Raw genomic sequence first — 72,089 nt, forward strand, 5'->3', positions numbered from 1 at the left:
CTTTATACATGATGTCGATGCTTTATTGAAACTTGGATTAAATTGTTTTCCGCCCCTTACTGAATTCCCAATAATTGTGCTTAAGAGAATACTAATAGTGTCAAATTTAATCCAATTTCCATTCAATCGCCGGCAATTTCAAATAACGGATCTCCAAAGGAAGATTGCAATGTTTTAAAAGTCATTCCCAAATTCATTTTAGCAACTTGTTCAAGTTCAAAATTCAGTTAACAATTTCAGAAGATCGGTTAATCAAAAAAGTTCAAATATTTCAACGTGAGCAAAGATACTTATGTACTTGAAGTAATATAATACATAATAAAAATACTTACCAGTATCATAAAGTTTCAATTAACCATCAACATTACCATTATATTACATTAAACCAGTAATAACAATAATTCTAAAAGAACAATTAACAAAGTTCAAGATCAAATGTAACTCTACCTCCGAGAGCAGACGAGATTCATTCATAATTGCAACTTGTTCAAGATATTGAATGGCTTTAAATTAATTCACTAATAAGGCGAAAGGCTGTAAATGTGTCTATGTTACTTCATTATGGTTAACGTTAATACAATTGACGGTTCAACGATAAAAGTATATTGATAACTCGGCATAAAGCATACAATTAGTGCCAAAACAAAAGCTTGAAGCAATATTGTTAAACTTGTTTTTAAGCTTGCCTGCCAGCGTATTCTTATTAGCCGAAAAAGACCAGTTTCTCCTTTCAGCCTTTCAAGTTTCGTTGAAATTCATTCAGTGGTTTTTGAGTGAAATGGTTACAAACATCCATACATACAAACATACAAACTTTCGCGTTGATAATATTATAAAGGATTATTTTAAGAGGTGATAGGCCCTTTAATAAGCTGCAGGCAAAGCCACTGGGCGCAGCTTGCTGTTCCAATAAATATTCATAGGTGCAACACAATCTCCAATGTCATTTTATTCATCGTCGTTGATAAACGTTGATAATTTATAATTGTTCACTCAACTCTATTCAATTCAGATGGCAGTTGGCTTCTGAGAATGACGATTGTGTGGACTTTTAAATAAGTAGATTAAATGGAAATATAACCAACTAAATGAAGATAAAAAAAGATTGGCTTAGTTTTTGGTTGTTCGAATTTGTTGGACCGATAACAACGATTAACCGTTAGGTTAATCCTACACAGATTACTGCTAAAAGTTTAAGTGTTTCTTACTCGATTTCTTTTTTGTTTGAGTAGCTTTCAATTAAGTACAGAGAATAATGACGCGAGGGGGTGGAATAAAGAGAAATTATTAAAATCCGAACTATCAAATGGAATGTTAATTCATTAATAGAAACAATCGTAACGTGAAAACAAAACATTTTAGTTAAACAATCTTTGCCGTATTCAATCTGTACCTAATTAATAAATTTGTAAAACAACATAAACGTCTCGACGAATGTAAACACAAACGTATAACATACATTTTAATAATTATTTATTATTTGTGTAAACTTAAAATAGAACCGGTATGTTTTTGTTTGTATATAAAACGAAGTATTTCATAATAGCATCTTGATCCAACACTTTGAGGTCATGAGAATTAACTTTGAAATTATTTTAATGAAAACAGAACTCCTAGGATCTTTATTTGAATAATATTATTTATATTTGCCTTTACTATTTTTATTGGTGTTGATAACATATAGATCAATATCGAGACGTTACTGAGGTGATTGGAGGTAATTGCTGGCTTTTATATGTGTGTTTGTGTGACCTGCATATCAATATATTGGACGTTTGTTATTCTAACTGCTAAGAACACCAACTGTGTATATGAGTTAAGCTATTTACGAGTAAATTAAGAATGGTTAGTACCTAAGACTACTTAGTTCAAAGTGCTAAGTGATAAGGTTATCGAGAAAATTTTATGAATTTTCTCGTCTTTCGATTCAGTTTTCATTCCACCCCTTTAGTACTTACGGCTTCTAAAAAACACTTTTTATGAATACCCTTTTATACCTATAATATAAATGCTAGCTATGTGTTATACTTGTAAAATAAATTAACAAATATTTTCTGTCTTTAGTATTAATCGATTTATTTTACAAGACCGCCAGACAACCAGGTAATTATTGATATACATCAAGATAACTGATATACGCTAATACCTATGTTCAATGGTGTTGAAATCAATTATAGTAATTAACCCAACACCTATTAATTTTCTGTCCATATGCGGATGTTGCTACAACACGTTAATACATTAAACATCTTTAGACATACTTGCAGCATACAGGGCCGGATTAGAGATGATGACTCCTCTAGAACTACAAAACATTGCTGCCTATCTAGTAAAGCATGAAAACTAAACGAAGTAGACATTTAAAGAAAAATAAAAATGTGATTTTTGCGGGATGTCACATAAACATTTTTGAATCTTTATTCGAAACCACGTAACACAAACATTCTACGATAAAAGACGATCAAATTTTGCAACCGCCTAAATTCGCCCCTGGCAAAAAACTATTATGTGGCCTATGGCCGTGCTTGCATTACAATAAAGCTTATAGTCTGCAGTATTATCATTTTACGTCACTTATTACCTACCTTCTTTAGTAAACCTTTGATACGGATGAGTAAGACAAGCAATCACCATGCCCACATATTTCGTCTTATCGAAATTGAGAACGCTTGTTTTACTTTTTAAAGCGAGCGGCGGTGCCGTGTTGGTATGTAAAAGGCCTATATTGTTCGAAAGCCCCATAGGTCATAAGCACGTGCCCAGTTTTTTTGCGCACTATTTGAAGCTTGAATTGTTTTATGTATTTTTATGATCATACGACAGCACTATCAATTTTAAAAACGCCTTGTCCTTTTTTCTTTTTCTGGATTGGAATCAAATGACTCTTTCGGTTCAGCGGAGGGATTTAGACTTTTATGGACTCGGACATACCCGCTGGGCATTGTGCTTGCTTATGCTTATAATAGGTAAAATTGCTATTAGAAAATAATAAGATATACAATCACATTTCGATCTCAACAAGTATAGAAGGAAGTGTGTCCTGAAAAGCGATAAAGTGTTATGCATATTTATGCAATAATAATCGAATATGTTATTGTATGGAGCAACGTGCAAAGGCCGCATAATAGTGTCAAGAGCATGCGAGTATTTCTAGCATTACATTGTATCAACACTTTATATAATAATATTATGACGTCATCCATATATATCGCGGATATAGAACTTTTACTCCATATGTAAGACTCTTATTAAAAGATTGCTGTGTCGAGGATAGATTAATAGCCGGATCTCGGGCTGAAAATAAACGTTGCAGCAAAACTTATTTTAATGTATCCAGTGCAAAACCTTTCAAAATGACAAAACATTTTGTTTATTTACATTCCAAGGTACTGCTTCACCTATGGTAGTTTAAAATTATTTTATCGTAGTCCTTGTAATACAGGAATTATAAGGGACTGACCACCAGCGTTAAGACTATTGCAATTGGGGAAAGGAAACGCCATACTCAGTGCAGTGCGCTGTCGGGCTTCCAAACCTGCAACGATACACTGAGGTGGTGATAGACACCCTGAACCACAAAAACATTAAAAATGGAAACAAAAGCCACTCGCAAGTTAAATGATTCTGCAACCGTTCTTCGACAGTCTTTTCTCCTTTGGACTATTCACCGTGTGGACGTTTCGTTTTTGAGAGATTCCTCGGTGGAACGTTTCACCTGTGAATATTGCACCGACACAAAGGATCGCATTTGTTAGTTTTGATGACAGGACTTTACAATTATGGAATATTCACCGAAAAATCATTTTGTCTGATTGTTGTGCATGATTGTTTCAGCATACACATACGCCAAATATCTTTAAAATTATTCTTAATTATATCTAATAAATACAAAGTGGTCAAGTATGGACGATATCAAAAACAAATTTTATTTAACATATTTATGTTATGCCCTCCGAAATATATTTTAATACAAACAATAATAAGTATGACGAATGTCATTTTAGCACGGAAATTAGTTTTGGTCTCAAGATCCGTATCATAACGCCGGATGTAGTTTTTAAAGCAGACTTAATAATTATCATTAAACATGTTACAAATTAAGTGATTGTATTATGTTATTGCAAATGTTTCTTTATATGGTAAAGGGATGTCCTTATAGTCCAACCACACCTGGTACCTACTTATTTGTATTAATAAATTCAGTCACACATATTTTGGTGATTTCTGAATATTATTTACAATACAGAGCGATGTGGCATACACTTCCCCGTAATATCATCTTTTTGCGAGTCATTCGATGTCCTTACTAAGAAAACGCAAATAACATCTTTAATTTCATAAACCGAGACGTTTCTTGGAAAACAAATAAATAAGGGAAAACCTAAGACCGAAGTATGAGGTAGTTATGGGGGCGAGGCTAAATCTAACTTTTGTCCGTAAGTAAATCCTATATACACTTCAACATGGTTTCTAATAAGCTTCATAAATCTGTGATATACAGCATTAAGATAAAAAATCTTCTACAAGCAGATGCTAAGTACTAACCTATACTAAAATATATTAAAATAATAGAAAACTATTTCTTTTACATTACATATTTTACAAAATGAATGCTTGCTACGTAGTATACAAATGAAAACGGTTATGGGATAAGCTTCACAGAACATTGAGAGTCTTCGTAACTTCTTTTATGTCGAAGGGTTCATAAATAAAAACTTATGTCAGTTTAGAGAATCATGTACATAGTTAGTATCCAAAAATAGTGCTGCTAATATCTTTTCCAGGCAAACGAAGTCTCTTGCATAGCTACTACCGATATAGCTTGTCTGCTATAAAACAAATTTACTCTTGCCCGCATGCAGCTTAGCAACACATTAGTTAAAGTATCTAATTGCCTTGGTTGAACATCTTCATACCACACCTTGATAATATTATTTATCTTGTGCTACGCTAAGTGGTATGAAATGTAGACATTCAATATTGATTCTTCGATGCAATTTAGACGGACAATGATCTGAAATAAGATTCGTTCCTTTTGGGATTTTTTAATAATAAATATTTACAGAACTCGTACAAATAACGGTTTTTTCAAAAAACTTGGTTAACTTCAAGACCTTATTTAAGTACCTCGGCACAAGATCGTAATTTAGATACAACAAGATTTTTAGGTAGATAACATTAGTAATCATTTTTAAATGTACTTGTAAATCGAAACAGTTGTTGTGCGTAACTACAAAAAGAAAAGGAAATTTTAAAGTTTATTTAATCAGTGGTGGCAATTCACGTTGGCAAAAAAAGTATTTTTAATTTAATTACTCTGCGGTATAAAAAACAAATTCCAAAAAATGCATTAAACAATTTAATTATTTTATTTACGCTCTTGTGCACATGCCTTTAATGGCTGCCCAAGTTCCGGCTAGTAATAAGCTTCTAATTACTTTAAAAGCAAAATATACTTACAATCATTATATACCTATAAGTACGGCTTCGGAAAACGAAGCAAATAAAATATTTTTAGAATAAGATATCCGGTTAGTTTGCTCGACGGAAGCTTGAGTCATTTTAATTATTGCGTTTATGTAAACATACTTAATTCACTATTATGTATGGTACATGTAAGATCAATGCGGATTATCTCTATTTGTGCAGTCCTCAATCACTCGGTGATTCACTACTAAGGCATCTCTGTAACCTCTCGCGTGTGATTTACCTAAACCCCGTCGTTAATAACCGCACGTGATGCACTTGAGTAAACAAAAACAAGATGTGAATTATAGATGAATACGAGAGTATACGCGTTTACTAGGAAAGGGAAGAAACCGCAGATATGGATGGAATGTGCGGAAGATGAAAACAGAAATAGAGAGAGAATAAATGTTTGGTTAGTTGAGGAATGGACTTGAACGATTCCGAAACTCTCGCGATAGACAGGTTAAATTGCAAAGAACGAAAGCCGTTAAAAAGAATCATAGGAAGACCTAGGTAGGATGAAGATGAAACATTACCCTCTTACGTTTGTAGTGTAGGTACTAGCATACTACGGAATTTAAACGTAACGTTTTTTGAAAGAAGAATGTCTAATTACCGTTACCGGTATTTCGAGGATGTTTCTTAAAATAACTCTGGGAAAACCATGAAACGTGATACTCACTAGTTTTACATACTGAACGAAATAATATCGTAATTTAAAGCAAATATTACTAGTTGTACCACTAATATATTAGCTATCTTTATTTGCATGTCGGTCGCATTATCGTAACTTAAATTTGACCTCCGGATCTAAATAAAATATTTTCGTTACAGCTACTGAAAGGAATTTATCAATTAGTCCACGTCTGAATACATTTAAATATTTTATAAAAATAATATTTTTCATTTAATCTTAATGTTATGTAAATGTTTCTACAGTAAGTTAAAGAAATTGCGGCAAAAATCTGTCAATAAAACACAAAAACACTTCCTACCATTTACTTACTTGCGGAATGGTGTACATCCTTATGAACAGGATCAATAGATAAATGCCATGATATTTAAACGACCTTCAGAGCTTTTACTAAACAATCTAACCCGGATAAGTGTTTCAGTGTTTTGTTCAAAAAGCGCGATACGATCCATTAGGGAACCATTAATTATACGACAAGAATCCGGACAAAAACATGAGATCCGAGATAATTGGAACATCTTAACTTTATAATTATATTAATTATACCTTCTAAAACATAAAAGCACGCATCACCATACTCGGCACGATTTTATTATTTAGTATAAGAGGGACCTAGGTAGTAGGTATTTATTGTAGGTTTTAATGCACAATTTCACTGCCATAACATTCTACTTTATACTTCCCCAGCATTGAACTATTTCAAAACGAAACCCCTATTGTGAGTCATATCCGTCATTTGAAACAACAGGCTTGACTACTTCAGATAACTATATAGATCTGTATGGAACAAAGGTCCGTAAATCAGGCACAGTGTCCAAGTAAGTCCTTTGAAGAAATTTGCCTAATTTTATTGCTTCAAATAACTCGAATTAACATCCGCATGACAGTCTAACACACCTTAACTCGTCGTTTCGCGTAACATATTAGAGAAGTATTTTAGGAACATAAAATTATACATTAAAACGACAGGAATTCTTTAATTTAAATAATTATACATAGCTTGGTAATATTTTTACTACAAATTCGGCGACCAGAGGCACTGTGGGTCGGATAATCAGTTGAGGGCAATACACTGAAATAACAGACAACGGTTGAGCTTTTTTAGTAAGTGTAATTTTCCCGGACATGGAATACCCATCTAAACGTCTGTTATTACAAACGTAATTAATGTTGACTTTACACTCTGTGGTCAGTTATAATTAAGGAGCTTTTGACCGAGAGATTACTGAACAATTTTGTTAAACTTTGATCTCATCCAAAAATCGCACGAAGTAAAATGAATTTGGACGGAGGAAAAACCTTCTTGAATGCGTTACGCGTTAGATAATTAAATATAAAAATATTTTTTACTTTTTCATTCATTTTTAATGCGATTAAATCAATAACAGTTTTGCGTGCCGCACGTGTTTCTCTCATCTCGTGAATAGATAGCGTGGGAAATTTATTAACCATGGATGACATTAATATGAGCTAAAAACATTTCTTAATTGAATTCTCACAAATTTATTAGTAAATACCGAATTGACTTTAAAGTTCTTCACGTTCTAAAAATAAAAAATAAATCTAATAGTGGTCTGAGTTTTTAGTTCTGCACCTAATCCCGAGTAAACTTTGTGTATAGCGCCGTTATTCTAACAATTTTCTTGCGCGTAATACGTACATAGTTGCTTCATTAATTTTATTGCTATAGGTAGTAGGTAGACTAGGTAGGTAGGTACTTATCTAAGGAAAATGATTGATTAGGAAGGTGTCTACTGGCAGTAAAGTATGCATCGTTTTCGTATTAATATGGATCAGATACCCACTTAATATATGACCTGCGCGTGTTCTTTTACATACACGTGTTGTAGTCGCATATTGTGTCAGTATGATTAATTATTATGATTGACTGGCCCAACGTTTGAGGAAAGAAGAAAAAGGAGAGACCAGAAAGTTCATTTCTGGATCGAAAAAATCTCTAAAAAATTTCTAAACCAAGGACTAGATATATTTAATTTGCAACCTAACTGTTGCGGTTTTGCCCGAAAACAAAATTAAATATTTCCACAACCATTATGACATTGGATATTTTTACATGAAGGACTCCATGCTCTTCTATGGAAGGACTACATTCTTCTATGAGAGACCATCGATTCTTCTTTGTCGGGTATATCAATGCATGTACTCTTATGGCAAATACTTTTACTAAGAAGATCTACCACCACGTCTTAATGAATCTAATATTATTTTGGTTGCAGAAGCGTGTCACGCACATGATGTAGAGCCACATGTCTCTTCCACATTTGCAATAATATTACTTAATAGACGTTGCGGTAGGCCCCCGAACAACTGGTGCCATTAATTATTACTGTAAGTGACATTATCTATCGACAGTGTAATTACCTACTCACGTATCGGCTACTTACCCTAACGACATGCCAAGGTGAAGTATCGATCGCTAAAATCATAACGGGCAGTAGAAAGATAAGATACAGGAAACACAAGAAGGATATTGTCAAGTAACGCTACCAATCACGATCGCAAATAACGTTGCCGGTCAAACGCCAAACGACGTTCGTGTATACGGAACTAAGTCCGAGGCTAAGTTTATTGTAATTGAGGTTGGATCCGAGATAATGATCGAAAGGCAATCGATTACATTAAGGGCAGAACACACAGATATTAAATGTTCTTATTTTAATTAGAAACTGCGAGCTGTTTGTTTCGGTTTGAATGCCAATTAGAGGTATCTGTATGGTAAAACACACGATAACTCGCGCCACCGCAGACGCGATCCGGTGAGTGAAGGGTAGCTCACCTCCGATCAGGATCAGGCTCGTGCTGTCAGATGGGTTCGTGTTCCATGTGAGTCCCGGTACTCAAAGAACAAAACAAGGAACTAGTCTTTTTAATTAGCCAGTAATAGTCTGTCATGCTCAACCATACAACATATGGTTACTGAAAAGAAAATCTAAAGGACCTGAAAAAAAATAGGAAAATTTAAGAAAAATCGTTATATTTTCTAACCAAACGAGTGTATTAGAAACGTAAATATGAGTATTTCAAGAACAAAAATATGGAAGAATGTCTACGTCCTTTTAAGTATGCTTCTTCTTTCTCATGCGCATAGAGGTTTTGGCCTTACAGAGACATAATAGACGGGTAGTGTGTCATACCTTAAAAACAATATTAGGTAGGCGGTATACGGAATCTCTGTGAAAGTTAAAATCTACAAATATTATCTAGATTATCTATTATCAATTATCTATTATCTATTATCACAATATTATCTATTATCTATCTAGCAAATCCGGTAGGGAGTATCTTATAAAGATCGGAACTTCGCTTATTTGTTTGTTTTAAGATACATGGCCTCAGATTCGTTAACGGAACGAACGGGATCACATACATTCGAGTCACGACATTTGCTCGTCGGTCCGCCACGTACATCCACGCCCCTCCGCGGCGTGAATGGTGACTCGTGTGTAAGCTTCTTTAGAGGATTGCCGTCCGCCCCCCGCTGCGGACGACCGGAGAAGTCACACATAGCGCGCATTCCACACATTCCTAGTAATTTACCTTTTATATATACGTAGTGCTTTTATAGATCGTATTGCGAAACTTAAGCCTTGAGTTTCGCAATCGAGGATTGACTTAAAGAAGTTCCCTTAGATGTTGTTCAGTTGGACGGAATTAACCTTTCTTGACTTTTTACCTAAATAATTTATTTAAATTAATTTGGTACATTATAAATTAATTTAGAAATGAAATCACAGTATCCGTTTGCATCAGCATGGCCGGAGAGAAGCACGTATTTTGAATGGTTTAACTTGCTGTGATCTAATAAAATTCAGGTATGTAGGTATCCTATTTATTTATTCCTCTTCGAAGTAGGCTAGAAACTGCTGGAAAATATTTTCCTTATAAACCTTAAAAAAAAAACAATGATCGTGCACATTGAACACCTACCTAGTTCAAATATTTGAGCGCTGTTATCACCCAATCTGTGTCAATAGAACCATATTCGTATGCTGATGCGGATTCTCGGAGATTCCGGCTCACTACCGAGTATTATGACGTTTCGACACGATCTATGCATGTTTTTGCTTACGTGTTTTTATAATAATTTCCCACGGGTACAACGGCAGAATAGCAATTCATGCGTTCATTATATAAATGGAAGACACGACTGAAGGCCTTGTGAACACAACATTGGAGGAGGTCAAGTAGCAAAAGCAGTCGGATGTCGTTCGAGTCGAATTGATTTATGAGCAGGATCTTATCGAACAACATTTAAAAATAAACGAAGCGAATACAAATAATCTTGCTAAATTCTTAAAAACACCTTTTGAAGGCGTCATAAGTGATGCAAGATATTCAATTGTAGGTACGTCTTTTGCGGTTTTTGGTTCATTCATCGAATATTTTTCACTGTCGTTACATAAGAAGACAAAGTTCACGGCCAACGAGCTTAATCGGCGGGTCATTTTCACTCGAAGATCAGGCGGTCGACAAACGAGGCGTGTCTAGATTATTCACTCGGAGGCTGCATCCGGGCCACCGCAGGGATCAAGTTACGACAGGGGCGTGCGAATGTCAAGGAACCCTAGAGCCGCGCTCTCCGCGAGGGCCGCGCTCGCTGTCCGCAGCCGCCGCGCGACCACCGTCAGTCGCAGCCGACATGTCTGCGCGCGCGCCCGCCTGCCCACACGCGCTCCTCGCGATTTTCGCGGTTCTCGTCCTTACGCAAATCTGCAGTGAGTATCATCGCCAATGTATCCTTTATAAATAAATTCACATTTATAATACTTTGGGATGTAATGGTTTTTATGAATTCGTTTTAATTATATCATCGATTAAGTTTTTGACTAATTTTTCATGAGAGCCCAAACACAAAAATATTCAGACCTCAAAATTAAACAATTAGATTTTTTCAGTTACGAATGGCGTGGAGTGCCACCGGGACGGACTTTACACAGATTATGATCAAGATTGTCAAGAATATGTGCGGTGTAACAGTGGTTCGGTAACTGGGAGATATTCATGCCCCGAAGGGCGAGTGTTTAGCGAAGCTGAGGCCGCATGCGTGCCCCGAGCGCGTCGCCCTTGCATCCGCCGGGAGTGTGCCCCTAGTGACACGCTCGCATACGCGACCCCGGGCACCGCCTGTCGCCACTACTATCGTTGTGAAAATGGGACAGCAGTAGAGCGAGCGTGTCCGTCCGGCGCGTGGTTCGACCTGGAGCGGCAGGCGTGCACCCGCGGCGCGGGCACCTGCTTCGAGCCGGTGTGCGCGGGGCTGCCGGACGGGCGCTACCCGGACGCGTCGCAGTCGTGCGCGCGCGCGCTGCGCTGCGGCGGCGGCGAGCTGCGCGGCGTGGCCCCGTGCGGCGCGGAGTGCGCGGCCCGCTGCCCGCCGCCGCGCGCCGCCGCCGCGCCGCTGCCGGCCGGGGACGCCGACTTCTGCTCGGACGAGGCGTGCACCTCGCTGTGCCGGGACGTGCCCGACGGCGCCTACGCCGACCGCACCACCGGCTGCCGGGAGTACTTCGTGTGCGAGTCGCATCGGGTGATAAGACGCGGAGTGTGCGAGCCCGGTCTTCTGTTCTCGAACGGTGCCTGCGAAACGGCAGAGCGCTCCTCCTGCCCCGCGCCGGCACTCAGCCCTTGCTTTAACAGGCACGACGGATTACACCGCGATTGGAAGGACTGTGCCTCTTGGTTTGAGTGTCGACGTGAACGCGTAACTAAACGCGGATCATGTGCTCCAGGATTCGTATTCGACGGTAGCGGATGCACACCTTCCGATAACTTTTTATGTGACGGGCCGGCGCTATCCGTCGATTGTGAAGGTCTCCCGAGCGGCACGTACCAGGACCTCGATTCCAACTGCACTCGTTACTTCCACTGTGAAGGGCCCTTACGGACCACCCTGGCGTGTCCGGCGGGTCTCGTGTTCGACGGCGTGCGGTGTTCGCCGGCGGCGCACTACCTGTGCCCGAGCCTGGAGCGCGAGTCCTGCTACGGGCGCGCGGACGGCCGCTACCGCGCCGCCGACACCGGCTGCCGCGGGTACTACGAGTGCGTGCGCGGCGAGAAAGCTATATACGCATGTCCAGTAGGACGAGTTTTCGATGGCGAGTCATGTGTACCGGCTAAACCTGGATTATGCATAAAAGATGACTATTCCTGTGAAGGCCTCACTAACGGTTATCATGCTGAGATCGAGTCTGGATGCCGCAGGTAATGAAAATTTCGACATTCTGCAGATTAATAACTAAATCGTTTTGTTTTGTTTTCTGATTTTGATTCGGTTCTCGATTCCTGAAACCGTTTGATAACTTTATGAATTGATTTCACCCCTGAATAGTACAATTTCAGTTTTGAACCCAACGAAGATTTAGTAGCGATCCAGTGCTATCAGCATAACGTTGATGTTAATTGCATGACTTTAATTGTCAATCGATTGTAGTTCCAACTCCTGCTACTGCACAAACTGGCGCTAGGGTCGCATCCCAGAGTACCAATTCGATTCAATGTGGAATTAACCCACTGATCACTTACTGTCACCGCGTCACTGTCGGTCGCAGTGGGATATTACATAGTAGTTAATTTCTGCAGGTACTTCTATTGCGAGCGCGGCGACCGGCTGGCGACGCTGTCGTGCCTGGGCGGGAAGGTGTTCGACGGGCGCGCGTGCGTGCGCGGGGGCGCGGCGCAGTGCGGCGGGGGCGCGGCGGGGGGCGCGGGGGGCGCGGGGGGCGCGGGCGGGGGCGCGCGGCGCTGCTGGCGGGACGGGTTCTTCCCGCTGCGCGGCTCGCAGTGCTCGCGCTACTACTTCTGCGTGGGCGGCGCGCTCACGGCGCTGGCGTGTCCGCCGCTGCAGGTCTTCAACGGCCAGCTGTGCGTGCCGCAGGAACAGTACTCCTGCCCGGGCTGAGCCCGCCTCGCCGCGAGGGGACTCACTAATCATGTACCTGACTATTTATTTCGAGGCTGTGACTTGTATATTATATTTTACGTACATCAAGACCGCTGTCCGACGGCACGTGTGCAGAGACTCAACATGCAATATCTTGCTCCATCGTATCTACCTCCTATGTCGTAATAATACACGATTACTTCTTACTTTTTATTGGCATAGAAACTTTCAAGCGACCTAAATACTTCTAATAGTTACACATTGACTATATCTTACAGTATTACTTTACAAATGAATAATAAGCTCAATGAATAGAAAAATAAAATCTCTTTTAACGACATAAAAGAATAGTTAATTTATTTATTTATATTAATATAGATAATATTATCTCGACCTTTTAACAGAAATTAAAGCAAATCTTCACAAGACAGTATAATAATACTTGTCACATCGGAGAAGATGAACCATGGTACGGATGTAAAAAACAATTACAAGTTTTGCGAACTACGATGTGCCAAACATTATATTAACAAAAAACACTTGCAGTAAATTTAAAATTAATAAAAACCTGTAGCCCAATTTAATTCTCAAATAACGTGCATTATCCGTAAAAATTCATTAACTACAATTATCTAAATAATTTTGGCATTATTCATAACTAGGAAAGCAAGAGATGTCTAAATAATTTACATGTATTATTACGTATTTAATAAACGTTCCAAGATTAATTTGTCGTTTATATTTATTAGCCGGCGACTTTTATGAGACGGTCTTAGCTCGATGGAGTGGAAATAAACAGAGAAAAAAGAATGATCTTGCCTAAATGACACAAATGTGCAGTAGCCAACCGTGTCATTTGCCCTACTCACGTCAAAACATCGAGACTACGACCTTCTCAACACAGGTTGCCAGCTAATACCGCTAATTTTGTTTATACATTTTTATACAACATTTAGTTACAGAATTTTAATCAATTGATTATCTCACCTACTCGGACACAAGTTACGACATGTTACATCTAAGTTTATACAAGAATTTTATCATTTAAATGTTCAATTGGTCCACGCCGAACATGTCAAGAATAACTTTCTCGATTCAAAATATGAATGTGATACCAACTGTTGCTTGGTAAGGTATGGGCGCGGCCAATCGGTGCTTTGGCAAGCAGTCACGTCACCTAACTGATGGAAGAAACAACTACTTATATTTGTTCGATGATAACATTACAACTGAGAACATACAGTATACAGGATGATTCCACAGTTAAAGCACCTTTTCTATAAATTCCGATTATATCGTAAGCATCTATAACTCGCTCAGTAAAGAATTGATTAACGATGACAGTGCACATCACTATTTTATATATGGAGAAGACATCATACACGATTTTATTGTCAGATTCATTAGAGTAATTAAATAGGTGAAGCACGAATAACCAGAAATTATTTACGTAACTCGTAAAAATACTTGATAAGTAATAAGAAATTAAATCAATTTATGAAAATATATTTAAGTAATATAAACCAAACTACACTTAATAAATATAATTTTAAATTTGTTTTATTACATTATGTCAAAATATTAGTTTGAATAATGTTTATAATTAATAATAATTTCTTTTAAATACAAGCAACCTTGGAAGCAAATGTCTTTAACATTGCAAAGTTTGGAATAAAAAATAGAATAAATTGGAATTATATTTTTTTGCAATAAAAACAATTAATATTTTAGATAGTATACAACTAATATATATCTAAACATATAACATAAAATACTCGGAAAGAGTTTTAACAATACAATATGAGTTTCCACCAAAGGTACACAAGTATACGCCGTCGATATTTTGGAATCTGCAGTCACGACGAATTTGGACTGCATAAAAACTAGGTAGCATTAGCATATTCGGCGGTTCCGGTAATGTGCAGACACTGACATCATTACATATTTCCATTCGAACGCTACTTCATACATATATACTTTTGGTGAGAACAGATCTATCGATACACGTAACAACATCCACGCAATTTTATTTAATTTTAATGAATAAAATGACAAAATAAATATTAGTCTATTTTGAGCTGCGCACACACGAACGGGTAATGAAAAGTATGCCAAATCATGTAAGTAATGAGTTCTATAATGCTGTGCTGCTTACGGAGCTTAATAAATAGTCTGGACTAGAGCAGCTCTATATGTGATTTTGATGAAGTATGTGAAGTAAAATATATAGTAAACAATGTTCATGTGGATGCTGACTACCGGGTTGTTCACACCACAACGCTTCTCTTATCTCATAAAATAATTTCTCCGCGATCAGTTCATCGCGGTTCTAAAACATAATGGACGGTTGTCGTGTGAACCGGCCTTAACATGTAAAGGTGCAACACAACGTACCCACACATCGAAATGCGGACCTCGCCGCACTCACAGACATCGTATCGTGAACACAATAATACAATTTTATATATCAGTCACAACACTCGGCCAAGACAACGTTTGTTCCACATTTTATACTAAAAAGTTATCAAACCAGACATCAGAGCCGGTCGACTGTGAACCGCTGTAGATGATTTGAAAGTTGTATAAAGTTAAATATTTTAACAGATGCCTCGATGTAAATATTCAAAGCATTCGACAGACTTATATGTACACATGTTTGACAGTAGAGATATAGACAAATATTATACGTAGATCACACATATAAAATAGTTTTGAGATCTTCGTCTCAATATATTTTTATAATTAAATTATGATGACACAAATCTAACTACTATACGTAATGAACGTTAAACTTCATGTTTTTTGAAAGGAAAGTCTCAGTCTTACCTCACGACAAGTGATAGAAAGCAAAACTTTCGTTGGGCTATCAACAACAAATATAATATTAGATATACACATTAAATAATAATAACGACTATAACATTAAAGCAAACAGCCCAAAATATACCCATCTAATACCTTTTAGTTTATTGACGATTGCAATGTAGAAAACTGGATCAAATGCAGTTACAGTTTCGTTGAATAACATAACAAAATAATTTCATGTTCAATCCTCTCCAACTAGCCAAAGAGGCTAAATTATATTTTCATTTAATACTAATGAAAAATCATTAGTATTAAATGAATAAACATATGCTACCTCTTTACTTTATTAGGCTGTTTGAAGCGAAAATACGACCGGGCGTTGATTTGTGAAGAAAGAAGACTTTATTTTCTCAGCAATACAATTCAAATTTGACTGATGGAAAATTTACTTGAAACTAAAAGTTTAACTACGTGCGACCTAAGAACCGCAATTCAAAACAGTAACATCTACGCGTTAACTTTGACATTCTGGCATCAGGGTCGCCAGATTTCCCGTTCTAGCGTTACATATAGTGTTGCCAAGTAAATAAAGTCCGTTATCCCCGTATTTGTAGGTAATGGTGCAGCACGTACTGTGTCCTAGTGTTCTGCCTGGTCGGGCCTGGGCGCGGGCGCCAGCAGGACGCCGACGTCCCACACCTTGATGACGCGGTCCTTGCCCGCCGTGCACATGCGGCCCGTCGCCTCGTCCATGTACAGCGAGCACACCGCGTGCTTCATGTCGTGGAATGACGCCAGAGACTCGCGTCTGGAATGGTTTGTATCATGCTATAGTGACGCGTTGACAATTTTAAATTATTTTTGTCTTTTTAAGTGACTGGTAGGAATCCATAGATTTTCTTTATTATAAAAAATATTACAATCCAAGCAAGAAAATTTGCTTACGTAATATTTTTTTTCTTAATTAAATATTTTATTTAATTCGGTCATAGTTCGTATAATAAATTAATTATATTATGAGTCGTAAATTTCCTAGGCCCTCTCAAAAAGTAAAGACCATGTTAAATTGAACGTGAGATGGTGGTATTGGCAATTCCTATGGAATTTTCTTCTCAGCTATAGGTGTAAAGCTGTGTATACTGACGGCTCATGGCGCAGCGTGTCGTAGCAGGCGGAGCAGACGCGCTGCGGGAACTCGAAGCCCATGACGGGCAGCGGCAGGCGGTGCGGCGAGCACGCCGCGCACACCGCCGCGCCGCACCAGCGGCAGTGGTGCTGCCGGAGCCCTGGGGCGAGGGGTGTCCAAATTATAGTAAACTGAATCCACTTTTAAGATGTGCAAATGATATTGGCTGGCCTGTTGCTCTAGTGGTTAGTGACCCTGACTACTATATAGGAAGTCGCTAGTTCGATTCCCAACCAGGAAAAATGTAAAATATCACACAAGATAAGCACGATCGTTTGTTCTGTGTTTGAGTGTAATTTATCTATATTATGTATGTATTTAAAAATGTAAAATGTGTTTATCGCTTGTCTAGTACTCATAATACAAGGCATGCTTAGTTTGAGACTAGATGACGTTGCGCAAAAGTTGTAGATTATTATATATGGATACAATTTAACTTCTTATTTTTGGTGCAATTTAAAGATACTTTAATTGAAAATATTCGCCACGGAAATCTGGTAGACCTCAACATTCTCATCTAGAGTAAAAAACGTCTCACTAACCAAGTTGTTTCATCTCCATCATAGCCCTGACGTTCCATATGAAGGGCGCGCGACATATCTGGCACAGGTCGGACTCCTTCCATGCGGGAGTCTCGCGACGCCGCACTCCCATCTCCCACACGCCCAGCGCGCCATCCTCGCCCGCCGAGATCAGGCGCTCGCAGCTGCCCACGTACCACAGACCCGTCACCTTGTTACTGGAATATAAACAACAAAAATACATTGTTTAAGAACGGTTTACTCACGCGTAGTTATCGAAATCGCCCGACGAGTCGTCTTTGATTGGGCGTAAATAGTCGAGGGATCCAGAGGGTAAACCGTTCTTATTCAATTACTAATCCGCGTCAAGAAAATAATTATAACAAAATTAATGAAACTTTTTTACTGTAATACCCTGTTTATTTTAATATACAGACAATGGCGACGTTCTTAAATTTCTTAACATTCTATTTAACAACAAAATAAACGCAGAACAAGAGAAGCGATGCGGTTATTGCACACATACTCGTATATCTTTTGTTTTAGGTGAAGGATATAAAGTGTTTACAAAAACCGTGGCTAATGCCGCCTTGCTTAGATTTGCAGTCTTAAACATGTGACGGCGTGTTTTATTACTGTTTTTTGTGAAGAAATTCTTTGAAAATGCGAAAGGGACACATTAAATACATTAACAAAAGATTGATAAATAACATTTTATACAAATCAGTGGACATGCATAATATCATTAGTAACTATATTAATAAAGAGACGATAGGAGTACTTATAATTAAGTACCCAAAAAAAAACCAAATTTTAACAAACGGAATCATGACAAGGGAATTCAGAACCTAAAATAACATTCCTTGAAAACAAACCTTAGAAGTACAAAACAAAACAAATTTAGCATATTCAGATTGCAACATAATTGTCAACAGCGAGCTCTAATCAATCGCAAATAAGTACAATAAGTAGATAACAGGTTGTTATTACCTGTGACCTTGTAGTTCGTACGCTGTGCCTTTTTGCCCGCCGATGTCCCAAACTATTATCGTTTGATCGAATGACCCGCTGAACAGCAACTGAGGTAATGGTGCCCAGTTGAGTACTCTTACGGACCTGTAATAATATTGTTCATAGTGTAGGCCTTACAGTACCTATTGTCAAATTACTGTGTGTTGCAAATAAAGTTATTTTAATTAATGTTTTATAAAAGATCATGGACGAATTTACCACCGTGGTCAGGCGCCTACGCCGACTGTGTCTGCCTACATATATTACGGAATGCAACAAAAAATTTGGTATAGCAATTTGTTGTGCCTTAAATTTAAATAAATGTTTCTGTACACGCCATAATTTTTTTGTTTTTACATTTATTATTTTCAATAATGTACGTTGTACATATCAAAAAAACTAAGTCGCTGTCAGTTATTTAAATAGAAATTAAGAAGAGCATCGGGAACAAAACGCTTGTTTAGTTTTTATCCATACATATTAATCTTTTTAATTTACAACTACTTATAGCAAAATCGGCTCCATTACCCAAAATTTACCACAGCAAATCTTGTATTGTTTGTTCATACCAGTACCATCTCTACGTACCCAGTGTGTCCCTTGAGCGTGGTCACCAGTGTAGCGCCGTTATTATCTAACTTCAGCATCGTTATCTGGCCGCTGTAGTCACCGACAAACGCGTATTTCGATTGAGAGTCAAATCTAACGTAATATGTTCAGGAAATTCGTTTGCTGTGATAATTGCATTATGTTATCTCGAAACGAAGCACTGTTCATTCATTTTAATTATACAAATCCGTTTCAATTAGCAACGGGTGAAACATCCTTAGCGCTACGTTTTGAAGTAATTACATAGTTGAAGTTAATAGTTAGATATGTTTCATTTAGGATTTTGACAAGATAATTTCTGGGCACCAATTCTGAAAATTAGCTCAAAACGACACTTTTCGTATTCTCTTAAGAATTTTTCTTCCTACGCAATATTTGGAAATTCAGTACGGGACGGTACACTCAAGGTCAATACAACGAATTTTCAATTATTGTGTTAGCATGATGCTTAAGAAAATAGGAATAATTTCAAATTTAATCCAATTGCCAATCATTCATCGGCCATTGTCAATAGCAGAATCGGGGCCCTGTTCTAAACCAGTTATTTTTAAATGTTCACTTGGAACATTAAATTTTCAATCTTCAATTTATTATAAAAGGATACTGCAAAGACGTGCACCATGCTTCGAAGGAGTACCCACCGATCCTGCGGCCGGTCTCGCTGCAGTGGTACGCGAAGAACTTGTCGCGACTTACCGACAACACCCACTCGCAGCTCAGAGAAAAGTTTACGGCGGTCACGCGGGCCGTGTGGGCTAAATACTCACGAGTCTGTTGAAAAATAGAAAATATAGGGTAAACGATCAAATGTTTCCATAAAAATCTAGCGGTTTCTCTGTTGTTGAATAGATTTCTATAAGCTAAGTACCGTCTCATCAGCATTCAAATAAGAGACAGCAGTCCTTTGGTAACTACAATATTATAGTCATGCAGCTGCATTACGCTCATTTTAAATTCAGTATTTCATAAACTATTTTCAACCGATTTTGAAAAAGAGGTGGTTCTCAATTTGGTCGTTATATTGTTTTTTTTTATGTTGCTTAAACTTCGGACTGGATGAACCGATTTCGTTGATTTTTTCCTTTAACGTATAATATCTGTCATTTGGCCCCATAAAAATTTCGCCAAGTTGGGACCAACCGGTTCATTGGCATTTGTATGTACGTTTTTATTGTTAAAAAAATATTATCATCATTCAGTACATAGATTTATAAGACCATAGGTTAAAATGTACTGTTTAACATATTGTAAGTATTTAATTCAATGTAAAGTATTCACTTGAGCACCAAAAACTCATTCTTACCTAATTGGGACACACAATAAATGCAAATTATGTACGTTCATAAAAGATAAAGTAATCTATAACAGCAACATTGAAAAAGGTATAGAGAAATGAAGTCAAGGTTGTTTGAATGCTAAAACAAGAAATGACTGTATTAAAAAAAAAATAAGTATAGAAATAATTGTGAATGGACATAATTATATTACTCATTCCTTTGAATTGTTAGTATACTGAGTGGACTATATCTGTACAAGAAACTTATAGAACAGAACCTCTGCAGAAGTTCTAGTACAAGTCTAGTAGCATTTTACTTCAACAGTAAAACAGAGGTAGACTACTATAGTCTTCCTCTTACACCTCATATTAGCAGGATGGGAAAAAAGGATTAAAACAACATAGTATTCACATCAGATAGCTTGAAAGCAACAATAACTTTATCAGGAACAAATAAGTTTCATCAAATTCCCATTTATAATAATCACAAAATATTTGGATTTGGAATGCCTCTTTATTAAATTATCAAACAATATATAAGACTTATCTATCTCTGCCACCTCAGTTTTATTGCAAATAGACATTGGAGAACATCTTACAGATATTTCTATCAACTATTGGACCATGTTTTACTGAATATCAATTAGAGTACAGGAGCAACATACAGATATTTGATGGCTTAAAAAATAAGTTACTAGTAAGTATGTAAGGGCAGAGTTCACATAAGCTCATGATTAAGGACACTGTTTTGTTCTGAAACTTGTTGAACTATCCTATATAAATATGCGTAGATAGGTGACTGACTACACTACTCTGTGTTTCAGAGGGCATGTTAAATTGAGGGTCCTAGCTGGTATTCATTCATCTTTGACAGTAGTTACAGGTAGTCAGAAGCTAGAAAGTCTGACAACCAGTCCAACTAAGGGGTATTGTGTTGCTCAGGTAACTGGGGGCAGTTGCTCCTTGTAATACACTGGTACATAACTGAATCCGGTTAGACTGGAAGCCCACCTCAACATAGTTGAAAAAGGCTAGGATGATGATGAATGTATCAATTAATTGAAGTATAGGGAAAAAAATGCAGTGTACTCACAGGGTTTATTCTATTGCAGTCTGGTGCCAGTGTAAATTCTGATACTGTACCATTCTCCTGCCCAATAAATAGCTGTCTTGTCTCTGGTGTATAGAACATTGAAGTGCATCCTGATGGCATGTATTGACAAATGGACGGCCAGTATTGTCCTGAATCACGCTTCAACCAAACTCGCACGGTCCTGAAAGTTAAGTGTCAGAATGTTTGAGGACTATCATCATCACTGCAGATGAACTAAAAGTATTTTTAAAAGCTTGAGATCCATAGAACTATTTCAATGATTGAATATTAAAGATGATTGAGGTAGAATCTTCATCATGCAATGCAATTACAGCCAGAAAAAATAAAGATGAATTTAGGCCTGAAGACATTTATAAGCTGTACAAAGGTCTGGATTATTTAACTTATAATATTATTTTATTTGCCTAATAAAATAAGTGGCGGGAAATGCAATTCATTAAGTTTAATGTATTTACTTTTCAATTATTTAATGTTGAGATTCATTTATATCTTACAATATGTGATTAAGAATTTTTTGATAATTAATAAATAGTCATTTAAATATGTGACTTTGTTATCTATCCTTTTATCTTACTTGAATAGAAAAAAAATGTTTAGAATATTAAACAAATTAAATGATCATCTTCTATGGACGGATAGGAGGGCACCAGAAGTAGCAGTAGAAGTATTAGTAATGTAGACCTCATTTGCCTTTCAAATATGCGGGCATCAATTATATGTATGTAAACATATTGCCACATTTATGGTTTGTTTATAAGTCTCTATTATGCGATAAGTATTATTGGACAAATGAATAGCGAAACAACTCTAAACTTGAAGTTCCAGATGTATCTGCAATCTACTCGAGCTGACGCAAACAGCACATAGAGGGGGTGAATTTTAAAACGTCAGTTCAGTGAGGGTACATTGAGCTTTAAAATAAAACAATTATCACTATAAATTTAAACAATGGACGAATTATGAGTCAGATATCTTACTTATCATCACAAACGCTAATTACACCGTCCTCGCCAGGTATAACGACCGCTGCATTTACATCGTCGGTGCAACCTTCCAATTTGCTCAAAAGTGCTGGTTTTTTGGTCGTGGAAAACCTATCATTGGGCGTCCTTGGCGCAGGCTTGATTTCAGCAGCCATATTTCAATATTTTAGGGCAGTATTACTAAATAAACACGATTAATCGACACTAATTCTTTCAGCGAAAAGAAAAACGTCATAATAATTTTGACATATTCGTTTGGTGTGCTATTCTTAAAAAAGGACACATTAAGGTTCGCGTCCTTAAATCAAACCCTGATAAAATAATTTAAATAGAATATTAAAAGTCATATAAAACGAAGGTATAATAAATAAAAATATGTTTTTTACTTCTCGAAAACATTAAGTTTCACTATACAGCAAGTAGAGGACAGAATAAGACCCCAGAAAAGTTTCGTTTTACGCAGACCAAGCGTGGATGCAGAAAAATCCGCTCCTTGTTTAGAAGATATATAATAATAATAATATATTATATCCTGGGACAACTCACACACAGTCATCTGATCTCAAGCTAAGCAGATCTTGTGTTATGGTAACATACAACATACATATTATAGATAAATTACACCCAGACACCAGAACAAATGATCATGCTCATCACACAACTTTTGTCCTGGGCGGAAATCGAACCCACGACCTCGGGTATAGCAGTCAGGATAAATAAATACACTCTGTCAGTTGCTTCTAAAAAAAATTGCGAAAATTGACATAAAAGGCAACTAGAAGTACCATTCCCACATACACATTCTATACAATAATAATCTAAAAAAATGTGCGTAATCTAATTATATGATTTGACAAAAACATTCAAATAAAGTATTCTATTATTATTGTTACATTATAAAAATATAGTTAAATACATTTATGTTACATCAGCCATAGTGAAGTTATGGTCTGTTTTACCTTTACTCAATTTACCGAATCACAATTATTAATGCATGCAATGCATGAATTAACGTCAAAACCAATGCTAAGGATTTTGAGGTACTTTGGCGAACAACAAAACTACTAGGATTAAATAGTGAGATATGTGAACCACTGACAATACTAAAACGTGTAAGTGCGAGTCGGACTCGCGATTTGCGTATAAAAAGCATATAGAAAGGCTGAAGAGAAACAGGTCGGTTGGGTTGACAAAAAATAAAATTTCGCTATAAATCGTGAAGATCAGAATCAGGTCCCTTTTTCCCAGTCCAGTTACGACATGTGAAATGGTTCTCAACAAGGATTCTGGTTCCGAAACAGCCCGCAGAAAAGTTTAGCCGCAAACGTTTAAACCTCGCACACAGTACAGTTGACTCACGAAATTGGTCACGTTTTTTTCGCTATATGTGTTTAGCACAAAAAGTGAAAATCTTAAAAAATCGAAACTATTGTTATTGAGCTCTATAGGCTTCGAATTTGTCGTGGAAACGCCAAGCGCAGGAAAAACTGCCTGTGCGTGCAGCCGCTTCCAATATCAGTACTAAACTTAAAAGTAAAATCTGTGGCGGTTTGATCATAGTCACTAAACGTGAAAACCCAGGAAAAAAGATGAAAAGCTAATTTTGACAGAAAGTAGACGTGACATCCATGCTAATGTGAAAAAATTGTTCTTCTAGGCTCAGTTAAATTTATCGTGCCAAACAAATCTAAAAATATGGTAAACCCTTTTGAAGTTATGGTAGAAACACTAGGCCGTTTATCTCGAGCATTTTATTGTACTGTAACGTCATTGCGCTTAATGTGCCTGGTCTCTGATCGGCATCCTGAAATATCAAACTTCACTTTCACCGCATTCGAGCAAAAGCACGTTGAAATTTTTGGTTTGTGATACGAGCCTTTCAGCAGGCAGCTTGTTATAGTGTTGAAAGCACAAAGCTCAAGCGGATCATCCCCATTAATATACTGATTATACAATTCGTATTGGACGATAGCACTAAACGTAAACTTGGCTTTAGAAAATAGCTACTTGGCTAGGATAGACCTACAGATAATCGCATTCCAATCCCTAATAATCCGCCAGTGCCGGCGTAAGGGCCACTGACACCCCGGGCGAAAATATTGTGGCACCCACTTGAGGGAAGCAATATCAAGTGTTAGTTTTTTGCTGATCCCAAGTAAAATTATATTAAGAATTTCATATTTCCTTTAGCGTTACGTTTAGCAGTTTAAGTATTCCACCTCTAGCGTAGGCACAGTTCTAAGGGTTTGCGCCAGGAGAGGCAAGAGACTCTCAACTTCAGACCTTGGCGCCCCCCAGAATTTGTCGCCCTGGGCCATCGCCTCATCACGCCGGCACTGTAATCCGCATCAATATAATGCAAGATCTATAATTCGAATTCAAAACTACGAACAGTTAAACTGTTCGGTTCCTGGTTGACCTTTCTTGACATTGGCTCGACACTGAGTATGTGACGTTTCCAGTGAATGTTGCCAAATTATAAATAATTGCACAGTTATGGGGAAATTGTCAGGACACAATTGAATTTTTAATAATATTATTATTCAATATTTATGTACCTATACATTGGTAAATAAAATAAATAGACTATTGTTATAAAGTGGGGTTAATCTGAGCTACTTTTTATTTCTGAACATGTTTTAAGTATTTTATCACGTATTACGGAGCCTTATAATGTAAGTGGAAACTAACAGTTTTTTTTTACATTTTTAGGAAATTTAATGTTTCTGCTGGAAATACCCATCCTGGCCAATTTGTCTATCGGCGCCCGGTAGATAAATTCGGCATTGGCAGTGCTGCAGTGTTGCGGTGGCACTTTGATTAATAACTGCCTTTATTAATTTGTCTCGGTCGGTGTAAGACAGTATTAAAATTAAAAATGACGTTCGGATTAATAAACTTAGGGGCCCAAGTGCTAACAAGATGTCATTTGGATGTTATGAACCATGCTTTAAGAGCAAAAAGGTACTGTGCCGGCTAATTATTTACGTAATGTTAATTACTATCATAATAAAGATTCGCATCCCGGTGTTATAATTAATAAAGTTGTAACAATTTTTCCTTTATATTTAATTTGCAATGCATTTTACCTTAAAATGTTTCCCTATACATAACCAGGTTACCTTTATATTTTTTTATTCACATGGTCCTGTATTTCATATTTAGCTTCTTAATATTTAAATGGTATTTAATAAATGAGGATTTACAGGCTAGTTTGTGTCTGTAATAGATTCTTATAAGAAACTGTATGGATTATAGACCCTACAAATGAACACATAATGTCTTAATCTACCAGTAAGTATTGATTAATTAAATAAGCCATGCCTGTAAAAAAAAAATCATCAGCTTTGGTTTATATTTTTTTTTGTAGCATGTGGTGGGGCCATGTGCCCGCAGGAGCTCCAGATGTAATCTTAGGTATCAGAGACACATATTTAAAAGACCCTCACCCCAAGAAGGTTAACCTTGGAGTAGGTGCGTACAGAGATGATGATGGAAAACCATTTGTCCTTCCATCAGTCAGAAGGGTTAGTACTTATCTTAAATAGCACCTGTCTCTTGTTATCTGAACATATACAATACTACTACATAAAACAAGTACATATATTAAATGTATGGATTGTGTATTGACAAAGTATTCTCTTGTCAGCAAGAGTTACTATGTGGATACCAATTTTGCTAGGATATATTTATAACAATACCTAAACCCAAAAAAATTGGTCTTGCTTGCTTGGTCTTTCTGGCTGAGAAATGCTAAATTAAGAAAGACATGTTGATCCTATACACTTGAATGATATCCTTCTATATATCTTTTTACTGCACACCTTTTTGCACTCTGAAGTCTTTATCACATAACTGGCTTGAAAAAAACTGCATTACCCAACATTATCCAGTTTTGCCATTTGTTAACACACAACTGTGAAAAGGCCTTTCTCAAATTGATCAAATTTTATTTGTAACAAGCAATGCTTCTTGGTTCTTAGTACATATATCAATCAATCATTTTTTTATTATTATTTTCGTATACCTTATAGTCATAGTAATTATATGCCGCACAAAACCAAATATTAAAAACATGGTATGATAATTACAATCCATTAAAATTCATTTTATGATCTAAAATCAGCACAGTTGGAATAAAAAACTTTCAAAATCTTTCATTGAGAGACTCAAAACAATCATGAGTGTAATTAGTACAAGAACATGTGGCATTAAAGGACATAATCTTATTGCAAAAAATGGTTTTTTATTGTTAATATCAGCTACCTAATTACATTTTTCATATTATAGGCAGAAGAAATTATTTATGAGAAATGCTTGAACCATGAATATGGCCCAATCTCTGGTGAGCCCCCATTCACAGAAGCTTGTGCTAAGCTCGCCTTTGGTGAAAAAAGTAAACCTCTTTGTGAAAAGACCAATGCAACTGTACAGGTGAGCCTCCTCAAACCTAGCTCTGTCAATAGTTATATCATTAAAAGTCAGTCTAAACGTTTTTTTTTTAATGTTTTTTCAAACAGGCACTATCAGGCACTGGTGCCCTGCGGCTCGGTTTCGAGTTCATCAGCAGACATTACAATAAAACCAGGGAGATTTGGCTGCCAAAACCGACGTGGTTCAATCACCCTCAGATCTGTGACGCTGTGTGTCTTCCGATGAAGAGTTACCGTTACTTTGCACCCAAAACCCTCGGTTTCGATGTAGATGGCGCCGTCGAAGATCTCAGCGTAAGTAACACTGTAGTCTTTAAACACTCAAACCTGGAATTATGCATGAGAAATTTAGAGATATCCAAACTTTCAGGGTTATCAAACTAATACAAATTTATAAAAATCAACTCTTAGAATTAATAAATTTAAAATGTTTCTGAAAGTTTACCTTGGCTAGGTCACTGGAGACATTGTAAACAAGGTTGTTATATTTCATTTATTGTTGATGAAGTAGCTCTAGTAGCAAGTGATTAACGAGCGTTGTCTATAGCTATGTAAGGTATATAGCATAACATCGATCATAATGCGTTTGACATACATGTGATGAATTAGAACGTTGCATTATAAGATGTAGTAGGTAGGTTTTTTACGAGATGTAACTATTTTCTTCTTAGATAACACCAGGAACAGACCATATCGCCTTGACGACAAAAGTTAATCATATTTAATATTTTAATAAAATAAAAGAAATGCACGGAAGACTATAAAGATAGAAGAATATTCTTTTTTGCACACAATACGTTATCTGATGTGTCACTGGCATGGCAGCATGGTATCGATTAACAGTAGATGTCTTGATGTAAGCAATCGACTCAACTCGTCATCGTCATTCGAATATCGCATTTATTACATCAATATATTTGGCTTTATTTCGCGTAAATATTTATTTACAATGGTCTTTCGAGTAAGATAATGCGATAACACGACCACGACTTCTGCGCATGATCCATGTCTGAATGATTGATACCTATACTTAAGAATTTGACTAGTACGATCCGCTTTTGTTTCAGGACGAGTATTAAGAATTTAGGAATTATCTGTCGTATCTTAATTAGATTAGTCTTTCGATAACAGAATCTTTGATACAATTAAAATACCTTACCGAAATATCTTCTGCAAATTCATTGTTTCTACGTAACCTACCTAGCCATCTAGATGTACATAAAAACTCAACCTCCTTCACAATTCTTTAGCCAAAAAATTAAAGACCTTGAAGATTCGAATACAGGTGTTGCGTCAAACACAAAAACATTCTACTTGTCATAATAACTATCTGTAACTAAGGTTTTTAAATGTTGCATTGTAATAAACAAATATAGATTTAGATTCTGTTCACATTTGCATGGGCATGCAGGATGTGCCGATCTTGGCGCAGTTATTCAATTTAGGGCAGTGTGGTGTGTAACCCTCCCTATATCCATGTCTAAATTATTGTCAAACATTTTTCTAGGTAGCATTTTGGTACTAAATACTTGCTCTATAGATGCTATTTTGTTCGATTTTATATTTGACCAGCTGTTGGCCGCGACTCTGTCCACGTGTTATGAAGAAATAATTTAGGTGTATTAAAAATCGAATTAATAGTTTTAGTCTGCACGGATCTTCTCTTTTTGTAACAGATTTCATAATCGCTTTGCTTCTAATAATTATACCGTGATGAAATATGTGCTAAAGCCTTCATCTATAAATGGGCTATCTAAAACTGAAAGTTTTTTCAAAACGGACCTACAGTTCCCGAGATTATGCACGTTCAAATAAACAAACACCTCGGCTTTATAATATGAGGAATATTAGGATAGATATATTTCTTTTGGCATACAGCTAACTCCTGCCTCCCATAATCTAGTATGTAGTCTTACGCAAGAACCGAGCTACCGAGTACTGTATAACCGTAGTGTATTTATAACAAAGCATGTTCATTCTGTTTTACTTTCTTATCTAGGTATAGTATAACTATGGCGGTTAAAATAATCTGCACGAAAGCATTCCTTAATTAAACAAACAAAAGAATGTTTTTGTGTAATTAAACAGTCGCAGTAAAAAATTGAACTTGGGCGGAGGTCTCTACCGTCAGAAAAACTCAGTAACAATGCTTGTTGCTAGGCAACTAGTTAAGTAATAGGGATCATTATTGTATATACTAAAAATAAAAATAATATAATATGAAACTATTTACTCCTAAATTACAATCCAAGATAGGGTTTTAACGACTACTTTTATAGTACAAGAAATCGAAATTGAACATCAGAAAAACAATGGAAATTAACCAATTATAGTTCCTATCGCCTTATCGTAGTTATATAAAACTGCCTATAAGTCAATATCTTGGGTCTGACCTTGTGTTGACAAAGCGAGGCAAACTGCGTAATGTGTGTCATTTGCTAATTCGAATCAAATTTAAGATAAATTCTATAAAATTATTACCCAAATACCCACCCTTTTTCTTCTGTACTCTTTGCATTGACTATCTTTTAGATGCAATATTAAGTGTAGTAGTCTTGATATCATGAAATGGTAATTAAATAATACCTGCCTTCAGTCATCTTGCTGCTGTGGTTTGAGTATATATTACTATGCTACCCAACTGCGAGTTGACACTATTGAAATCCAGGTTTTCTTACGGTGTTTGCACTGTTTGTAAGACCTAGAATTATTAAGAAAATACCTACATATAGATTGAAAATATCCCATTTTTTGCCTTAGGAACGCACCTACACATCGTGCATACTAATCCAAACATGGAACCGCAAAGCTATTAAATACTTTTTTTTAACAGAAAGCTCCAGAAGGTGCAATCGTGTTACTGCACGCGTGCGCCCATAATCCCACTGGTATTGATCCTAAAAAGCACGAGTGGGAACGCCTATCAAAGGTAATCATTTTACCAACTCCTATACAAGTAATGTGATATATAATATGTGATATGATATGATGTGATGTTTTATTACGTCAAACCATTTGTAAATCCAAGCGACTAGGGTCCTTGCATTGAAGATTTTATTTCCCACTTGACTTAATTGCTGCTTGTGAGCGAACCCGCTGGTGCGGGAAATCCCGGACTTGTTAACGTTTATTTTATTATATTTCCTAAAAGCCCTCTTAATAAACGCAAGAGTGTTTGTGTTTTGACAAACTTGCTACTGAGTACTTAATTTTTATACTTGGGGTTAATGCCTAGAATTCTTGTGATTAAACTAAGTTATTCTAATGACTTTCTAGGTCATAAAAGAGAGGAAACTATTCCCGTTCTTCGACATGGCGTACCAAGGCTTTGCCACCGGCGACGTCGACAACGACGCGTTGGCCGTGCGCATGTTTGTGGACCACGGACACGAGGTCATGGTGGCCCAGAGCTTTGCCAAGAACATGGGTAAGTTGGAAAGTCATTTCCTACCCTTCTTTTAATTATTAGAGCCTATTTTTTTAGTATCTGGTTCGATAAACATAATAAACGGCTCCCGTAATATGAAACTAATCGTTGTCTCGCGGACGATGTCACACAAGCATGTAAGCCACTCGCACTAAAACACCCAGCCTCAGGACAAGCAATTGTGAATCACGCAAACGCTTGTCCTACTCGGGGATCGAACCCGAACTCCGAACACAGGAGAAATTTACAAAATAATGATATTTATATTTTGTGTCCAATCCTCGAATTTGTTCACGAGATAATATTCGACTGACATCGGAATTAAACTGCTGTGGGAATAATGTTCCTAAATATATGAAAAGTCATTAAGATATGTTTTTATATGTATTACGTCTGACGTAGAGTACTAATATAACTCATGAGGGATTACCACCTGTTGAGGATAAGATTATACGGAAGATAGGGCAGTAATAACGTGTCAGTATAGCTACACGAGTAAGAGTGATATCTCAATGGTTATCCCTTTATTATCTAGCAACAAATCTAGTTGGGATAAGATAATCAGTTACCAGTAAACAAATATTGCCCGATCATTATTTTCAATTCCAAAGGTCTTTTTGTGCAAACTGTGATGCTAGCTTTACATGCGACACCGGCAAAACTAAGCAAAAAATAATTCAATTTACTGTCACGCAATATCAAATAAGTACCTACAGTTCATTGTTATTACAATGAGAACTGCTTATTGTAAACATAAATCAGTTCATTTCAGTAATAATATTGCCATAATTCCATGTTCGTAGACAATTGATGGTATGAGGTTATATGTTATAGTAACGAGTCTATGACGTGTGAACGGCTATCGTTCAAAGGCGTTATGTAAATTACGGAAGAATGCTCCGGTTTGTGTCTAAAAATAACAGTAGTTTTTATCTGCAACCGGTTCATATATTAAAAACATACCGATTTGACACTTAAGGCAGTTTTGTTTCAAGCTTTTGAGTTGTACGCCATGTTTGATAAATAAATTAATCAAATCGTATCCTTAGAATTTTTCTTTTATTTTAAAGGTTTTTGCAATTGAGCATTATAAAACAGATTGATTGAAGATATTGATGTATTATTTAATAGAATTACGGCGCTGTTTATTTTCCAGTTGATATTATATAATATGACGTAATATGTTATCACTCACGTCTCATATTATGTGGTAAGATATAAGGTTACTATCGTCATACAGATATATCGGACGAGATAAGTTTTTTTTTGCCTAATACGCGTTATTATTAAGTGGTAAAAGTAATCTATGCCCATTTCATCCGACTTCAAAAAGGCTTCGACGGTGTTTCGTTTTTTTAAAGATTGTTAGATTGTTCGCAGAACGTTGGACTGGATGAATTAAATTTAATTTCATCAATTCTTTTTCCATTTTACGTTTAAATTGGTCCCATAATGTTAGTATTAAAAGTTACTTCCATAGTAGTTTTTATTTGAAGACGGTTGTATGTTTCTGTTACATTTTGTTTTTTGCGCATTTTATTTTAACCTACAAATATACTCAATTTATACTCGATGATGTTATCCGAAACGCGTTTACCAATAACGAACTGTTTACGTTTTTGACCTTGTTATCTTATCAAAGCTATTATTCTACGTCAATCGGTATGATTTAATCTATGGCATTGTTGACCAGAAACCAGAAAACACTAGCTCTTGTAAAAAAACGAGGTATAGAATTTTATCGATTTTGGTAGGTTTATTAAACCTTAAAGGAACATAAATTATAACTCTAGATTAGAACTCCTGTTTGACCAGATGACGTTGATAAATGAATTAAATGAGTAGTTAAGGTTTGCAAACGAAGCGCCTGTTTTTTAACGAAAGTGCTGCGCGCGAATTGTCCTCTTTGTTGTGGAGCTTGGAGGTATAAGTTAGGATGTTTTTTAATCGTGTTAGGTAATACTTTTGGAATGAATCACTCATCGTTTGCTCGTTTTTACCACAACACCACCGCACAAAAAAATATATATATATGTATACAAATACAAATATTATACTAATTGAGTTTAGAGAGCTTTTTGAATTTGAATTAGAGCTTTAAGTTTACTGATTGATTGATAGATTGATTTTGATTACTCTTAAAAAAAACCCGTCTATTATTTGTACTGTTTATTGAATATCTTTTATTGACAGATCTTTTAAGATACAGACCCAGATGTAGTTTAAGAGACACGGACCCAATGTTACACTGTGAATTATTTATTATAGGGAAAAATGAAAATATAAAAGTTAATAAAATATGCTCCCATTAAAAATGTACAGCTAAAATAATAATTTCCAACGTAATTGTATCTTGCTCGTCGATCATTCCAGGTCTGTACGGAGAGCGTGTCGGAGCGTTGACAATCCTCTGTGGTGACCCAGAGACAACCGCCAGAGTGATGTCCCAGCTGAAGGTCATAATCCGAACGATCTACTCCAACCCGTCCATCAACGGCTCACGTATTGTACAGGAGATCCTCACCAGCCCCGAGCTCATGAAACAATGGTAATTCTAATGTGTACTTGTAATAGGAAAGATGACGTACAAAATATTTAAATCATTTTAGTCCCTCAAATAATAAAAAAAATAGACACGTATTTTTGCTTATCTTCTAAACAACAAAAATTGACAACTATATACTGTTTTTAAGTTGAAACTTGTTGTTTACTAAAGCTCCAAATACGCACACGTGGTTAACATAACTTTAGGTATATGCCAAACTCAATCTTCTCACATCCTAATAAAGATTACTTTGAAAGCATTGCGGAAACCATGATTTCAGGTTAGGGGACGTGAAGTCAATGGCTGACCGCGTCATCTCTATGAGGAAAATGCTCCGCTCCGCCATCGAGGCAGCTGGTAATAAGAGAACGTGGAACCACATCACCGACCAGATCGGCATGTTCTGCTACACTGGACTTAACCCTGAACAGGTATATAATACAGTAGCTTTGTCCATACTAGGTTTAAAGGGACCACTAAAATAAATAACTTGTTTTTCATTTGAAAAGTCTCGAGGCTAAGACTAAGCTTAAGCATAATTACTCAAATTAGTCGATTGATTTGTATAAAAAATAAAATATATTTGAATTGGTCTAACTGCCTTTTTATATCCTAAGTGTTGGGGTGATAAAGAAATACAAAAATGTGTGTGGTTTTCTTTCATGTATTCCTAGAAAAATCTACTTATTTTTTTCTATACATAACTTTTACTATTAAAGGGTTGCTAAAAAACTATTTTGATCGCTTCTAGGTCGAACGTCTCATCAAAGAATTCCACATTTACTTGACGAAGGACGGCCGTATCTCTGTCGCTGGTATAACTACAAAGAACGTCGGCTACGTCGCCGAATGTATGCACAAGGTCACGAGCTAAATGCAACACTACTGGTAAATAATTTCATATTTTAAAAATCTATAATGGTGAAACACATATCATTTCCTAGGTAATACTTAGAAGTTAGTCATGTATTTGAATTGAGTGAGCAGTTCGTACATCTATTAATAATAATTAATGTGTAGAAAGATGATGCCTGTTTTTTTTTCTAAATTTGTGTATGTTTTTAATTCCCATGCTATTCAAACCGAGTTTTGTAAGGTAAAAATGGTTATTATGTTTGCATGATATATTTATTCTAAACTTTATGATTTTAAAGTTTTGATTATAACCAAGTTAGCTATATTAGATGTCCTCTATACTCATGCCATAAATTACTGTTGTATTGTAAAATAGATGTTGTTGTATTTTGTATTTGTCTCTGATAAGTCATATGTACGGTAACATAACTGTTGAATTTGTTTTTCAGCACTGTCCTCAATCGTGTGGCGTCATCGAAGTGGTAGCCTGTGATAGTGCTACGACTCACCGTATTGTACCGTTAGATCACAGTATTTATTAAAACAGTCTGTCTTTAACTATTTTTGAAATGTTTTACGATACTATATTTTACATAGGCACACCTATTTTTATATTGTTTTGTTTAACTAAATTCTCCGCTATTCCATATTAGTTGTCTGTTCTGTTCTGGATAGCATAAGCATTTATAAAAGCACTGCTTTAATTTTTTTTTATTGTTTTAGTGTAACTGTATGTCTTAATTTTTATTATTAAAAAGTAAGTCGATACAAAATCCCGTTTTATTTTATTTATGTTTGCCTGTTAGCACGCTATGAATAAAAAATCTTATATAAAAATATATATACTAGTCTATTGGTGTGACAAGAAACAACATATTTATGATTAAATTTTTATTTGTTAAAATAAGTAGATAAAATAAACTTGCGAAAAAAACACAGAAAATTGTATCAACATGTTTGATTCTACCACGGTACTAGTAACTACGCAAAATATTTACAGCTGACGAAACAAATGAACAATTCTTATTCTACTTATTATATAAAATAAACAGATGCAGGTCAATCGTTAACATTGCCTTAAACAATTTAACAAGAATTTTTATACACTAGTTTTATCCTCTTAGGACATCTTACATTTAAAGGGAACACATTTTATCCACAATTTGATTGCATCGTGGTAACAATATTTAACATATTCACCTGCATCGTCTACGTTTAAAATCGACATAACCTATTAACATTTTACTAAAATCAGTTTATAGTCGGACATACATAGATATCCAAAAATGCTTTTTCGTACATTATTATGATACAAAATATACTAATATACTTTTATAAGTTGACAGTACAGTCAATGATATTTTCATTAAAAATAGTAACATTATTATTATGTACAAATTTGTCATAAAACAAACTAATAACTAATTCGCTACCCATGGCACTATTTCTTTAGAATGTAATAACATCCCGTTTAAAGCAAGAAATATGTACCATTATTATACACACCTCGGGTTGGGATCAAATCCAATATACTTGAATTTCTAATTTGGCTCTTCTGATCTCCTTGAGGACGCGGTGGAGGTACAACAAATGTTTAATATTACTAGAGGAGATTACTAAAAAGAGGTTTATTAAAATCGGGGCAGTATGCGAACACACTAATGCTTATTCTGGTAAACATGAACCTTCTCTGTACAGCTTATACCTCAAAGTGGTGTTGTTTAAAAAGTAAACATTTGTATCACGTAGCACCAACCTTTTCAAGACAACTTTGAATATAGTATAGATACTATACTATATTTCCATTTACTAGTCCTCAAAACATTTTCTATCAATGGACGCACCTACGTTTCCTCCGACCAATGCGCACGACGCTCAATGCCCATTGGGTCGATGTGCAACTTTAATCGTGTTTTCACACAACATCAGTTCTAAACGATCATTGACAAGAATATTTTGAATAATGTCAAAATCGTACATTAGTTTCTGTCACTTATTTAAGTTTAAAACGTAAAATACGTACCTACTTCAACTCTCACTCTCATGGGTTACTTACTTGTATAACAGCATACATTTAAACAATCACTGAATCCTACTTTATGTTTAACTGTCCTATCTTTACATTTTATTGCAGTGCTTAAATAAAAAGTTGCATTTGTTAAGTTGTTCAAACCGATCACGTTGTAATTGCATTATGTTATTTAATATTTTTACCTTTTCCACTCACATAACGACACTGGGTTACTGTTGCAATCAAATGATTTTGTAAATCGATTCGTTTGAATGTACATTTCTTGTGAATATTTAGCATTTTACAGTATTAAGAATTATTTAACTTCTATTTTATACTTAGCATTAAATCAAACAAGTATTGATATATAACAACTGCTATAAGTTTTCTAATAAATAATGTGATTAAATATTATAGATGACTATGTAAGCTAGAAAACTGGTGTGTATATAAAATAAAATTATTCTATTTTATAAGGCTATAAAAACATTGTCGCTGTGTTAATTCTTCACACATTAAATATATTTCTATCCATAGAATAACTGACTTGTAACTACATATCTATAACTGTACTAGTAGGGAATCAAAATAACAAAAATAAACAGAAATCTACAAAATTAAATCGTTGAATACTATGCACATCAAAATTTGCCACTGGACATCCTTACCAGTTTAGGAGTTGAACTATCTGGCAACACCAAGCCGTTTTTTACTCTCATTAGTTGTAGAATTTTAAATCAATTGTAATGTAGGAGACAAGTATGCTTCTATACATTGTGCCACTGAAAATCGTTATTTAGTATAACGACAAAGATGCCGGGAGTACGAACGTTCGTGAGGCCGTCAGCAACGGTTAACGCAAAGTGTTATTCAATGCTGCCAGAGGTGGCTACTGAAATTAGTTCTACCTCTTGTGAAAATAGAGCTACGGTAACCCCATCAAGGGGTAAAGATGTTGGCACATGCCGTACCTTTCAACTGTATCTGTTTAGCTAAGTAGAGACGCGTATTTCGATATGCAGTTATTTAAGAAAATTAATTGTCTTTAGAATCGATAAACAAATTATTCAATTAAGTAATCTACATGCAGAGTAATGCATTCATGACCATTGGTAAGTAACAATAAGTATAAATCAAAGTTAATAATAAAGAATTTAAAGAACTAAAAACAATTTGTGCGTTCTAGGTACTTCATGTAAAGGTCGCCATAGTAAATTTAATGAAAACATCAAATTGCTAGAGCTATGTTAACATTTATGGGACCACAGAGCAGGCACAGAAGTAAGTGCTTAAGTTGGTCATGCACGTGGTCCGATGTGTCACTAAAAATAACAATAAACCTTAAACCGAGTCCACCACACACGAGAATATTTCTTACCACTGTAAATCAATTCTACATTGCATCGTAAAAATTATAAGGCATGCATATTTTTGACTGTATGTTACCTATTCACCTGTTATTATAGGCATATAAAAATAATCTACTTTTGATTTTCGTAAAATAATATTCAATTCTACTCAACTTTCTATTATGTAACTAGTATAGGAAATGCAAACTTTACAGAACTATTTATATTAATAAATAAGTATGTCACTCATGCTGTGTATATCTTATTTTAATAATTTTGATCTTGAAAACTATGATGAATCAAAAATGTAGATAAATTTTGTAACTTACAAAATGTTTGTTATTGTGTTTTAAATATCAATATTTATTTTAGATAAAACTTTTTGAAGGAGTTTACTTCAATGAAATAAAATCCTCGTGAGATTATAGTAACGTCTTCAAAACCTGTTAGCCTCTTTATTGTTACGAAGGGAAACATGTAATACACAGATAGTATACAAACACCTTTCAAAAACTGTATATTTTAGCAGAACAAACAAAACAGCACTATGATCACGCCTCTCTCGAGACGACAATGTCACCACTTTACACTTCACATTATATGTCCGCGCTTATTCTAAGTTCATTACATTTTATTAAAGATATCTTCCACAGGTTCCATCATTAACTAAACCTAAATTATTGCTCATTATTTATTTAAAGGCATACTTTCACTTACAGTTTGTGAGTCAGTCGAGTTAGCAGAGTCTTCGCCTAATAACCGGCTAAGTTGGTCGTCGAGCGTGTCGGCGCGGCGGGGCTCGCGCGGCTTGTCCACCGCCGCGAACACGTCGTCCGCCGCCATCATGTCGCCCTCGTCCAGATATGAGAACGAGTCTAAATTTATGTCAGACGTAGTGATCGCTGTGCTGTAGATGTCTATCCTCTTCTGTTGAGATTTAGCTTCCGCAACCTTCTCGGAGAGTTTCTCTTTAGCTTTCGTTAACGCTTCTGACTCTGATTTATCTAGTTTAGAATCATTTTCTTTTAACTTCTCGATGACTTTCGTTTTGAGAGCAAACGAAGAATCATTACTGGACGACCCATCGTCCTGCAGCTGGCTGAGTAAGGTTCGCGTCGCGAGGGTCATTGCGCTCGAACTGCTGTACATTTCGCTGCCCTCACCTGAACAAATATTTAGGTATTCTTACAAATTGATTGAAAGAACAAACAAAAATAAAAATAAAGGTGGAATCAAATATAAAGATTACCGCTTGGTGTTGCCCGCTGCATGCTCTCCTGCGACGAGTGTTTGCTTTTGGACTTGTGACTGGACGACATGTATTCGTTGTCGCTGTCACTGGACATACCTAAGTCTAGGTGTAAAGAATTTAATTTGTCTTCGTCTTTACCCTTTCTTGATACTGTGTCCAGCTCCATTTCCCAGTCCGTGACGCTAGAAGAGTCCTTCACACCCTCAGCTTCCTTGGTGTAATTTGATTTGCTGTCATCTTTCTCAATTATTGTTAAGCTCGCATCTTCCATGGGAACCATTTCTGATATGCTTTCCGCATTGGAATCTAAACTGTTTGCATTGCAGGTTTCTTCTGTGATTTGGTTATCGAATAAGACGGGTGTGTCAGGTGTAATTTGAGACAATTTTTTGCTATCATCAGATGTTCGAGCGACATTACTACCGCGACTGTCTAATATTTCGGACATGGTTGTCGTGCGACCAGTCTGTTCATTGTTTAATTCTAACACTATAACGTTACCCGCACATTTAGAAACGTCCCCTTGTTCTGATTTTGACGCTTGCAATAATTGGTTAACGTTTTTACCCATAATTACTTTAGACATGTCATTTCCATTTTTTGCAAAGCTTAAAGCTTTACCTATCGTTGTGCCCTTTTGTACTACAATTACGCTGCCTTTAGCACTCGATGGCCGGACGATAGGATTGGTAATTTTAGGTGTAGTGACGGGCGCTAAACCTTTTACAGGCACAATATCTGCTAAGTTCGCCGTCTTTATTGGTTCCATCCCAACAATTTTCGTACTTGAAGAAATTGAACTAACTGTTGTGGGTTTCGACATGACGGTCATAGCAGGCGATTTTGTCATTTGTGTTATGGATTGTGAACTTACTGGCACTAACTTCATTGCTGTGGGAATACCCTTAAAATGTAATAATGGTATCTGCCCTTCATTAACTTGTTTCGTGCGAGCTTTTGCGGGTAATACGACCATCTTTTGTCCTTTAGGATTCAAGACGACTGCTTTAGCAGATACTTTTAAGTCAGTGGCAGGAATGCCCTTAGGCGTAAGTGTTTCGGTAGTAAATTTGTTTGATATGCTGTTTGTACTAGTTGGGGTGCCGTCTCTACTGCTGACTGCGGATGTTATAATTACTTTACTGCTTATGTTTTTATTTTCTGACGCTGGTTTTGAGACTACGATCATTTTCTCACTCATTAAGGGTGTGCTTGGATGGCGCGTCTTAGGTATCGAACCGATTACTTTAGTGGGCACCAGTTTGCCGGGCGTGTTCAACGCCTTCTGAGCTGAACTCGGCGCAACCACTACCTGCCTGTTTGATAGAAGCTTAATGCCCTCGGAGGGCTTTTGTAATATTTTTATGTCTGACATTTGTACTTTTTTATCTGTGCTTATGTCACCGCGATTCTTTATAATGAGCTGGCAAGGTTTTCCGGAGACCGTCTGTTTGTGGACAGGCGTGCTTTGAGCTTGTAATGAGGTCGGGTCGTCCGGGTGCGCGTTCTCCGAGACCTCGAGGTCGTGCGGGACCGTCGCCGGCTGGGTGAGGAGCTGCATCGTCGGCGAGTCGGTCACCATGCCCGGGGAAGACAACACTTTGGGTTTTATTTCATCCAAGTAGTCTGGTTTTGTTTTACTACCTAGTATTGATTGAGCATAGCTGGCCTGGAAAGTGTTAGGGGGGCCTGAATACTCCATTTGCATAGATGATGCATTGTACTGTTTGTTAGGAGAGCCTGGTAATTCTTGTTTTCTAATGTGTGGTTTGGGTACAACAATTTGTGGACCCTTGGCAACTTTGTGTGACCTGCTCTTGAGCGGTGCTGAGCGCTGGCCATGACCTTGACTTGGTTTACTGGTTGATACTTTGCTTACTTGGTTATATGAATGTTTCGACTGCCCTGAAGTTTTACCTGAAACAGCATATTTTTTTCAATATTATAAATTACTATAGTGAAAAATAAAACTCTGATGTAAAAAAAGTATGAATACTGACTTGTAGCTGGTTGTGAGAACTTAGAATAAATTTGTGAGAGGTTCAAATGTTTCTGGTTGGCATTAACTGGAATATTTCTCATGTTTTTCACAGGAGTGCTGGCATCGTCTGGTATTGCACCACCTTCTGGGACTTTCCTCTTTCTACTAGCAAGTTCCGATTCCCAAATCTGTGAAATAAAAAAAAATACAATTCATTTATGCCTATAGTATGTAAACTTTGGTAGTGATAGCCAAATGGTTTGTGTGGATTTGACATTTTAACATTTTCACTGAAGAAATAAAAAATGTTAAGCAGCCTTTCAAACCTTAATCATTTTCTAACATTCTAAATTCTGTTATCAAAGTTTTATGACCAATAATACTAAACATTCAGTTACATAACTACAATCATAATGTAAAGTCAAGAGAATAATGTTGTTTATCTGTAAGTTTAAAATGTATGGAAAATATTCTGTTCAGAAAATTATATGAAAATAAAGAATTGGAAAAATGTATTAGTTTTTTATTGGTTTGATCTTAAACTTTAACTTACTTTAGTGGTTTGATCTTCCATAGCTACAGGATACATGGTGTCATCCATGGTGTCATTGGTTGTGAGGGCTTCGGCCGTCTGGCCCTCAGCATCAGGCATTTCTTCCTCATTTGACTTAGGGGCTATAAGCTTCTCAGCCTCAAGCCTCTTCTGGATCTCTTTGTTTTCAGCTGCGGCAGCCTCAGCAGCCTTATCAGCTATCTCTGTGTAGATGGTTTGTGCAATCCCCCGAGGCATCAAAGGCACCCGTCTTCTTCCTTCGCTGATCCATCCTAAGCCTGTGTTTGGACCTGCTAACCTATCACAAAAGGAGCAAAATTTTATTCATAAAAAAAAGCAAAGTGAGTTTAAAGTTGTTTCTTTTTTTAAATAAAATAATTTACATTACATAACTTAAACAAATTTATTCTAAATGCAAATATAATTAATTCAGTTTTCAAAATTAAAAGCCTCATTTTATTGTTATATCTTTACATCTAATCAATCTATTAAGAAACATTATTTGCAAAAAGAAAACAAATTTTCTAATTAAAAAAACTTTTTAATAAGTTTGATAAAGACATTAAAAAATAATTTGACATTTCAAAATGTATAGGTTATCTGTCAAAATTTTATATAAATTAAATAACTTTCTAAAACATTTTAGAACACTAAAACAACTAAATATGTTTGAATAATTCGGTGGTCAATACACATTGTCAAATCAAACATGCATCTACAAGGCTAAGACAGACCACATAACAATAGAATTCAAAAAAATCTAGTAAAAAAATAACAAGTTTTATAACAATCTTGTAAGATTGAAATGCTTCCAATCATTTAGAAATACTTAGAAATAAGAGTAATATGCTAATACCTCTGACTTTCAGTTACTCTCAGCCATCTTTGACTTTGTGTAATAGTGTTTAAAAATAAATCAACAACCCAACATTGAAAATATTAAATATCAACTTACTGGTTTGCAATTGTAGCTAATAGCTCATCATTAGACACGCGGCGCGCCTCAGCGCTATGCCGATCATTGCTTATATGCAAAACGGCGCGCAGTTCTTCCAGTAGCTTTTTTCTGTTGTCTTCCAATGCTCCTTGTGCTCTAAACACACTGATCATATTCGAGTAGGCTTCCAATTCTACAAACAAATGAATAAACAATTCATTACAAAACATATTTAGAACAAGATTGTCAATAAATTAGCTACGACGCGTTGGGTATAATTTGAGAAAACCATAGGAGGGAAAATGAAAGCCATTTATAGGACTAAATATATACCAAGTCTACGGAGCGTAAGACGACATTCGTCGCGGGTCAAATTAAGAAGCATGGGCCACATTTTAGACGGTTGTTATGAACACTAAAAGTTAACTCTTGATTTTATGATTTTAAACATATTTTATAAAATAGTCAATTGGCAAATATCCATACTGTTTACTTCAAACGACAATTCGTTCATTTTGACACTTCAAATAAGAGAAGCGAAAATACAGCGTCTTGTCTATGCGTTTTAGGGATACCAGAAACGACTGCTCATTTTTCCTTAAAATTTACAAATAAAACGAATACATTTTGTAAATTTTTGTTTTTGTAAAGCTAACTGTTAGTTACGAACGAATAAAGTAATAAAAACTATAGTATTCATATAACAGTTATAAAGTCGGGGAAATGAAATGCAAGCCAAACCGGCTTCCATTTTTATTGCAATCAAAGAATTTACAGCTTGTTCTTCGTGCTTCAATAATATAAATGAAATGAATAAATTGAATCGATCTGATTCTCTTGATAATAAAGTAAGAAACTATAATTTTTCTACTCTAATGCTTACGGGTGTATTATAAATTATAATTTTTAATTAATAAGAAAAAAATGAAGAACTGTGGCCCTAAGAATCATGGGTAAATAGAAACACATCTGTCTTAACATAAAAAATGAAACATTAAAGGATTTACAACTATCAGGTTTTTACGAATGTGTAATGAAACGCAGTTTCCAAGAGCCCAAGAAGATACTACTACTACCCTACTTCAAGGTATTTTTTGAAAATGGTGCACACTCGTTGTGTTTGTATCATAGACAACGAAGGTATATCTTTTGTTTATGAAGTAAGTTATATTTTTCCAATCTTTATTGCAATTTTGACGTTTGCCATAGTTGTTAATCAATGCATGAAATGTATCATGATGATTAAATACTAGTTGGTAAGTATATATGTTGATAAATGCTTGGCATTTTCCACTTAGAAAAAATGATTTTATAAAATGGAACTGGCGCGCTTATTGATACTTACCTTGTAAACATGAATGATAACCATGTCAAAACATAATTTGCGAAATTGTTGCTCTTCGTTAAAAAATAAAGACTAATCTAAATTTAACATCTCAATTTTCTACTATCTCATTAAGTAAAATTTCTTCGCGATTAAAAGTTTTGTATTTTTTTTTTGATATCCTTTTCTATTTTATAGTTATTGTCGATCTTTAAACAGTAATTACACTCATATTGCATCTGTACTTATTTTTTTTTCGTTCAAGCGTCGTTCCTGGCAATGACAGGCTCAGATGTGTCAAAACAATTTTGATTTTAACGTCTTTCGTGTTTGAAACTCCTTATAAAGACTGATAATATTTTCAAAATAAAAAGCATAGGATTGCTACATATTGTTAGTATATGATGGCAGACGTGGATGAAATAATCGATTACATAAAATCTCTGAAGAAAGGGTTCGATAAAGATTTATTTCAGCGTAAAATTGATGAATTGGCTTACACTGTTGATACTGCTGGTTTACAATACAACGATTTCCACACATTGTTTAAAGTTTGGCTGAATTTATCTATTCGTAAGTAGCTTCTGTGCAGAGATTTATTATGACTGTGAAGGAAAATGTGATATGATAAGCAATATTGTATTTATTCATAGCGATAACGAAATGGGTGAGTTTGGGTTCTTGTTTGGTGCCGCAAGACATAGTTGAAGACCGCACTGTGGAATATGCACTGAGTTGGATCCTCTCCAACTATGAAGATCAATCGACTTTCTCCAGAATAGGCTTCCTTCTTGACTGGCTTACTGGTAAGTTTAAATGAATAATATAATACAACATTCTAAGCATAAATGTTTGTAAACAATTGAACTGACTCTCTTTGTTTTGCAAGTGACTTACCATATACTAGACACATAATAAAGTGACAATTTAAATACATTTTGCATGTCCATCTGTAAATTATTGTACTGTTATTGTAAGATACTTCAATAATTGTATTAAAATTAATTTACAGCGGCCATGGAATGTGACTGTATTGACATGGATACACTAGACACAGGATATGATGTGTTCTATGTTAGCTTGACCTATGAACTGTTGGTAAGTAAAACTATAAATAACACTGGCTATAGTATTAGATTTACCTGTGACTGAAGAAGTTGGGTTTCTTATTAAACTGATTATGAATTTTGCCTGTTTCTGAATTTTGGGGCTGAAAGCCTCAAAGTAGTACCAAATTAAGTGATACCAAGTTTTTTTTTATGTCCTGCTCGAATGTGTTCGGAATGAAGCCCAGCGGCGAGAAACAATTGGAGGCTTGCAGTACAATGTAGGGATATGTAGCAGCCTTTTGGCCTTTCCGTTTTTGGAAGGAGCCAGAAGGTTGTGTGCTTTATACACCTCCCATTTACGGAGGGAGGACCAATTCAATAACGTTTAAGCGATACTACACCATAGCTTAAGGACAACATAAGATTTCAGAGGCACAAATTTAAGTTAAATATAAGGTTTTTTATAAATTAGATTAAGAAGTTACCTACTATAAGCTTAGAATTACGGGGCGACATCGTCATGTTGACTGAGTCCCCTTAAATAAAGATAAAAAAAAAAAAAAAAAGTTTTTTTTATAACTAACTAAACATATTGTCAATCATCAACCTGGGGTCATCCAACCCTATTCTATGGGAGTTGCAAAATAGATGACAGCACCATTGTATGATAACAATATTCTTAATTTTAGTTTATTTAAAAATTTTGTCTTTATCTTCCAGACACCCCACGCAATGAAACTTGTATACAGACTGACTAAGCCAATAGATGTGACCAGAAGACGAGTTACTGAACTACTTGATTATGCTAAAAAGAGAGAGGCTAAAAAGGTAAGCCTAAATTATTTAAACCTATATTGTCAAATTGAATAGAAATATTGCAAACCATAACTTTCAGATCATATTTCATTTGTACATTCTATGCCTCCTCTTTATGGGAAAAGGTCTTTCCTCTGATTGGGGGGCACATTTATCCTTCCTACCATCTGTCACCAGGCTGTATCTCATGAACCATAATAGCTGCACGGATAATGTTTCAGAAGTGAGTTTTTCAACCCTCAGGGCCACAATTTCAACTTGTTTAGACCGGTTTTTGCTGTTCTGTAAATCAGTATTTTCAGTTTTGTGCTCCTTGCTACCTTGGCCTAGATAATGCTTACATGAACTTTAAAGTACATAGACTTGCCCTCCCAACATCTTGGTACAAATTGATTTGCATCTTCTTACAGAATATGTACAGACAACTGCAAGTACTCCTCGGCTTGTTCAAGTCATACAAGCCAGAGTGTGTGCCAGAAGATGTGCCGGCAATATCTATCCACACAGCCTTCAAGAAAATAAATAACAACCTCCTTGAAAGGTTTAAAAGAAATCAGGTGAGATAATGCAACCAACATGTTCTTCTACAATTCTACATTAAAGTATGTAGCATACCTGTATCTGTCAAACAATCTTTGAGTTGTGATTGTTAGTTATTCTTTGGTTTACCAAATATAACTGTGGTAAAATTTATCAACAGGTGATTTATGATAACCAAGATATTTTAATAACTTTCGTGATGCAGATTCATATCTTTAATAACGATTTAGTCGCGCGTATTTATCGGGATTGTTCGAATAGTTTTTGTCCCAACCAGAATCCTGAATCATGGGCTCAGGGAGCGGCGTAGTCGAACTGAAATAAAATCGCGATAAGTATAAGCGAAATTTGAGGAGTAAGTGTAATTATTTAAAAATATTTTCTTGTTGTAGGAACACAGAAACATCTTGCGCAAAGAAAGACATCATTTGTTATGGATCAATCCTATCAATTCTGTAAGTATGATTTATATATCTTTCAAAAGGACGTAAATAATCTAACTCTATATAACACCAAGTGCTGTACTTTACTTTACTTAAAACAACAAATGAAGTACATAAAATTCAGTTTCTGTAGTCAGAATTTAAAATCAGTTATGGAATTGAAACCAAATGAATATAATATTAGTATATTCTCTCTCGTTTATTCTCTTTTAATTAACAAACTACAAATGCGTGTACAGGAGCGAGGTAGAAACAAAAAAGCGGATCCTCTGGTACCAAACATGGAGTTCTTCAGTATTGGTTCCAAACAGTATGCTGAGAAGGAGCCTCAGAAGAACTACCTTGACTTCACTGAGTGAGTACTCTTGAATATGATTGCATATAGGTTTTATCTTACATTTTCCTTTACCTAAAAGAGCAGTTTACTCAAACGTGTTATTCCTGATCGATACATAGCGAAGGTAATTATTTCTGAGACAATTATTAATCTGCTTTTAAAAAGTTTTTATACTAATGCTACGCCTGTAACGCTCACGTAATGTCGCTGACAGCGTCTTATCAGGCCCTAGGTAAAAACCCCATGTCGGTTCTGAAAAGCAAGTAGTTGATGCCACCACGCCAGACCCACTTAGCGCGACGAGTCGTCGTCGTTCGATCCCTGCGTCGGACAAGCATTGGTGTGATCCATGAATGCTTGTCCTAAGGCGTGTCTTTGTGTATGTGATTTGAATGTTTGTGAAAAACTGAAAACCCTCGCAAGCCTCGGAGAGTTGAAAAATACGCTTGAGGAATCTGTTAGTGTAATGAGTGATGTCCCGACAGCCCGGTGTCGGTGTTGCAGTGCGCGGCAGTGGCGCGGCCGGCGCGGCTGCGCGCGCTGCTGTGCAACGCCACGGGGCTGGCGCTGCTGGCCGCCGCCACGCACCACCAGCAGGCCTTCCTGGCACACGACCTGCACCATCTGCTCAATAGCTGTGAGTAGCTCATACCTACAGCCAATTTCCTTAAACTGTTCAGATAAATCGGTGATGTTCTCTACCCAGAGGAACCTCGTCGAAATAGTGAAAATGGTATTTTATTAAAAAAAAAATCCAACATTTTTTTTCTGGGAGACGATATTTTTTATACCTCTTTCTGAGCCAATGCGCGGTAAATACTTCTTTCTGTTCACTTTTTTCTTTACCTGTGATTTTGAAATTTCGAAATAATAACGAATTTAGTTTACAAAGTTGCGCGACTTGATACTCAAAAGCGAGCAATAGCTAGAAAGGTAATTTTACAGTGTCATTTCAAATCCTGTAACCACAACACACACAAGTTAAATGATGGTTGTATTGTTCAGGCTTCCTAGACGTGTCGCCTCACAGTTACCTGGAGAAGCAGGACCTGCTGCACCGGCTGGCGGTGCTACAACACACGCTCATGCAGGGAGTGCCCGTCATCACCAGGTTCCTGGCGCAGTACCTGCCTCTGTGGAATGAGAAGGATTACTTTGCTGAGGTATAAATATTTTTATATACTATTAAGAAGGCTTCTTGGCTTCTTTGAATGTCTTTCTGTATAATCTGCTTTTAAGTCCTTTGTTAGTATACATTTGTCATTTCTTCTAGAATTAGCTTTTGACTGAAGCCCCGCCCTCGTGAATGACAGTTATGGTGCGACGATAAGTATGTTAGTCCATTGTGATTCAAGTTATCTATATGCCAAATAATGTCTTAACTGTTTTAGCAGATAAGCTATTCTTCTTCTTGTAGTAGTTGAATTTAAAACTTGATATTAGATCTTACGCGGCCCGTAGGTAGACTGACGACTTTACATCGTTTTCGGCAAGTGATTATACTAAGCACACTGTACTCGAAAAGACACAAGTGTCGGGTTTCGAAACTAGCAAGACGTTTAGCCATAAAATCGTAACATAATTATCCCTATATTATCTTTATTCAATCAATCAATAAATCAATAACTTTATTGCATCTCGTATATTATTATGTTTTGGTGTAGATTAACTCAACTCCTATGATTATAATTATTAAGATATTTTTACTGGTTTTACATCTGAGTCATTTGTACTCGTACATGTACTAAGTAATGTGAACTATGTTTTTAATAATTGTTTTATTTTTTAAATTTTTTATAAATGTACATTCGCAGATCCTAGAGCTAGTCCAGTGGGTGAGCGTGGACAGTCCGGAGCAGGTGTTGTGCGTGTTGTGGCCGCTGTCGCGCCTGTACCACCGCGCGCAGCCCGCCGAGCAGTGCGCCATACTGCGGACTCTCACCTACATGTACTGCAATCTGGTGAGGACACACATGCTTACTTATGGTACTGTAGCTACGACAGTACGATTACCTATCTAAGTAAATATCAGTCCAACAGCAGATTTTAGTTTTAGCCGTTATAAGTTGCAAGCTTTTACCTAAGGTCTAGTCGTATGTGGATAATATCCATGTGGCCGTAGCTGAGGTAAGGCAAGTTATGCCACAACTTATGTGTTTTCTTGGCCTTGAAGATTATATTAAGATTTGATATGGGAGCCAGCGGATAGAAGGCGTCGCCGTGGGAGGCCTAGGAAGCGGTGGCGAGACGATATTAACGCTTACCGCACGGGCTGGTTCCATGAGGCCCAGGACAGAAAATCGTGGAAAGATTTGGGGGAGGCCTTTGCCTAGCCGTGGGACACAGTGGGCTAAATAAAAAAAATGCAGATAGGACGAATACCACTATCGCAATTTAATATGGATACCTACTACGTGGGCTTTGGACTTAAAACAATAAGTTAGCAATCTCGTTTGTGCCAGGTATTTGCTAGCACTAGACCCCGCCTGCACTTCCTGGGCAGTGCGCCGACAGCGGGGAGCTACTCGCAGCTGCTGCCGCAGGTGGCCGCCGCCATCAGCCACATGTGCAACAAGGAGCTGCAAGTTAACCCCGGTATGTTTATAGTTTTTATAAAACAAATGTAAGGGTAACGGTTCCGTACATCGAAACAAAACAGGGAACCCTTAAGTATAACCGTGTTGTCCAGTTTCTCAGGGACGCGTGGAGGTATCTGCAATTTATATCAAACATTCACTTCATTTACTATCTCTTAAGCCGGAAAAAATCAAACTTTTAAGCCATTCCAATTTAAAACATAGTTTATGATGTAGAACTGATGTAAATTTTCGGCAACCGCTAGGGAATGAAAACCTACGTTGTATTTCCTGTGAATTCAGTAACTAGAGGGTAAGCAACGTCGTATAGCATACCTGGGCATTCCGATAAGTACTTAGCCTGACCGCCCGATGGCACCACTATTTAATATAAATTTATTTTCGTATAGCACCTCCTTGTAGACGGCTACTATCAAAATTTCGGCCATATTGGATTTGTATTTTCTGTATTACCGCGTTTTTTAAACAGGCGTGTCTACGGATTACAGAAAAATGGAAAAAGAGCAATATCGGTCGGTGATTCGATTCTTGATTTTGGAAGGAAAATCGCGCAGCGAAATTAAAGAGCGCTTGGATGCTGTTTACGGTGACTCTTCTCCATCAATGGCGACTGTGAAAAATTGGTTTAACGAGTTTCCTCAGGACTTGGTATGTGAGTATTGACGGTGGTGTTGTCCGGCAGATGACATGCTGGTCCTGCAGAGCTGTGTCCGCAGCCTGGCGTGCAGGGCGCGCGGCGCGAGCGGGCCCGCTCCCCCGCCCGCGCGCGTGGCCGCGCCCCGCCCGGCGCCCGCGCGCGTGGCCGCGCCCTGCCTGCCGCCGCGCGCGCCGCCGCTGGCGCTGGCGCTGCCGCTGCTGCAGCCCTCCGCCGCGCTGCTGGACTGCGTGGCCGGACTCATGATACAGTACGGACATACTCATTATCATATACGACACTATTTTATCCTTTAACGCATTCGGTGCCCTGCAACCGGCTTAAATTGGGAGCCGGTTACTGGGCATTGAATGAATTAATAGTAAATTTTGGCAGAGTTTTTAGTTCAAAATATAACAGTTTACTGCACTTGTTGATGTATCAAATTCATTATCTTATTTATTTCTACTTTATTGCAATTTACTCTTGGATAATGGTTTAGGAGCATAACATCAAAAGCACAAAATGTAAAATTTTATTCATTAATATAGGAATGGTGTTTATAATTATTTTTTCCTAAAAATATCAAGTTATAATTTTATTTCCTATTCCGACTGACATTCTGACTAACCAGAAATAACGACTTTAGATATTTAATAACATTACGCGATTACTAAGATTCAGCAGGATTTTTGACATTATGCAGCTTTGACGTTCTGCACTTTTAACATTGTGCGCCTTTGACGTTCTGCGCTTTTGACATTGTGCGCCTTTGACGTTCTGCGCTTTAGACAATGAGCGCCTTTGACGTTCTTCGCTTTTGACAATCTGCGCATTTGACTATATGCGCTTTTGACAAATTGCGATCGTTTTCATTTTGCGCTTTAGACGTTCTGCTCCAAAACGTTTGACTATATGTTCTTGGAAAGTTTATGCACAAACGCCAGCTGTTTATTGCCTGATTTAAATTCATTATTCTTGATAATCCTCGCTTTAAGTGGTTATCCATTTTAAAATAAAAAAAAACTAAATGTTACGTAAAAGTAGCATTAATCCAAAAAATATAAACTAATCAAGATAAAATCCTTTGAAGTTAGTTAGTCCCTAGTAGTTAAGAGGGTTGACATCATCGATGACGTAATTACGTAGAGTAAATTAAAGCCATGAGCGACATTAACCACTCATAACTGGATACTTAATAGCCTAACGTATTATCGACTATGTCTCGCGAACATCCTCTAGAAATACATAGCCGTCATATATAGGGTGGTGAATATAATATGAACTATAAGAATTAAAAACAATCGTTATAATAAAGGTCAATATATTTATGCAATAATAATATTTCAAAATGTTTATTAATATTATATTTCAAAAGTCTAAATGCTACTGGGGGAGGGAGGGGATTTAAAAATACAAAAGTAGCCTTGATTTGTATTACTTAAATAGTCCATAACAACACGATGATTTTAATTGATTTTAATCTATTTTGGAGTTATTTTTACAACAATTTTCTTACAACTTTTTGATACATATTGTTCCACTTAATGTGAAATATATTCGCACGCTGTATGTAGAACCTCTCCTTTATGATATAAAACTGGTAATATTACATCTATTTACTATTAATCTTGACGCGGAAATAGCAAGTTACGTCAGCAACATCCCCCAAGTTTAATTATCTTCCAGTTGGTCGGGCAACTTGAAAGGATGAATAAATTTACAGACTGTAACCTTCCTTTGAGTATAGTGCTAATATAACGTTGTCTGATATTCATTATTTCTCTATTCCTTATTTAATTGTGTTTATTGCTTCTAGGTACAAGAAAATATTCACAGCATTGAAGACAGCTAACAAAATAGATAAGAACGACAGTGAGTTTTCGAATCAAATGCAAATCCTTCAAGCGTACACTTCGGATCTGATCAACTGTTTGTACAGTGAAGAAGTTTTGAGCGCCCGCAATTTGGGCTTCGTATTTGAGAAATTAGACCCTCAAGTTGTCAGCAAACTGTCGTCATTGATGCCGGATGTTGATTCGAAATTGAGTATAAGGAACAGTTTAGCATTCGCTCCCTACACTTACATACAACTAGAGGCTATAGACCACAGGGACGCAGACAATAAACTATGGTTTAACGCAGTCATAGACCAAGAGTTTACGAACCTCAGCCGATTCCTCAAGAAAGCAGTGACTGACTTGCGCTATCAGTAATATTAGTTTATAATTAAAGGTAAATCATGTTTTTAATGAGGCAAAAGTGCCTTATTGTGTATAGATTATGTATGTAAGCCAATTGAAATGTTTTTTCTACCTCAATAAGATAATACTGAAGTCGACTCCGCGGTAGAAAATTAAAAATTGTGTCCTATGTGTAGAGTTTGACAAATGTCTATCTATTTGCAAGAAATAATTTATTTTGTCGATAATTATGACAGTTCCAAATTATGCTACTAAAAACTGCCCACTCAAATGCCTATCATGGGTAATTATTGATATAAAACATCGATAAAATGTTAACTGAGAAATATATTTCGAATAATTTTACTAATTTTATAAGCAACTATAATGTATGTTCTTAATGTAAGAAATTGTGTCAATGATATTGTACTGTGTTAACTGTACAGCGATTGTGTTATTTTACGAATATGGTTAATTAATTGATCTGATTATGACAACCCACCATTTTTCTTATTTTAATAAAAAATATGTGGAAAGTTTTGTTGTTTTTTCTCCAAAGGCCTTTTGAATTCTCTCACAAGTAAAATATTTTAGACAATAAGTGAAATCCTTATCTTTTGAATTGCTAACCATGGGGGTACGTTTATCTAAAGAATCTTAAATGTTCATTGCGCCAAATCCCAGGTTCAGGGCACATTGTGCGCGTACTTATACGTTCCATAAAGGACTGTTATAGTCTGTGGATTGTTATCATTCTGTTATTTTGAACGTTACTTGTGCCAGACTGTTTTCTTTGGGTTAAACTTATTTTAATAGTCAGTTATTTTAATAGTAATGTCTTTATGGATGAATATCGCGGAACTCAGATATATTGACAGTAGGTTAGGTGATAACCAAACTTAGTACTTGCCAACTCAATTCACAGTGCAAAAAGTATAAGCCAAAAAAGAAGTTGACGAAAAATCCAAAAGAAAAAGCATAAATCTCTTAAATAATTTGCGTGATAGAAAAAAGAGCACATAAACAGTTGACAAAGACGTAAGTAATTTTCCATTTCCTCTTGTTACGGGCGCTCATTTATTTTTCGTGGTCCGCTCGAAAGCATAAATTATGGACACCGTGGCTGGAGAGTGGCGGGTGTCGGGCCGTCGGGGGCCACCCTCCCGCCCTTCGCCTCAATGAGAAATGTTTCAGGGCCTTTTGTCCCCTTATGCCCCTTTTTGCGAGAGACATCTTCAAGGATACTGTGTTAATCGGACCCTGCGATACTTTTTGTCAAATCCGCCTACGGAAGTTGACTGGAAAAACTGTTTTTTTTTTCGTCTTCTCATAGGCTTTGCTTTGTTGTTTGAAGGTTGGGAGATTGCCTGTATTGAAGTTTTTTACTTTTTGTTGTTATAGCTATTTTACGAATTCGTCTGGCTAACAGGATCAGTATATGAATGCGTGCGTCGACCAGTCTCCGAATTAAAGCTTACTTAGCTTTCTCTTTACAGAAGTATAAGTATATTTTGGGTATTTTTCGACGATCGACACAATTTTTTTTTCTTTTTTGGTTTTGTCGGCGATGCATTGCGTTTCAAATGTAATTGCAACCTTTCTTAACCGTAGAGCAGATAATTGTAGTTACATCTGAAATTATTTCTCAAGAACGTAAGCAATTAAAAATAGCATTAGGTGTTTACACAACCAGGTTGTAAAATACGTCATAATTGAAACATCTACGTATTTATCGTCATGCGAAGCCGTAAAACAAATAAAGATATTCTAATAAGCTGCAACTGTTACATATAACTCAAGACGCGAATATTCTCGTGTGATTTAACGCAAAACGCGGTGCGGTCTCACGGCTCCCAGCGGGTTGTTTTTGCGGGTAAAAATATGCGCAACTGGTAACAATTGATAGGGGTGGCGGCGCGAAGGGTGCACTAGTTCATATCTCGCGTGGAGAACCCTTTGCAACCCCACTATCCTTTTTATCCCTACTCAAAAATCGCTTCGGGAGACGTGTTTTCGTTGTGGAGTAACTACTGCTCTCATTTTTGCCAAATTGTTGTTTGGGGTGAAATGGATTGGGTAGTTATTCACATCCTTTCTTGTATGAAACAAAAGTGAGTAGCTGAATAATTTTGCGATACCGATACCTATATGCAGTTGAGCGCTTGCTCAATAAGAGCTCATGTTAAACATAAAATCAAAGAAGATCTAGAATCAAAGGCCTACCAACAAAACTACAATCTCAAGCGACTTTTACATTTCAAACGTAAGGTTATTTCGATGAAAATATGTTTTACGATCCTAGGATTACCGAATTTCATCCATGAACAAAATTTTCCAAAATGCATTTCTATTTATCGAGGGATACCTATAGAGAAAAACCTATTTTGTTAATAAGTTCTTCAATTTTGTGCTTATGAACATGATTTATAGAGTGATAGTAGTTAAGTAGACCTAAATGGACATACAAACAACGTAACTACGGAGTTCTAAATGTCAGAGCCCTTATAAACCTCAGAGATCTGCAAACACAGGCGTTGAATCGTGTTAGTGTAGGCGAAAGCTCACCCGGCTGCTGTCTGTACCAGAATCGATAAAATTCGGGTCCGCGCCCCCGTGCGTTGCCACGGCAACGGCCCGAGTCCCCTCCAGCCACCACCCCGCCGCATCTCCGAGAACACCGATGTTGACTTAGACGGATAGGGTAAGAGGCTTATTAATGGTTTTATGTTACTTCAATGTTGTACAACCAGCTACTGTGAAAATGTTGACAATTTTAAATCAATTTGCATATCCTAATAAAATAAATAGATAACGCAAAAAAATGTAATAACAATTTCAGAGTCACGTTTCCTGTTAGAAGATTTGTGGAAACGGGAGAGCACGTAAATAGTGGAACATTTCCAGCGAGCGCAGGCGGCCATCTTGGCAGACCGCGTGACGCCAGCCATTACAAATCGAGTGCGTTCACGTCGGCGGATCGTCTGTGTTATTTTCATCTCGATTTTGCCTACCTACGTAGCGTAAATTATTTGAATTACAATTTTGTCTGATCAATTATATTATGCAAACGACTGGAAATGATTGTTGAGGTTTATCAGTTGAGTTTTTTTTACAGCGAAGTATCAATTTAATGAGATGTTGTGAGATTAATCAGTCAGGATGATGATGTCGCAAATAATGATTATTTTTTGTTCGCTTTGTTCAAATGTAATAAAATGAAAATATGGGTTTGTGTTACGAGTTCAAAACGTGTGGATCCAACGATTACCCAAATAAGTCGGTGGCACGATCCCGCATTACAAGTAGGAGCTGCGACGCAGCATCGTAATGCCGGGCGCGTGTCCCCCCGCGCTGCGCCCGCCGCCGCCAGCGCCCGCCCGGGCTCAACGGTAGCCGCTTTGTCCAGGGAGCGAGGGCGTGCAAACTTTCTCTACCCATAAAACTCTATTTGCTCAGTACGAGCTTAAACATTTCTTTGCGGGTCAGGATTACTTAGCGATGAATAAGTAAATTGCATTTAAAACGAAATCGTTTTCGTACCTAACATTTTCTTTGTGGAACGTGCGTCGCGTCGTAGCTTTATGAATTTTAAAATGAAGGCGGACTGCAGATACTTACGGCGGCGTGAGATAAATTCTTATTAATATTCCCGAGGCGCAGTTTTAGTTCTTTTGTCTCGCGCGGCTCGGGAAGGCAATAAAGAGGTAGACGCCTGGAAATGTGCTGCATTTATACAGGTTTCAGGCGCCGCCCGCCGCCCGCCGCGCGCTTGTGCTTTATTTTGTTCTCTCGACGTTCCTTTGCCAGGCTCTCTTATTGCTCGCAGCTAAGACTAACAAGGTTTTTAATTATTTCCTTTAATGCCACTTTCAGCGACGTTACATACGGAGCTTTGTTATTCTAACAGGCAGCGTAACTACAAACATGCTTGTTCTCGTATTTTCTGCTCAAAGGGATGTCGCATCTTCGTTAAAAGTTATTTATTGACAGTTTGTTTATATTTGCGCTCCTTTGATACTGTCAGTTGTGTCTTTCGATTGAATGGTTTGTATTTTTCTTTTACATATTATAAAAAGGTAGATAGATATTTTCACGGCGTCCTCAGTTGGCTCTCGGTGCTCCGTCTAGGTATGATGGACACAGCCACCACCGGTCCAATTGCACGAGTGTCGGATCTGACCCCATTCTTTAGAATGTCTCTCTCAGGAACATGTTACCGCCGCAGCGCTAGATTGCTGCGGGGCTAGGCGTGCGTTGTTCTCTGGACTCCAGGAAATTGCAAGTCATTGTTGATTCTAGATTTTTACTGTCAGTTGCAGATAGTTGCGGAACTAATCAACGCGTTTACTTGCAGTTAAAAAGCAGGACGAGTTTATGTATATGTAACGTAGGTCGGTAGGTATAATTTTGAAGTTTCATTTCACTGTATGTATATAGTTACATATATTTATTAATGATGCGATAAAGAAGCATTCCCATTTGTTCAATTCATAATTAAAATAGTGCAGTTAACGTAATATAGTAGGTACAATATCAGTCTCGACAGCTTTTATACCAATGTTGGCAACAAAGCGCGAAACAATTCCCCTGAGTAAAATCAGACTGAGCAGACGTGTGCGCAGTTATTATCGATGAACTAACATGATATATGACTTTAATGTTGGTAATGTTACATTTAACTCTAGTATCACGAGGCCCCGCCTCATCTCATTCTCAGAACTGCAAAAGTATTTTTGAAGATAGTGTTCTTGTAATAGCCTTGGTTACTTACTCGCTGAAAGATTTTCAATTGTTTCACTCTGTTGCGCAGACGCTGGGAATTCTTCAAAGTTTCCCGTGATATTTCCATTTTATTAAGGCACATTTTGCACGGTGTTTAATGCAAAAACATTTGGTTCAGACAACTGTTTTCCTCGGCGCGTAGCCAACAGCATGAGACTCATTTACATGAGCACTCCACTAACAAATTTGTAGGTATTACGAAGTCTTGCCAAACCTTATCTTGTGATTGAATTAGCTATTTGTTAACTGCTGTTATGGCATTCTTTGCTTCTGCCCATAAAAAAAATAATAGCGTCATAGCGTTATGACAGATTTTGACCACATTAATCGAGACGTTACATGAACAATTTTCAGCAAATCTTTTTGGACTTCATTTTACTTAATTTTAATTTTAATCTTCTCTTCGTTTTGTTTTCATCCGACTTGGTTATTTATTTTTGTCTTCATAATATTGTGAAAAAGTACCTCGCATCTAAAATCGTAGGTTCCTTTTCTGCCTCATCAAGCAAATCATATAATTTGATCATTATTTATCTTATAAACTTTACCCAATGTTACCCAAAAATATACGGAAACCTTGTATGTATCAAAGACAGAAATAATAGATACTGTGTATCCCTAAAACTAAATAATCACCTGCCTGTATCTCTATCCCTTCAGACGCGGGATTAATGTCAATCGATGCCGAGAGTACCTCCACATGTAGCCGTTGTGACAGCTACCTACCTCATATACTTAGGTACATGTCATGTGGCTGCCATTATCTTGTTCTGGGAGCTGCAAGCGTTGTGCCACACGTCTTGGTGCGGATCACTGGACTCGACGGCGACGTCGGTTCACCAATTATGTTACTGTCGTAGTGCAGATTAGATTGTATGTATATACTTAGGTATCTATTATCTATTGTATCTATCTCTATCCTAATGCACAATCTCTGACGATTATGTATAGGGTCAAAGCGTATTAGATGGTAAGGTAGATACTATCCTAGGTGTAAGTAGATGGCTACGTAATTGTGCTGTGTGTATGCCTATCGAGTGTGGCTTTCATGTACTTTAGGTGATAAACAGAAAGTTTAATTAGCATACAGACATAATATGTGGTCAATAATGGGTTTCTGAACTGCTATAAATATATGCTGAACCAAACCCGGTTTACAAATTCAATATGAAAGAAGATAAGTAAATGTCTTTACAGCCTAGCAACTCTTATTGTCTGTTACTTATAAATCATAAAAAAGGGGTTAAAGCATACCACCTGTAATTGAAAATTGCTTTCATAAAAGACTTTTTTAATGTTTCGTCAAAAATTTTACTTCCGTTTCCATCATGACAACTTCGAAATTTCAAAACTAAATAAGATATATTTTCATGTTGATAAAAGGAAAATCCATATTTCACCATAAAAAAATTGAGGTTACATATATTACTTATTTAAAATAATCATATTAATCAAAGTTATAACAATAGATAACAGTGTATGCATCTCAGTAAGATCTCCAACAGGCTTTGTCCGAGCTCTCGCTTGTTAGACCAAGCGAATTGATTTTAGAGAATATTCAGCGCGTAGTTATAGGTGTTCGATGGAATATAACCCCCCTGCAGCCAGCTCCCGCTCCCCCCATCCCGGCCGGGCCGGCCACCCCCCTTCCTGTCTGCAATTATATATTATGTAATACATAGATTTAACGTGTACTCACTCAAACATGTACGCGTATCTATCGAGTTAATACATAACTCAATTTATCGATGCGAATGAGGTGATTTCGGGAGCGTGGCCGGTGAATATGTTGTTTAAATAAACTATCGTTACGCTTGGATAGATTTCTTTTACTTCCAATTGGATTCTTGAATACTATCCTATTTTTAAATTACCCTCCGTTTAAATTTAAAATTAGAGTCAATAGATCCTGTGGTTTAGGTATATTTTTTTTATTTTAAAGCGTAGCCTATTGAGCTTCTTGCCGGTTTTATTCATGGCAATGACATTTTAGAAACACGCTCTTCGAATCACTGTAATCTATATATGTTTTTTTTTTCTGGTTCACGAAACAATGGTCCTACATGCAGAGGCCTTGTAGAGAGAGAACTTTAATGTCTATGGGAGAACAGTGCATGAAGAATCCAAAATAGATAAAGAACTATTGCATACTAGGAGTGTAAAAATAATTAGGTAACACGCTAGCTGAGTCTAAGGGTGTTCTTAAGATTTTCCGGAAAACTGTGGCACCTTTTTTTGGTAAAGGGGGGAATCCACATTAACACCCTGCTCCTCGGGGAAACAGAGTAATATCAGATTCTTACAGACTAAACCTAAACTGTTGCAATTCATCACTCAGCGACCACCGGGAAAACCAAAACACCTGTTTAATACACGGGATTATTATTACTAATTATTTTATTAAACTTGTTTAGGAAAGAATTTTTCTGTCTATTGAAATCCACCAGTTGACCATAGTATAACTTGGTACGTGCAAATAATTACAATAGACTGAATAAAGCCACCACATTCAAACATAGACTTACATATATTATGTTAAACAGACTACCAGACTTCGTATAATTAATAAATGTCTTGTTTGTTTAGGTTTAAGTAAACATAGGGAATAGTGCCTGACAATATAATAGCGACATTATCAACAAAATGTGTGAAACTATGATAGTAGTCACAACCACAAGTCATGGCAGTGTTCGCAACACGCCGTGTGTCATCTCTCATGAAATATGGCCGCTCGTAAAATATCGCGATGCCTATGAACCACGAATTTGATAAATTGTTATAAATTTTGATACCAGTCCAAAAGGCTGAAAAGCACTAAATTATTATGACAGGAAGTAAAATAAACCATTACGAAATAGGTTTTTACACTTTAAATATGAAATAGTTGCTACAATTTCTATAAAAGCTTTGGGCGTGTCATCCAAATAATATTTTACGTTTCATATGTAATGTGTAGCGCTCTAACACAGATACAGTTTTTTGACCCATCTCTAAAGAGCCTGTATAACCGCTTCAGAATATTTAGCTAAATCTGTACTATATTATCTCTCATCTAAATCGGCACTAAATTTAATTCAGTGCCGATACAGGCTGACTTTAGGCAGTCTACAACAATCGCATATTCATGGCTTCCTAATCTGGCTGGCTAATTGAACAATGCAGCATCTCTAATTATAATTATCAGAGCTCGTTATAGATTTGCCTTTGTTCAAATTCCTCTGTGATGTACCTCTCCAGACTGTCTGGCTTTATTAATAAACAGAGGGGCGGCGAACCCCTTTGTGAAATTCTAGCTATTCAATTTGAACATGATTGCATCTATAGTTAGTATATACAGGCAGGCATCAAATTGTTCATTACGGACATATCACAGCCGTCTACGCCCCCGGGCAAAACGAAACCATTTCCGAAATCCCTTAATTAGTGCTCAGTCCTCCTGTCTGCCGGCCGCCTGTCGAATGCGGAATGGTCATCACAAAGGTAGCATTAATTAACGAATCCAATATTGAATCCCTTTGATATGTATGTGCAAGCGTGTGTGTGTGTGTCTGGCTCCGGCTATATACCTACGTTAGGTGTCTACTTTCGATGTAATTACTCGTCAACATGTCATATGCACACCGAATGTACTTATTTAGGGAGTACAAAGCGACGAGGGCTGTTCAAACGCCATGGCTGGAGCCATAGCCTAAAAATATGTTCTCGAATAGAACACCTAGTATTTATTTTGGAGAAACGTTAAGGGTTTATAATTTAGCTCTACATTTGTTTTCCGATGACACTATCAAAGAGTTGAAACGGATTAAAATACTATATTTCAGTCCCAACACAGGAACTCGCATAACTTTACTTTGTCCATTTGTATAATATGAATCCAATCAAGGCATATCATGCCCTTCCATATTATATTTGCATGCTCAAGGCAAGATATGAAAAAACGTATTTGTATTTTAAGACCAGCAATTGTAACCATATTTCAAGCAATTAAATGATATTCTAAATAAACTATTCCATTCCAAATTTGCGTGGAATCCATTCATTTCTACAGAAAAGTAGTTATTATAATTGTAATATTCCATTATAAAAATACTGTCGTGCTGTATTTTCCGCTCTGTGGTTAAGTCCGGGCCCGACCCCCTCCCGGGACGAGACCGAGAATCAGGTGGCAGAGAGATGCAATTTACCTACAAACGCCGGCTGCAACGTTTAGCAAGCGATTATGGACCGTATTTCTAACTTGTTTATAGCTGTAATTGGTTGAATGTGCGCCGCGGCCCGGGCAGAGCTAGTGCAAGCGCCCGCCGACGGTTGCCAATGGTTACATTCGGACCGCGAGGTACTTCCACTCCACACATGCGTTATACTCAGTTAATATTTGACTAGGGATGTTCGCAATATTTATATTGCATGGCCAGCTCCCGACTATCCCCGGGGGCGGGAAATCAATAATCTTATGTACTGAATGATGCTGGCCGTCTGGGTGGGCTTTATTAATTTCACATCGTTATGTTTGTAACTGCACAAAGCTTTGATATCGGATATTCAATGTTCATGCTGGAAAATAATAAACAATTTCAATGCTTTGAGCATCGTAGTTACGAGGCTGCCTTTGTGTAGCTGCATGTTGAGATTAAAGGAGATCTTATGAAAAATTCTTGTGCTTTTCCATCGCAGTGAGAATTCCTATTCACTTGACTTCACAAATATGTCTAGGTGTGCTCTGACGTAGGTGCGATACATTATCGAGATCGCTTTGACTGCAGCTCTTTGTCTGGTGAAGTGTGAATGCATCCGTAACGCTTCGCCAACCCTATCGAGGAGCAATTTGAAGAATCTAGTGAACGCCAGCCATCCTTTGTGAGGGAGGTTAATTTTGTGAGTGCCTGACATTTGCTATTTAGACGATGTTCCGATACACCTACGTGTGCTGTACGTAGATAACATGTTTTACATTAGTTTGTGAGCTCTTCAAATATTTAACTAGAGTTGGGTGCTCTATTTTTGTTTTACAGTATCGTACTGATTGCTAAGATGTGTATTCTTGTCAAGAGCACGTATCTAGAACCTTTTTCATTGTTTTGTATAATATTGGATTAAAGTCTTAAGAATTAATTATTGACGAAAACATAATTTATTGCTGGTTTCCAATCTAGCTGATGTAATAAACAAAATCTAAATAGTACCAACGTTATTGACTCGTTATATAAATTATTTATATGATTATCTTTATTCTGTTACGTACTTACCATTTTTTTTACCTAACATACGGTTAAACTGGTAGAGAAAAGCCTGTGTTCTTAAAAATTAACGTATCGTATAAGCCCAGACTTACTACTAGTCGGCAATCCCGCTACCAGACAAAGGACTTTGCATGTAGAGCAGGGGCGAGCCAAAAACCGGGCTTAGAGCTACGATATTCCGTACAGTACTCAAAGTCTGTTCAATCGTGTCAATTACAATTTTTGCAAAGTTAACCCTCATGATGCGAAGCGGTCCTACCCGCTATTACTGTGAGCCAAATGAGCCCTGAAACCGTTGGCCAAGATAAAACGCCCGCCGCCGCCTCCGAAGAATTGACGCTATAAACTTGATTGAATATTTTCTCTTGCACATTACACTTCTGTTGCCGCCGCCGAGCCCCGATTTATGGAGGTAACCGTAATCTACAATCCACTTTTTTTGTTCGAGAATAAAGGAAATATGTTTTTTTATGTCTTCGCGACGTTTTCTATAGGCACTTGTACGATGCTCGATTGTTTCGTCAGCTGTTATACGCATGTTTTTTTTAATTTCCTCTGAAGAAGCCCACATGCCATAAATTATAAAACTTCAGGAACAATACGCGGTTTGTTTGAAATTATATAAAGAAAAACGTGTTTCCATTGTACATAATTTAAGCAAACAAACATTTTAGCTATACGTCTTTTACTAGTGGATCTTGTTGTACCATTTCTTTTTAATCATTTGCCTTTCAACGAGACGCGGGTTAATTAATAGTTAGTTAAACTATGACTTCGTGGTTTTAATCATAGCGTCGAGAGTTTCGTTTCTCTTTAGGATAAACTAAGTTTGCGCGGAGTATAATTAGTTTCCTTCCTACCTGTCGTGCACATAAAAAGTAATTATGAGGAATAATAAGATCGGGTTCTAGATTATTTATGAAATAAATAGACCTTTGTGCTTATCAGCTCGCCAGCCTTTGTTCGGTTTGATCACGCATGAGTACGTGCATTGATTAAACAATAATGTTTAACAATAAGTGATGACTTTGTTAATTATAATGTATGGTCGTCTGGTACATAAGTTAGTCGGTATGTCAGTGTTTTATAATAATTCTAAATCTATATTTTGGGAAAAAAGGCTACGCTAAATGAGTACTTTTTAGGAAATGTAAGGGTTGTCTAATAAGGTGGATAGGTATTATCTGTTTATCATATTTCGATATCTGTACTAAGAACTCCTTATAGCAGGATTGTTGCCATTGTGGAAACGAGACCGGTATACAATGTTACTTTTGTACAATGCAACTATTCCTTTAAAAGTTTATGATAAGCTAACAGAGGTACCATTTAAATATTAAAACCACCTTTACAGTAAAGTTCATTTTCACAATTAGTTGGTACATAGAATACTTAAAAGAATCTATTATTTACCCACAGCGAGTTTGTCCGCCGGCCAGTAAAATGTGGCCGCACAGAGTTTATGGCTTACCTTTATAGCCGTGTCATACAGTCGAGATCGTTAAGCCTGAGAGAGTCTTTGTTCTCTACGTGTAGGTAGCATTGTGAAAATGATTATTTTCTTTTTATTAAAATTCTATTCTAACGTAAAATATATGCCTCTATTTTGCCAACTACGTACTTCGTGATTATCTTGTGTCACGAGTTAAATTAAATTCAAAGAAGTCAGTTTCAGAAGAAGGAATATAAGCGACTTTACTTTCATATAAAAGCTAGAGTGATGTGCACAGTATAAACGTTAAACGTATAATAAATAGTATAACCATGGCATTTTGAGTGAAAGGGGTATTTTTGTGTCCGCCGCGCGAGGTCCCTTCTCGCCTGTCTTACAGTTATCTGGGCCCGCCGCCCGCCCGGGAGAGGCAATAAATCTGCCCACGACATGTGCATTATATATGTATACTGCCTTGTGATGACGACAGATATTTTGCCAACCAATTTATTACTGCGTAACATTTTTTTGTTAAAGCATATTTTATGAAACAATCTTAATTTTTTTTCTTGTTTCACTTTAATTTTCAAAGCCACTACGTATATTGTATTGTGGTAGAGTGATTAAGTTTAAAATGATGTTTAAGTATTTTCGTTCAAAATGTTTCAAAATTAAAAAAAAATAAAAGTAGTAGAATAACTCATACTAACTGCATAGTGATCCGATCAGCAACAATGTTCACAGCTTGATTCTTACTGGGAATAAAAAATGAGGCTAGATTTTATCATAAAGCAAAGCATTATTTACATGAACGGTGGAAGCGAGTACATTATAGAAGCAAGCTACCGAACGTCCCAAGCGCTTTCAAAAGCTACGCGCGACGTAGCAGATATTGTATCACGAACAAATATATTCAAGTCGCTGCACAAACAAGCGGTACGTAAACTACAATTGTATTAAAATTTGCTTGTTGACGAAATTGCAGTTTCAGCTCATTGTTGGAACAATCCGTAGTAAGCTACGAAGTTAGGCGGGTCTCGAGCGCTACGCCTCCGCCGCTACGAAGCGTAGGATTTTTAACTAAATTATGAAACTTGTGTGTTGAAATGTATTGTAGGGGAAAGCGGAACACGTAATAAACAGAATAATATTATTGCTGTATTAAACGTTGTTCACGAAAGGGTACTTGAGTTAATGTTCAATGTGGTTAAATGTAATTTGGGTCCAATTATCTGTAGTATGCTCAGTGTCCATGTAAATGTAAATTGGAAGATAAAAGTGTGAATAATACTTTCCAGTTTTGTCTGTAGGTTTCAGTAGGAGTTGAATAAGAACAGAAATAAGTTGTAAATTCTGCTAGCATTCGATAGTAAGTTGTGTACCCACAAAGAGTACCTACCCTTGTTGTTCGGTGTTTCGATATTTAATTTGTAAACGTGATTTATTTCTAAATTCCTTATTTAATGTAAAATACCTATAAGGAAAATAAGATGAAATAAATTATAAGTATTTCACTTCTTACAACAATGGCATTAACTCCAAATAAACTAAGTTTTAATTAAAAGTGTTCAGGAGCTTTCCGTTTGTAGGTGAGTAGGATCTTATGTACCTACAAGTACCTACATAAGAATCCCGAGTCGGAATAAACTTTATACTTGTTTGTTTTATCTTTTACAGCCAGCCGTCATGAGGTTCGTCAGTTAATCTAACTTTTCTAATCGACCTCTTTTTTGACATCAAAGCTTTTCTCTCTTTGCCGACATACCTACTAACGTGGTTCTATTTTGTTTTGATATTATGATGATAGAAATCGACAACCCTCTCGAAAATTTGAAAATAGATTTATAGAGCCAATGTTAGCTTAAATATTAAAAAAAAAACAATACAGCTTCTGTTATTCGGATGATTAAAGAAATCTAAGGGTACTTATTTCATACATCAGGAAGGAAGGGAGAATTATGTGCCCCTGTGAAAACGTAACACTCAGGTTTATGAGCACCTTTAAAAATAAAATAACCCAAATGAAACCATTTTTAATGCTATTCCAATTGCTTCTACATAAACACATTTACTGTATGTTTTCAATCTAATTCTTTCATAATAAACTGTTTTCTCTCATTTTATTATACTAGCCTTGAGTGCAAGCGCGGAAATAAGATTGTTAAAACATAACGCGACCTACTTGCGAAGTATATTGATTTAACATCTGAGTGGGAGGCTGCAGCCCACATCTAATATTCTCTCAGTATCATTTGAAACAAGTAACGACTCGTAAGAGGGAAAATTAGGGGAAAGCGTTATAATCAAATTAATGCTCATATCTTAATTATATTATTCGTAAATGTCTGACTCGAGAAAAATAATTAGGATGGTGATAATTGAAAGTATTCACGAGTACATTTTATATATACAATTACAACGCAGATGCGAGTTGCGAGAAATCCATTTAATACTTTTCTTCTACGAATATGTCATGAAAACGGTACAATATGGACTGCTATTCACGACTATAAAACGGACCAATCGCGTTCCACAATTCTAAACATCTACAAGAAATGTGGAGCGCAACACATCGCAATATTCTTTATAAACGTTCAACAGTAGACGCTCTCTGGATTCTACTGCACATTATTACATTCGCCGGACGAAGGCATCCGGAAAATATGCAACACTGCATATTATCGGCCTTTGTGTGCTGTCAGATGCTATAGATATTCTGATAAAATGGATACGAATAAACGTCTGAAGAATGTTGGCATTTGACGCAAGAATACGCTGTTCGAATGTACCAAATTGCTTCATCCAATATCCTCTTACATGATGCTAGGTGCTCGCCTTTCCCTTAGATACAAGATGTTCTATCATGTTCTATTATGTTCTATTTAGGTTATCGTTTATCCATTTGCAGTGTATGTAGTGTGTTTGTATTCCATTATAATGTATTGTCTTTTGCTTTGGGGTGAGATGAATTGCTCGATGACCATGCATTGATATAAATGAAAGTACAGGATCGGAATATTCTTTTCGTAGCTATCAGTAATACTTTTTGTTCCCTTAAGAGCTTTTTTGTAGATATAATACACCTACAACGTAATACTAGTGCGTAAAATCGCCACCGCAATTTCTAATGAAATGCTGAAGCTTAGTTCTGTGTCAGCATTAAACCCTCTCCGGCAGGACGTGCCTGCGAGTCCTCACGGAGGATGATCCCTGTTTATAATAACTACAATCTTAATTATGTATACTGAGCTGTGAGCTAAGACGGAACCCATTCGTGACTAAGCCTTTAAATATTTTCCCTCGAATACTGCACCACCTCAAACAAAGGTCTCATACAAAATTAAGCCTGATTTCCCGTCATTATGGTGAATCGCCTTAAACGCGCCCTACAACGGGACTAATAGCGTCATAATCTCCCGCGCCGAATGCGTACACTGCTGAATCGAATTGAATCATCTCCGCGGAGATTACATCAAAACGGTCTCACCTAGAGTTGGTTCGAACAAAAAACATTTTCCCGGTGCGAGGGCAGGCTGTGCTGCCATCTCGCGCGTTGCTAGGAGACGCGCCGATCAATACAGCCTCCGCCGGGCCGCCTAATTACCCGGCCCCCGCGCCCCTGCCGCCTCCCCGCGAGCCCCGGCCCGCTCCGTTATCCCCCGCCAGCCTCCCGCCCGCTCCCCCTGCCTCCGCCCTCGCCCGAGGAAACTTCTGCCGCCCGCCCGACCGCACCACCGCCGCCGCTGCTGGATTTAAATATCGAATGATAGAATTCAAATTCAAATATTTTTCGCTTTGCGCCTTTGTTTGTTTTGATGAGAGCTCTTTTTTGTAATTACCGTTTTTGTTCGCTTGTATTTGACACGGGGCTTCTGTAAATATTTTCATTTGAAATTACGGTAAGCATTGGGTAGGTGTATAATGGTATTTGGAGGGTTCTATAAATACGTATACCGCTTGAGCCTTAAAATACTTAGGTATCCTTTTGGACGAAAACGTAAAATGAATAAAGAGAATAAAAGTTTCGTGAAAAAAGGTTTTTACGTGCATCGAGTTTAATAATAAATCAAGCGTACCTATAAAAGCTTTTATTACATCAGTTATTAATAGTTAGCTTTAGAGAGCGGAATTAAGGCGCACTCTAATTCGGAATGGATAATGCGAATTAATAATGCATGCACCGAACGTAAATAATCCTTATTTAAAGAAAATATTTGGTATTGGGAAGGAGGCTGTGTGAGCCCGAAGCAGGTGCGTAATCCCGCGAGTAACATAGCGTGTGCGATCATAATGCGCCACTCTGATATATTGGAATATGATACGCGCATGTGAGCCACACATGGAAATATAGTTTCCTTTGAGTATGAATGTGACAAGCTGAGAGTACGTGCAGCGCTCGGCGGAAATTGATTGGCGCTCCAGATAGATATGATCGGAAATGTAATATTGAAGTCGCTACGTAGGTTTTAAACTGTCGTCACTCGCAGCAGTGCAATTTCTTAAGATGAAACAAGAAAGAAATCACCGTTAATATTTTATCATAACATCATACATATATATTTAACAATGAGTGGAAGTTTTGTCACATTTCTTTAAATTTCACTCTTAAATTCAGGAGCGTCACTATCATTGTATCAGCTCTGATTACTTTTATTACAGCTTATCAACCTAAATTTCACACATATATAGGTCCACCAAAATATTTAGGTATGGTTAAGAAGTCGATGACAAACGGAAAGCGACACACTACATAATATTAATACTCAATAGTGGAACATACTCGTAGAGTTTCCTTTTCTTATTGAATATCTGTCGGTTTATACGAGATGTAACAAAGGCAGTACTGCGACATGTATGCCCACGCCTGATCGCTTCCTTTGTTCGTTAGTGCCCTTTGATCGAGCCGACTTCCCGCTACGCTCTTTGATTAATTTCAGACTGCTCTCCCAGACAGAGGTATATACAAGTGATATATTTTTATACGCCGCGTTACCGAGAAAGGAAATGCTGGGGTTTGGTTTCAGTTATTTTATTATTGAAATGAATAAAAGATTTGCTTTGTTATTTTTTCGCTACTTTACAATAGGTCTTTTTAGGATGTGGTGAATTGTGATAGAAACATTATCGAAGTATTATGTGTAGAAATATAAACGTTTTTTTGAAATGGTAGAATATAGGAATAAATATTAGATACAAACTTTTAGAAAGGTTTCGTCAAAAGTTACCGTTTGAAATATTAGACTTAGTGTCAGGTTGACAGGCAGACGGTGTTCGTTGTGTGTCCTCTGCCCCCGGACTTTATAAGGTCTGACATTGTCTGACATTCAGCTCAGACGATCACAAGGGCTCCAGACATCTAGGGCTCTAGGTATATATAGTATGTACCTGTTCTAGACGAAGGGTAGTAACGGTGATTAAGGTCGTTTCGTCTTGTCTTTATTTTGTTTTTTTATAATATTTTGCTAAAATAATTTTCTTCGAGCTCGTTTCTTCTTCTTTCATTTTAAGGATTTCTGTTTTAGTCTTTACTACCGAGTGTCGAATAAAATAATATCTAAGGAATAATTCAATCTTAAAAACATATTTCCGAGTGTCGAGAAGTCGACGATGGGTTATTATAATATATTATAAGTCATTACGCTTTTAACAAAGGAGATAAGTGTTCATGAGATAAAAATAAGGCTCAATTCATATAATTCGTACTATTCATACTCAGATTCCAAATAACACTCCGTTTCCGTAACAAATGTAGGTAAATACCAAAAACGATTTCCACGTGACAATAAAATATTAAACAGTATTCGTCAAAACTTTTAATCACCGCCTGGAGATTGGGGGGCTTGTCATAAACAGGTGGTAGGTAAGTCTGAGGGTATAATGGAGTGTCGCATTTGGACGATGTCACAAACATATGTTGGTGGACGAGGAAAACAAGGAAAACTATGTAACAGTAAATACACCTAGTTATTTTTATGGTTGATCATATTTTACGCCCGGGACAGTACCGCCCTCACTTGTTTTCGAGGTGAAATAGTAAATTGTCCGCTGCATTTTGTTTTAGTTTGTGAGAAAATGGAAAAGAATATGAAATGGATTATTTTAGAGGCGGTGGTTATTGCTAAAGTACCTCTGTATGATTTACCTACAAGTACATAAAAGAAAATCTTGCTACGTTTATTTTAATAAGGTTTGTAAAATTACATGAGATGTCATTATAGTTCAAGTTTCTTTTTTTGTTCTGTATCCAAATGGTAAAAATACAAAGTTGCCTTATTCTAAGGATGTGTTATCTGCCTGGAGCTGTGATTGTTAATCTGTTTTTTTCACAAATATTTTTTTTTTTCCGCAACTAGTAATAAAAACATTTTTTTCGCAAAAATAATTAAATTGTTTCTAAACGTGTATACATTAAAACAAAAATGTAATATTGCTAAACCACAGGATCCCAGAAATTGTGATAAAGTTCAAGAAATAACACTATGAAGACAACCGTCAAGTATAAAGTATCTCACATCATCTCAAGAACCTCATATACCATCTCATACCTTGATTAATCACTATTCCAAAGGATGAGTTATTTGTGGGAAACTTCGGGAAGGTTCGAGAAATTTCGAGAAGTTTCCCTTTGGTGTCATGTCGGTGACAAACTTGTAATTTCAGAGGTTTCTGCTAATACAAGTGGTGTTACTTGAATTATGTGAAATTAATATTAGTTTCGTGTTTGTTAGGGGAATCGATCACGCTAATTAAACTCTGTCTAAGTACCAACTTAGTACAGAACTGTGTTTTGCTTAGTATTACCCTATTGTTACTTATGTTATGAAAAATGATGTGCAGAATTTGACTGCAAGGATAGATGAGTTGTAATGGTCGACACGACAAACCTCCTTTGCGCGAGCAGTCTCAAGTTCGATCCCCACGTAACGCAAGTATTTTTGAAAACCATCAAATTTTCAGTGAATAGATTTTAATGTTTTTGACTGCCCACTGTTCAGCTTAAAATGCTTAAAGAGATCTCTGAAATAGATACATAAATCAGAAAAAGCCATCTTCAACAAGCTTTTTCCTTATTAGTTCAGAAAACGATTTTACTGACTGTCCGTGGCACGATCAGCTCATTAAGTCTTCAGTATATTGCAAAACTTGGTTTTATCCGAGGCAAGTAATGAGATACCAAACAGCCAGTGCTTGAGGATTGTTAGAAACAAAAAAAAAATTTGACACGTAGTTTGAGACATTATCGCTGTCAAAGAACTAATTGTTTTTTTGTACTTATTATTTGTTACTCGTACATTTATGGTGGGCAGATACCATTAATGTACGTTTAAATAATGTTGAGTGTGATAGTATCGGTCCACGGATGCTGTTTTCATAGAGCCGACGTTGCCCTTTACGACGCCCTGGGGAGGTGACCTATTCTTAGGGCGGCTTGCGTCATCTCAGCCTTATAGATAATAATAATCTTTTTATTTGGTAACATTTAGTTGAAATATTTTTTGTAATTTCTGTCACATTCGTGTAGATGCACATTTAGTAGAAAAAGTTTAAATTTTGTACGTGGTACACTGTTTAATTATAGAAGATTTATCGAAAGGTTTTGCTATCTATGTATACGTATTACTGTAGTGCTCTAACTACATCAAATACATCATTGCATTGCATAATTATCGTAATTGTGTCCGTTTTCCTTATCACATTCTTTAAAACATACCATAGTACAACGCTCTGAAAAGCGATGATTTTAGTACCTAGTACTTTCGTGGGGTGGATTTATAATTATATTATTTATATTATTATTCAGTTCCAATAAGACCACTCTGCGCCCGCGCCTCTGCGTAAGAAGCGTAAAAAGCGTAAAAACGCGTGTTAATCGTTATTAAAAAATATTTGATGTTTCTTGTCTTTGCTCAACTACTTATTATATCACTGGTAAGTTGATTCATTATTTAGTTCTCATATATTATAATTACCTAACTTGACGCAAATAAACTTGCACCATCATTTCTCTGTATTTGCTCGTTAATAACGATATGATTCATATAGTCTTGAGGATAATACTACGTGATCGGATTAATTATGTAAGAAGTTATTTAACGAGTAGTAAGTTACCGTTCCTGCCACCACTAAGAAGAATTAAAGATTATTTTGATATCATCTCATACCTACTTCTCATAAAAATGAAAATGTGCGAAGCCGCGGGCGAAAAGCTAGTTGAACATATCAAAAGGTGCACTAAAATCCTTCACGATAGAATTACGTGAGTTTTATCTTTATTTTCATGTTACTTACGTCAACGTATGCAGTTAACGCCAGCGTCGGCGGCTCATTGCACTGACACATCTGTTTTTTCTTCTTTTCTGTTATTTGACGTTTTGTTTTTCACGTGTTTTCGTGTGTGCCAGTAGCTAGGTGACATCGCAAATTGGATTTACCTGCCATGTCACCCGGCACACCGTGACACTGCATTTTCTGCGTATTTTTCGTTTTTGCTCTGGCGTAATCTTGTAATGGACAGGGTTGCGGGGACTGAAAATGGAGTGGAAATAATGTTGTTTTTTATATTTATGGCGGATCAGATTATCTTTGCGTCTGTATGCTTGGTAAGTACATTATGTAGATCTGCGGAAAAAAATGTGCTTACAATGTATTTGGGGTAAATAAGTACCTACCTGATTTTATGTTAATTCTTGTGCTGTGCTGTTCTTTAAAAAACTATTTATCAATACTTTTATCTTGGCAATATGAATAATTGTTACATACATTGACTATTAATTATAAATTCTACAACATCAAAAAACAT

General features: G+C 36.7%; 5 protein-coding genes and 1 long non-coding RNA gene across 11 annotated transcripts; 3 read left to right on the forward strand and 3 right to left on the reverse strand.

The window, feature by feature from the left end:
* Positions 1-5,388: 5,388 nt before the first annotated feature.
* Positions 5,389-13,513, forward strand: LOC113493184 (peritrophin-48-like). Of its 6 annotated transcripts, none has more exons than XM_026871029.1 (5): positions 5,389-6,981; positions 8,401-9,996; positions 10,530-10,899; positions 11,080-12,385; positions 12,764-13,513. In XM_026871029.1, exons 3-5 carry the CDS (start codon positions 10,824-10,826, stop codon positions 13,080-13,082), a joined length of 1,701 nt encoding a protein of 566 aa, XP_026726830.1. In that variant the 5' UTR covers positions 5,389-6,981; positions 8,401-9,996; positions 10,530-10,823; the 3' UTR covers positions 13,083-13,513. The 6 variants fall into 6 exon arrangements, with proteins under 6 accessions (XP_026726830.1, XP_026726833.1, XP_026726831.1 ...); XM_026871032.1 differs by having other exon boundaries at positions 8,401-8,512; XM_026871030.1 differs by having other exon boundaries at positions 9,905-10,899.
* Positions 13,514-14,737: 1,224 nt separating this feature from the next.
* Positions 14,738-22,838, reverse strand: LOC113493185 (WD repeat and FYVE domain-containing protein 2). Its single transcript, XM_026871034.1, has 8 exons — positions 22,564-22,838; positions 21,566-21,746; positions 19,801-19,967; positions 19,176-19,289; positions 18,567-18,692; positions 17,598-17,794; positions 17,014-17,155; positions 14,738-16,677 (listed from the first exon to the last, which is right to left on the reverse strand). Exons 1-8 carry the CDS (start codon positions 22,722-22,724, stop codon positions 16,509-16,511), a joined length of 1,257 nt encoding a protein of 418 aa, XP_026726835.1. The 5' UTR covers positions 22,725-22,838; the 3' UTR covers positions 14,738-16,508.
* Positions 22,839-25,292: 2,454 nt separating this feature from the next.
* Positions 25,293-34,538, forward strand: LOC113493187 (aspartate aminotransferase, mitochondrial). Its single transcript, XM_026871037.1, has 10 exons — positions 25,293-25,533; positions 25,940-26,096; positions 26,860-27,003; positions 27,090-27,296; positions 29,836-29,931; positions 30,279-30,429; positions 32,803-32,977; positions 33,255-33,405; positions 33,726-33,862; positions 34,279-34,538. The coding sequence occupies exons 1-9, from the start codon at positions 25,448-25,450 to the stop codon at positions 33,846-33,848; spliced, it is 1,290 nt and encodes a 429-aa protein (XP_026726838.1). The 5' UTR covers positions 25,293-25,447; the 3' UTR covers positions 33,849-33,862; positions 34,279-34,538.
* LOC113493188 lies at positions 27,223-29,829 on the reverse strand. The gene is made up of 2 exons (XR_003400550.1): positions 27,448-29,829; positions 27,223-27,329 (listed from the first exon to the last, which is right to left on the reverse strand). It is a non-coding gene; the product is annotated as an uncharacterized LOC113493188 (long non-coding RNA).
* Positions 34,539-34,705: 167 nt separating the features above from the next.
* On the reverse strand, positions 34,706-42,491 carry LOC113493186 (BRCA2-interacting transcriptional repressor EMSY). Its single transcript, XM_026871036.1, has 6 exons — positions 42,246-42,491; positions 41,931-42,105; positions 40,976-41,273; positions 40,442-40,610; positions 38,439-40,358; positions 34,706-38,352 (listed from the first exon to the last, which is right to left on the reverse strand). The coding sequence occupies exons 1-6, from the start codon at positions 42,304-42,306 to the stop codon at positions 37,877-37,879; spliced, it is 3,099 nt and encodes a 1,032-aa protein (XP_026726837.1). The 5' UTR covers positions 42,307-42,491; the 3' UTR covers positions 34,706-37,876.
* Positions 42,492-43,516: 1,025 nt separating this feature from the next.
* Positions 43,517-52,372, forward strand: LOC113493137 (centromere protein I-like). Its single transcript, XM_026870959.1, has 13 exons — positions 43,517-43,809; positions 43,890-44,042; positions 44,249-44,334; positions 45,006-45,113; positions 45,512-45,658; positions 46,034-46,096; positions 46,324-46,439; positions 46,907-47,058; positions 47,427-47,584; positions 48,236-48,382; positions 48,884-49,016; positions 49,701-49,923; positions 51,472-52,372. The coding sequence occupies exons 1-13, from the start codon at positions 43,638-43,640 to the stop codon at positions 51,866-51,868; spliced, it is 2,055 nt and encodes a 684-aa protein (XP_026726760.1). The 5' UTR covers positions 43,517-43,637; the 3' UTR covers positions 51,869-52,372.
* The last annotated feature ends 19,717 nt before the right edge of the window (positions 52,373-72,089 follow it).

The sequence above is a fragment of the Trichoplusia ni genome, chromosome 4 (assembly GCF_003590095.1).
Source record: "Trichoplusia ni isolate ovarian cell line Hi5 chromosome 4, tn1, whole genome shotgun sequence".
Lineage (NCBI taxonomy): Eukaryota > Metazoa > Arthropoda > Insecta > Lepidoptera > Noctuidae > Trichoplusia > Trichoplusia ni.

What these genes read in the sequence shown, in the direction of transcription:
- LOC113493184 (XM_026871028.1), top strand. Translation starts at nt 10,824, where the DNA reads ATGTCTGCGCGCGCGCCCGCCTGCCCACACGCGCTCCTCGCGATTTTC. An exon ending in CGTCCTTACGCAAATCTGCA is followed by an intron (nt 10,900 to 11,079) that starts GTGAGTATCATC and finishes AGATTTTTTCAG; the next exon opens with TTACGAATGGCGTGGAGTGC. An exon ending in ATCGAGTCTGGATGCCGCAG is followed by an intron (nt 12,386 to 12,763) that starts GTAATGAAAATT and finishes TAATTTCTGCAG; the next exon opens with GTACTTCTATTGCGAGCGCG.
- LOC113493185 (XM_026871034.1), bottom strand. Translation starts at nt 22,724, where the DNA reads ATGGCTGCTGAAATCAAGCCTGCGCCAAGGACGCCCAATGATAGGTTT. An exon ending in ATTAGCGTTTGTGATGATAA is followed by an intron (nt 21,747 to 22,563) that starts GTAAGATATCTG and finishes CTTAACTTTCAG; the next exon opens with GACCGTGCGAGTTTGGTTGA. An exon ending in ACGCTCAAGGGACACACTGG is followed by an intron (nt 18,693 to 19,175) that starts GTACGTAGAGAT and finishes ATATTATTACAG; the next exon opens with GTCCGTAAGAGTACTCAACT.
- LOC113493187 (XM_026871037.1), top strand. Translation starts at nt 25,448, where the DNA reads ATGACGTTCGGATTAATAAACTTAGGGGCCCAAGTGCTAACAAGATGT. An exon ending in TCCTTCCATCAGTCAGAAGG is followed by an intron (nt 26,097 to 26,859) that starts GTTAGTACTTAT and finishes TTCATATTATAG; the next exon opens with GCAGAAGAAATTATTTATGA. An exon ending in GAGCTTTGCCAAGAACATGG is followed by an intron (nt 30,430 to 32,802) that starts GTAAGTTGGAAA and finishes CGATCATTCCAG; the next exon opens with GTCTGTACGGAGAGCGTGTC.
- LOC113493186 (XM_026871036.1), bottom strand. Translation starts at nt 42,306, where the DNA reads ATGTGGCCCATGCTTCTTAATTTGACCCGCGACGAATGTCGTCTTACG. An exon ending in TGGAAGATCAAACCACTAAA is followed by an intron (nt 40,611 to 40,975) that starts GTAAGTTAAAGT and finishes TTTATTTCACAG; the next exon opens with ATTTGGGAATCGGAACTTGC. An exon ending in GCAGCGGGCAACACCAAGCG is followed by an intron (nt 38,353 to 38,438) that starts GTAATCTTTATA and finishes ATATTTGTTCAG; the next exon opens with GTGAGGGCAGCGAAATGTAC.
- LOC113493137 (XM_026870959.1), top strand. Translation starts at nt 43,638, where the DNA reads ATGATGGCAGACGTGGATGAAATAATCGATTACATAAAATCTCTGAAG. An exon ending in AACTACCTTGACTTCACTGA is followed by an intron (nt 46,440 to 46,906) that starts GTGAGTACTCTT and finishes ATGTCCCGACAG; the next exon opens with CCCGGTGTCGGTGTTGCAGT. An exon ending in GTGGCCGGACTCATGATACA is followed by an intron (nt 49,924 to 51,471) that starts GTACGGACATAC and finishes TATTGCTTCTAG; the next exon opens with GTACAAGAAAATATTCACAG.